General features: G+C 32.1%; 1 protein-coding gene and 1 pseudogene across 2 annotated transcripts; both read right to left on the bottom strand.

Annotated features, from left to right (window-relative positions):
- Nucleotides 1-42,711: 42,711 nt before the first annotated feature.
- LOC149549534 (uncharacterized) lies at nt 42,712-45,034 on the bottom strand. The gene has a single exon (XM_089792891.1). The coding sequence runs from the start codon at nt 45,032-45,034 to the stop codon at nt 42,857-42,859; it is 2,178 nt and encodes a 725-aa protein (XP_089649017.1). The 3' UTR covers nt 42,712-42,856.
- LOC149549533 (receptor-like protein EIX1) lies at nt 42,770-46,419 on the bottom strand (annotated as a pseudogene). Its single transcript, XR_016354111.1, has 3 exons — nt 46,050-46,419; nt 45,811-45,954; nt 42,770-45,723 (listed from the first exon to the last, which is right to left on the bottom strand). The product of XR_016354111.1 is annotated as a receptor-like protein EIX1 (transcript).
- Nucleotides 46,420-72,089: the final 25,670 nt, after the last annotated feature.

Raw genomic sequence — 72,089 nt, 5'->3', positions numbered from 1 at the left:
ACAGAAAGGTTGATTAAAATAGCACTTCTTGGCGGGTCCCTTTCTGTTATGCTTCTTGGTTGTTATGATCTGCTCTCACAATCATTCCTCATCTTTAGAGTACATACCCATAAGGTCTGTAAGTGATGTATCATCTTCTGTTACATGCAAACTCACTTTAACCTGGGGATTTTCTATGTCATCATTGATGACTACAAAAGTAACTAATACTCTTACATCTTCCTCGTCATCGTCTCCTGACATCTGTTCACTAAATTGATCTTTCCATCTGTTAAAAGTATCATCATCTGGCCAATCAAAACTTAGGGTTTCTCTTTGTATCTTTATTAAAGAATTGGCATTTTTTTCTAAATCATCGAATTCTTTTCTTATATCAGCATAATATAATTGTATTTTTACCAGCTCTTCATTTGTCTTTGCCCAAAACCAATGGCCAGTCTCACTGATGATGTTTGTTATTCTATTATCGAATAATTCATCCATTTCCTTTTTCCATTTGTCCTTTTCCTTTACTGTATCAACAGATTCTAAGGCACAAGGAAATAGGGTGAATTTTTTAGCAAGATATTTTGAAAAACAGAGTATCAATTTCCTCTGTAAAGAATCTCTTTTATTTTCAAAATTATCTAATTGATTCAATAAATCAAAAATCCTTTCAACCTGATGATAAGGCATTTGAACTGTAGATATACAAATAATTGTAACATCATTATTTCTCTGTCTCCACTTCTGTGCAAGAGAATCTAGTCCATTCTTTTCTTTATTTAACTCATCCATGAGGGTTACAATCCTTGTCAACTGATCATAAAAATTTGACCATTGTATTTTATCCCTCAAGTATGTCACACCCTGCCTCCATTTCTCTTCCTGCTGATTTCTAAATTCTATCTGCCTCTCAGGTAATTTGGTTTTTTCTGCTTCAAATTCCTCTGCAGTATAGAATTGGGGTCTTTCAGGGGTGTCAGGTATCTCAATAATAGGGGTTAATCCCACAGATGACTGTGGGGGATATGCAATTCTTAGTGTACTGGATTCTCCCACTTTTCTCTTTCCAAGTACCTTTTCTAATTGAGATACCCTATTTTCTAACTCAATTCTCCTTTTTACCTCTTGGTTATAGGCTTCCACCACTATTTCATATTTATTATGCATATCAATCATTTCCCTCTCTTCTCTTTCCGCAGTAGCTAGGGCAAATTTAGAATAATCAACATTCATGTGGGCTGCCTGTACATTTGAACTGTCAGCAACTCTTCTTACAATGATACTCCCTGTTAATCCTGAATCATCAGGCTGTGATGAAGTAATTCTGGATCCTCTTCTCAGGGACCACATAACAGGGGCAGCTTGATCATTGCTGAATGCTGTACCCAAGAATTCTTCTTTATTTGGATCCTGGAGTCCTAAATTATTTGAAACAGAATTAAAAATTAATGCGTCAGCAATGTCCCAATTGGGCAATAATAAAACATTAGCATTTTTTACCATCTGTCTTCCCTCATCAGGGGTTATATTTTGGAACTCTTGCACCATTTGTTCCTTTATCAGATTTTGAATGGAGGTCTTATCCATTTTTGGATGTTCTGCTCTCATATTATTGCACCTTTGCTCAAAAATGTGCATGTTTACTCTCCACGCAAACTGATGGAAAGCCCTAGATCTTACAAAATTGTTATCAGATAAAAAATGCTGACTGGCTTGTTCCAAAACAGGGTCCAATTCCCTTCCTCTGAAATCTACTGTAGTTAATTCAAAACTTGGTACAGGGGGTTCCTGAGGGTTCCCTTCATCAATCTCTGCTTGTGTAACAAAAATTTCTCCTTGTGACCCCATTTGTTCGAATTGCTCATTGGTGAGCTGTTCTTCCTCAATTCTTATTGGGGTTTGAGAAGGTGAGCCACTTTCATCAGGGGATTCTTCCTCCCTTATTATTCTCCTTCTTTTGGGGGAAGGTTCAGGGGGTCTTTCTTCTAGGACAGTGCTGGTGGATCCAACTATCTATTTTTCTTTATGCACAACGGGCACCTGCTGTCGGACAATAGTATATCCTGTTTTCTTCCATACCACCAATGGACCTATTCCAATGTTGGGGGTGAAACCCAATTTTCTCATAATTTCTCTGGCTTTATCTGGAAAAGAATTAATAAAATGTTGTTTCTTCTCATTCATTACTTCCATTATCTCAGAGAAAGTACTCATGAGCTTATGTATTTTATCTGCATTATTTGCAGCATTACTAAGAGGACTGAAATCTTTGTCAAAACAATTAATGAATTCCAAAACTTTTGAATAGACTCTCCATTTTTCTTTCTTTATTTCTTGCTCATGGAGAGAGTATTCATTTCTTATTATATCTTCAGGAAAATAGAATTCATGCTGAACTGGACGAAGCTTGATTCTCAATCTAAGAGCAGAGTTAAAGAAACCTTCTGTATCACAAAAACGAGAGTGAGACACTGCCATTTTATATTGATCCAAAATTTTATGGAGAAAGACCCACCCTTCTTTAGTTATCACAAACTGGTGGGCTATAGTACAAGTAGGAAAAATTGATCCTGTCCCCCTTTTGTGCAAAAAGGCCTCCTCCACTCCTCCCAACTGCCACAAAAATTCAGCTATCCCTGCCTTTAAAGGTACCTGATAGGGTAACACATGGGGTGTTCCTTTGAATCCATAGACCCTGATGACCGTTGAGACTGAATATGGGATAATATCTTCCCAATTATGTGAAACTTTTAGATTATGGGTTTTGTCCATAGGCCTGACAAGGTGCATTAATGCCTTAGGGATTCTGGGATTGTCACTCAATATGAGGCACCTTAGTTTGGAGGCAAAGTGCCTATCAAATCTAACGAAGCTAGCATTTTCTGCTTCCCAGGTCATGTCTGCACTCCATAATTGGACTGGTAGTGCCTCCCCTTCTTGTTCTCTATTTAAAACCATTTCTTTACCAAAATAAGTGGCCCCTTTAAAAAGAAACATATGCATCAGTAAGGAATACTGACCCCAAACCTTTTCCACCTTGCCCTGTGCAATCCCCACCAATCCATGATGAATCTCATTTGCCAAGTAAGATGCAAAATCAAAAATTATTTCCACACCAAAAGAAGAGATTTGGGTGATCATATACATGAAGCTCGCCGGAATAAAGTCTTCTTCGCCCTCTCCGAAGACTCTGCACAGGGTCCTATATATCTCCACTGCCCTGGCATTAAAACATGATTTCTTGAAGGGTTCTTTAGAAGATGATGTTATGGTTGGGAGGCCTCCAATCCAGCCTATGTGGGCTTTCAGTGCACCCTGTCTAACTACATCCCTCTTGGATATATATTCTTTTTCTAAATCTATCAGATTAATGGGCACATGATACATGGTGAGGGGTCCCAGACTGAAAACCTTCCTAATCTCCTCGGGACTGATGGTAACTAAAGCCTCACCATCTATTCTTCTCACTACCTTAGTGGCTTGGTCATAGTTTTTTGCTATAGCTTCAAGCAGGTCAAAATCCATAAACACGCTGGGGACAACAAGCTTCCCAAGATCAAAATTCCATATATTGGCATGAGGGGCATATAACTTCCTCTCTGCAAACCATTTTTTGAATAAACTCAAACCAGTTTGAGAAGTTTGAGCATCCTTGACCCAATTACCCTTATCATACAATCCATCAGCTACCCTAAGCCTAGGGTTGAGTGAGGTTAACCTCTTAACTTGCACCGTTTCTACAGTAGATTCAGGAAGTAACTCAAGCAAATCATCATGCACATTTCTATCCAGGTAGTTTACTGCACCTGTAAATCCCTTCTTAGGAGGCATCTTGGGCTATCCTTTTTAAAACTTAAAAGCTCACAAAGATGATGGCAGTTTTACTTACTTGAATTCTGTCTCAATTCTCCTTTGTATTCCTGCAAAATTTCCGCGAACAGATAACTTGACAATTTTTTATCAACCTTGGCACGCTTTTCTTTCAGTAATGGCTTCTGCACAAGAATGGCTTCAAATCTTTTCTTGCGTGAAATGAAACTGATGCAATCTCTCTGTATTATACTCTATTTTTCCTCACGGATGAAGCTTTCTTGTCTAATTAATACAGAGAGTGGCACTACATTTTTTATTTAAAACTGCGCCGTTGATCTTCAAAGATCCTACGATCATGTGGTACAAAGAGAACAACTAGGAGTTATATTTGCCATGTCAGTTATTTTACCCAATGAGAGCTTGCCACGTATAGAATTCTTTCTTTTTATGGCGCTTACATTTAGACCCACTGACGTCGGAGAACACGTGTCAGCATGTCGCTACTTTGTTATGCATAAAGAACAAGCACCTTGCCATGACGAGGCGGCGACAACCGTTGATCGGATCAAGAAATGATCGAAAGATACGCTACAAGACTTCTTAAGAAAGAAGGTGGTGGGCCCAACTCGCTATGTCGCTGTAATTATCTTCCTTGCAACTCTTAATAGCGAGGTAGCGAGCTCCGTTGATCCACTTCAAGCTGACGTTCCAGATTTCTTGTACATTTAGTCAGATAGGTGTTAATGAGAATCGGATCTCTGCATAGCTGGCACTTGTCAAAATTTATCACAGTCATCTATCATTACACGTCATCAAAGATCTTGCCGATCTTTTGCCATTTTACGGGGCCTCGCTAACTCGCTAACGGTGAAGCACCTCAATTTTCCGATAGCGAGGTAGCGAGCTTCGGCACTTAAAAGGATTTCGTGCCGAAAAATGCAAGGGTTACCCAGTAATTACTTTTGTTAATTAAAACTGATTCTGACAATGGTATTTATGACTGGTCATGCCACCTGGTGTAATTATGATACAAGCAAGATGCAATGTCATCATTTTTAGATTTTCACGTGGCCTCGCTACTTCGCTAACGGTGAAGTGCTTGAATTTTCCGATAGCGAGGTGGCGGAACTTCTGGAAAAATCAACATTCCGGCTCTGATGTCAAATATTCTAGTGGGTCCCTCTCCTTCCCTTTTTTATGGCAAATTGCAAAGTGTACCTGCACAATAAAACATTTAATAAGCAAATCTCCGATCGCCGCACCTTCACTTCATGGTCCCACCGCTTAAAAAACTCAACACTCGCTATCTCGCTATACTTAATGAGCATGCAACTCTCAATAGTGAGGTAACACCAGCGGTAGATCTAATCGGATCTAACGGTTGGGACAAATAGGAAGAAAGGTAACCCGGGAGAAAGGAAAAGGAATATGAAAGCATATTCGCTTCTTTTGAAATTTGAAAATTTTGCACCCGACCATTTATGAATAGGGATGAATATAGGGCTTATATGGCGATTATTTCTTATAGATGGTTTATCCAAAACCCTATGCTTCACTTAGACATAGAACATCTGACTTTTCTATGGTTTAACTGAGAAATTTTTTACTGCAGAAAAAGTCAGACCAACAAGTTCCTTGGTGCTTTGGTCAATAGAGTTTCTAAAGATATAGTAACAAAATGAAATAATATGTCAATCATTTGACATTAATGACAAATAGTATAGTTGATGAATAATAGAATACATATCTTTTCTCATCCCATCAGCAAGTTGTAAATTAATTATGCCAACAATATCCCCCTTTGGACTTGATGGAAAATCATTCAGTCTAATAGTCAATTTCTTGTGCCAGAAAATCAATCTCACCCATTCAATGTGATCTTTATAGTGTTTTGAATTCTCTTCATCTTATCATCTCTGACTCTTCATCTCTTCTCTCTTGATTACCAAACTTTTGCTCCTTTGACAACAATGTCAAAGGCATCATACCTTTTCTGAGCTTACTTTTACTATGATGTTCATGTGACTACTCCACTTCCAAGAAACCCCTATCTACATTAGTCCATATAGAAGGTATTACATTAGACTCTTTATTAATTGAACCACTTTGTGTCTTCTTAGTTATTTTTTATAGGGTTAGAACCCCTAGTTTTCTCCTCAAAAAACTCAAAGATTTCTTTTGATAATGCCTTGGTAAATATATCAGCAACTCATTCCTTAAATGAAACATATTCTAGTTTAACTTCTTTACTATGTACTTTCTCTATCATAAAATGATACTTTATTGCTATGTGTTTGGTTTCTTAGTGCATTGCAAAATTCTTGGATATGTTAATAGCACTAGTGTTGTCATAATGTATTACAAAAAGTTCTTTAATTGGTTCTTGTATTTCTTCAAATTGTTGAAAATTGATTCTAGTTGCCACATATTATACTTTTTCAATTGATTGTGATATATAATTCTACTTCTTACTAATCCATGCAACTAGTCATTCTCCCAAGAAAAATCCACCACCACTTTTTCTCTTTCTATCATCAATATGGCCTTCATAGTTTGGATCTATGTAAACTTTCAAATAAAAGTCTCTTTTCTTTTCATAGAATAAGCAAAAATCTTGAGTACCTTTGAGACATCAGAATATATATTTGATTGTTATTAAATGTGATTCCTTAGGTTGTAATGAAAATCTTGTAATAATTCCTATAGCTTGAGCTATGTCTAGTCTATTGTGAACAACATATTGTATCTTCCCTATCATAGATATGTATAATTTTCCATTCACTTCCTTTGATTCATCTTCTTTAGATAATTTATAATCGGTAACCATTAGTGTCTTGAAATGCTTAGATTCTTCCATCCCAAATGTCTTCAATATTTCTTGTATGTATTTCAACTAACTAATATAACTACCATTTTTTATCTATTGTACTTGAAGTTTGATGAATGAATTTATTTCTCCAATCATGGACATTTCAAATTTCCTACTTAATACATCATCTCCTCTAAATATTATGTCATCCACAAAGATTTCAACAGTTAGAACTCTATCTCAATTTTTAGTCTTAAGATACATACTGTAGTTGTCACTTGTTTTGAAAAATCCTATTCTAATCAAATCAATGTAACCATTCATACCAGTTCTCAGTATCTTCTTTAGTCCTATAAATCTTTGTGCAACCTACATACCAAACATATTTCTTGTTTTGTAGAAAAACCCTCAGTTTGTTCAATATAGACCTCCTCCTCTAATACTCCATTCAAACATGTTATTTTCATATTCATTTGATAAACTTTAAATCCTTTATGTGCTACATATGTCAATAATATACTTAATCCTTCAAGTCTAACAACTAGGAAAAATCTCTCCCCATAATCTAACCCTTCTTCATGTGAAAATCCTTTACAAACTAGCCTTGCTTTGTTTCTAATCACTTCTCCACTTTTATTTGACTCATTCCTAAATACCCACTTAGGTCTAGTAACATACTTGTCCTTGGGTCTAGGAACTGGTGATAAAGTTGTGTTTTTTATCAATTTGATTAAGTTCTTCCTTCATAGATTGCTTCTAATCTTCATCTTTCAAAGTGTCTTTCACCATTTTAAATTCTATCTCTGACATCAAACATTTAGAATTCATCTATCATAGCTTACTCCCAGTTACTACACCATTTATGTCTCTAATTATGTTTGATAGGCTATGATTAATCCTCATCCCCTTTGATGTAATAGGTTTTTCATTTAAATTTTTATCCTTAGTTTGATCTTTTTGAGGTATTGTTGGTAGAGTATTAAATCAGTTCCTGTAGTTGTTAATTGTGTTCTTGCTCTCTCAGGGTAAAAATATATCAACTCATCATATTCTTCTAGTTTTCTTCTACAATATTCCTCATTTTGTTTAGAGAATTAATCAATATTCACATTTTCACTTTAAATAATTTATCTTTCTTCACATTCAAACACTTTTATACTTTGTTTTTAGTAAAGTAACCCAAAAATATTCCTTCTTCACTTTGGTGTCAAACTTTACATTTTGTTCATCTTTCTTTATAAAGCATTTACTATCAAATAATTTGAAATAGCTTATATTTGGTGTTGTCCCATACCATATTTTTATATGGGGTTTTGTTTACTCCGTTTCTAAGTTGTACTCAGTTAAAAGTAATGGAATGTTGTGCTAATAGCTTCTCTCCAAAATTTGTTTGATACATTATTCTAACTTAGCAATGTTCTTGCGCATTCAACTAAGGATATGTTCCTTCTTTCTATAATACCATTTTTTTAAGTGTTCGCATTGTTGTTAGAAGTCTTTTGATTCTATTTTCTTTACAATACTAATTGAATTTATATGATGTGAACTTTCCTCCTCTATCTAATCTAAGAAACTTCAAAATTCTTCTAGTTTCTTTTTCTACTCTAGCTTTGTACTTTTTGAACATATCAAATGCTTCTTATTTATCTTTCAAAAACATGTTTGACATTATCCTCAAATAGTCATCAATAAATTGTATAAAGAATTTATCTCCATGATAGTTCTTAGAAGATCTATGTTACTAGATCTAACAAGTTTTGTATTCAATATTATTTTCTTGAAAATCTTGAACAAGTCATTTTTCCAAACTAACATTCCTTACATATAGTATTCTTTACTTTTTTTACTATTAGCATTCCTCTGATACTTTTCTTCTTGCTTACTTTTTCTACATTGTCAAAGTTTATATGACATAATCTCTTGTTCCATAGCCAACTTTCTTCAATTTTTGCAATTAGGGTATCATCTAGTAATCTATGCAACTCGGAATTATTATCTTTTGTATGTTCACCACTAGCAAGCAATTTTCCATTATTTTCAAATATTTTGCATTCCCATTTTAAAACTCAAACTTAAAGCCTTTATTTTTCAGTTGTAAAACACTCAAAAGATTGTATTGTAAACCATCAACTTGATAAACTTCATCACATACAATATCATCAATTATATTAATTTTACCTTTTCCTCTAATTGTAGATGGTGTTTTATTGCCAAATTCCACTAATCCTCAATCACATAGTTCCATGGTTGCAAATTTGTCTTTGTCTCTAATCAAGTGATGTGTGGATTAACTTTTAATCATCAATTCATTATTTTTGTCCATTCATGAGATTAATGCCTTATGTTCTCTAATTACTTCCTTGTTGGCAATTGGTTCCTCTTTTACAATGTACAAAAACTATCTCCTCACAATCTCCATCTACACCATCTTCATTATCTTAATCCTCAACTATATAACAAGGTTTCTTCCCCTTTTGTCTAAAGTGTTTATTTTTCTTTTCTTGATTCATATCTTCTTAGATTTTCTCTGTCTTTGGTTTGTTAGGACATTTCTGTGCAAAATGACCAATATGTCTACAATTCTAGCAAGTAATAGTACTATTTCCCTTGTATATACCTTTTTCTTTAGGGAATATTTTTTCAATCAAGGCTTCCAGTTCTTGTAAAAAAAATGGTTCTACTGGTAGACCTCCATATTCTCCATCATTTGTATATCTTCTTCTTTGATTTTTTTCCTCACTTGCTAAAGTTTGAAGTGTAATCTCATCAATTGGATGATTGTTGTCATAGTTTCTTAGCTAAAACATTGTTATCCTAATAATAAGTGTATCAATGGTAATCTTTCTTTTGTCTATAGTTCTCAATTCTTGTATATCCAAAACTCTAATTATATATTGGTTAGGTAAATTTCTCAACATATTACTAGAAAATTTACTTTCTTCAATAGCTGCTCCATATCCTTTCATTGAAACAATAATTTCTTTGATTTTTGTTCCAACTGTGCAATAGTCTCATTCTCATCCAATTTAATTGTGTCAAATTTTCCTTTCAATCCTTCTACTTTGGTTTCCATAACATGTGTATCTCCCTAATGTACTTGTAATAATTTATTCCATATCTATTTAAATGTTGTTAGACCCTAAATGTCAACATACTTTGGAGTTCTTTAAAGTACTAGCCGGTTCTATCATTATTATTTTGTGTAATATCTATGTCTTCTTCTACACACCATCAAGTAACTTCCTATAGGTTATGTATATTATATGGTAAGAAATTCCTTGGCATTGTCTCCAATTCCTAATAAATGTAGTTTCATCTAGCTTTTTCACACTTCAAAGTCATACTCATACTTGTTAAACTTTGGTGCTTCCTTCCTATACATCTTGAGATCTTTTCCCAAAGCAGTTAAAATTCTAGTTTAGGAACCATAGCAATGATACCAATTGTAAGTATATGATTGATTACTAAGAGAAGGGGGGATGAATCAGTAGTGATCAATTTAACAACTTATTTTATATTCCTAACTTTCAAATATTTTACCAATTAGATCCAATTATACTTATAGTGTTATTATCAATTATCTAAACATTAGACTTAAATAAATAATGACATGATCCACACAATAATAACACCATGATTTATCTCATGGAAACCTTATTAGGGTAAAGACTATAGTGTGAGAGTGGTGCTCACAAATACAATACTCTTCTATAATACACTCATTTAGGAGCTTCCCTAATTAAGGGTTACAAAACATTGTTAAGTGTACATTTTTTAAAGGATTTCATCTAGATTTGGTATGATCTTTAATCTAGTAGGACTAACCTTGTAAAATATTTTTAACACTCTAAACTAAGAATATCATATTGTTAGAGGTTTTACAACAAACCAATTAAGATCACCCTTCTAAGAGATTTTGACTACTACAATGATAAGAAAGTAATAGAAATAAAGTGATATGTGATTTGCAATGCCTTGATATATTAGATCCAGTGAAGGTCTTGAATATACAAACATACTATTCAATGTTTCTCTTATTTCCTTTCTATGCTACGATATCATTTCTTCAATTCCAATTGCTACTCTCCTCTCTCTCTCTCTCTTTTCTTCTATTTTTTCTCTCTGATGCTTCACAAACCCTAAACCTAGATCTTACGATTCAAATACATCTCTCTATTTGTGTGAAAACTTCTCAAACAATATTTCATTACTTAACCTAAAAACTTGACTTAATTTCCCTCTTCACCAATAAAGGATAACTTCACCGATAAGCCTTAATTTATGTTTTCATTTATCGTTCTAGTTGTTACTTGATAAGGTGCTTTCCTTATTTTATCCTTGGTTTCATGGTGCTCCAACCAATAGACTTCCTAAAGATATACTAACAACATGAATTAATATGTCAAGCATTTAACATCAATGACAAATAGTATGATTAATGAATAATACAATACACAACTTTTCTTATCCTATCAGCAACTTATAAATTAGTTATGCCAACATATTAATATTTTAGACTTCAAGGTTTGGATTTCAGCCCAACAATAATTAAATTTGAAGATAAGTTTGGTCAACAACATGTATGTAACTCAAAATTTAGGTTTCAATCGGTGCAACTTGGGTTTTGCACTATTATAAAATTTTCTTACAATCTATAGATCTAATTTAAATTCTTAACAATTGTTAGATAGCACATAACTCTATCCTTTTGTGTTTTTAAAAAATGGTTTAGAATAATTGCATAAGCACTCATAGTTCTATATAGACCAAGAATAAATTTCTCAAATACCTCAAAAAGTACTCAAATCCCCTTCCAAATAAAATTATTATTCTTAAGAACATTTCATATGAAAAAATTATATGGAAATAATTGAAGAAGGTAATATAACACCATAAAAAATCAAATAAATATATAAAAGGATATAAATTCCTAATATAGTATTGGGTATAAAATGGTATAAAAAATTTAGAAATATATTGTGAGAGATGGGTAGGAGTGAGAGCGGCAGTGCAGGTTTGAAGCCTAGTGTTTCTTACAACTAGAGGCATATTATACGGGTGTTCCAAAATTGTGAGGAGGAGAAAAATGAAGAAAATAAGGATTATAATGCAATAGTCTGTATGGGAGTTTTCTTTTGTGTGGGTGATCTCTCTTTCTTGTATCTAGCTTTGTTCTACTTGGACATTGATATGGTTTCTCACACTGAGGTGCTTAAGCTCTTTGTGGAGATTCTAGGGCCCTAATCCCTCTTAGATCAGGTATTCTTGGAGTCGTTTTCTCTTTGTTTTCCAATTTGAATGCATTGGTCTTATGGTTGTGTTGTCCTGTGTTGGTGAGGTATAGGTTGGTTTGCAGGATTTTCCATTTGTGTGGGTATTATTTTGGTTGTGGTCAACATAGAAGAGGAGGGATTCATAGTGGAAAAAGTAATGTCTCCTCCATTGGTGAATCAGATGATCACATTGTTAATGGTTTTCTCCCAAATGTCTGTCTATGTTAGAGGAGTTTCTCTACTATGGGTTACTGTCTAGCTTTCATGGCAACATGCTCTAGTATTGTGTGCCTATGGTAGGAGAGGTTTTCTCCTAGATCTATGGCTATTTCTTTTGGTAATATGACAATGGAGATTTTCTTTTCTTTTTCAAGTTCTTTGTCCATGGCTCTCTGTCTGCCTATCCCAAGTTGACTTTGCTTGGCATTATTTTGATTCAAGTCTGAAGGATCCTATGTTCTCCTCTTCTCTTTTTGCAAGCTTTCTTGATCATTAGATTTGTAATGGTTTTCTACAAGAAATTTATTCATTTTGGTTGTTCCTCCCCCTCTCTCTATGTTGGACATTGTATTGGGATAGTGTTCTTGGGATAACCTTTGGTTGTGGAGGCAGTTCTTGCTTGTTTATCGTATGCTCTAATAGCTTCTATTTCTAGAGTTGATTGTTTCCCTTGCACATTCGGTGGTTGATATCACTAGTTGGAGGTCTTTCTTTATGGGTATCTCATTGTATCTTTTCTCTATTTTGTGCATCCTTGATGAGAGGCTGAGTTATCTTAAGTTTCCCAAAATTTGTTGTGCTTAGGTATTTTTTTATTTCTTGGATTTTTGTGTCATTGTGCATGTTTCTCAAACTTGGTTTCCCCCTTTATTGTGTGGTTTTTTCTTTTTTGGGAGTTCTCTCCAATATCCTCTAGTTAAGATAAAAGTATTTTTATACATGTGGAAGGCTTGGGTCTATGTTGTTGCTTCTTCTTGCATGGCTTCTATGGATGTAAAGTAATCTCCTATTGAGGTGGAGATCAGGTTTGTCATTTTGAAATAAGAGGAGACTCCTATTGAAGGGGAGGTTTACTAAAATTATTATCTTTCTTCCCCCTATTTCTATTGAGGTGGGATACGAGAATGTACTAGGTTGGAAGATCTTTGAGATTATTGGTTTGAACGAGGGATCTAGATGGTTATGGATCTTTGTTTCTAAAAGAGAAGAATGGATAAGTAGTTTGTTACTTCAGTTTGTAAATACCAGGTCTTCTAGTACTAAAAGTGTCTCCTTATTTCTATTTCTTATCAATCTATGATAGGGTGTATGTTGGACTTGTTTAAAAGAGATCAACTAGGCCCTTTGATTTATTTTTTGGTTAAAGGTTACAATTTTTGGGGGCCTTATCCCAATTTAATCTCTATCAAATGTTAAAGTTATGGTTTTAGTCACTTTTGGACCTTTATTTTTTATAGATGTGGTTCCTTGATGATTTTCAATAGGTTATGTTAATATATGTTTAACTATATCTAGTGACTACCCTTTGGATTGCTTGTACCATGGGTCAACACCCTCTTTCTACTTCTTTTATCAAAAACATTGGGTTAAGTACATGGAAACATAAAATAATTAAGTGCTTGCCCTAATATTTCAAAGAAGTAAATTTGTGTAAAACATAACATATGTATTTTTGTAATGGACATATTAAATAATCTAACTTTATTTCAATGATAGCATCCCTTAAGACTTCAATTTTAGAGCAGGAGGGTTGAACACTTGTGGCTTCTTATTTCATGTTTTAAATACAAAATAACTTAAATTAACCCTTTAACTTCATTACATTTACATGTTTTGCAAGAAAAATTAAAACTAATACCTAAATGAAGATCTTTTAACCTTTCTAAGCATAAGATTCTTTATACTCCAAATAAGTTAAGATATTTGAATTTATTTCTTTGAGCATTCTCTTTATATTTTTTAAATAAATATTACATATTGGATAATTAAAAATGGTGATAAATGTGAAAGGTAATAGATCACTCACAAATTGTAGGGATTTTTTTTCTAATTATACATTGGAATACAAACCCTCCTTTAGACAAAATTTGAATAGCAAACCCAAAAAGGATGAAGGGGTGCTAATGCAAGAACTGGGAAAATTGAGATTCATAAATTTCCTATATGAATATTATGTAATTGTGATATATAACTCTATAAAAGACACTTATAGTATGATAAATTAAATGATTACTAACAATATGTGATATTAGATCTTATGTATAAAAGTAAAAGATAGAGGGAAATTGATATAAAGAACTCTCCTTGAAGCTAGAAGAGGAGGAATGAACTACATATCTAGACATGATTGTTGAAAAATAACAAAAAATATTTTTTTAAAATCTGGATTTAGAGCTCTAAGACATGTAACTCTTGGTTGTAAAAAATGTAGATTCTCAAGGAAATGTTGACCAAATTCAGCCTTGTCTAAGAAAATCAACCTTGTCCTAGAACACTAAAACTAATGAACTCTATAGAAAACCCATCATTGGCTCTAAAACTCTAATATAATTTGCACTCAAATATGTGATACATATTCCTACATAAAATAAAAATGGGAAATTATTGGTGGTAAAGGTGTTTATTTGATCAAGACCTTGATATGAATTAGACTTGAAATAAAATATATCTTTCATGTAAGCAAGATAAATTTAAGTATTCACCTTTCATGAGAAACCCTCATGGATGGATGTTAGGGTCCAAAAAACCCATTAAGATACTTGTATTCTAACTTGATATGTGTTTGAGAATAAAATAATTCCTTACAAATACATGGATCTATGCTTTCTTAATGTTCTATCTTGAATGAATATATGCTTCATCACTTCAATGGAGAAGGACAAAGAGTAATGGATTTGGCTCTTCTTTCTTTCTTGTAAACTTTAGTGTTTGGTCATCATTAGAGAGAGAATCTTTTACTCATTGAGAGAGGATTTCCTTTTCTTTAATAGATATTGAAGAATGTAAGACTTGGAGACCTTGAGATGGATTTTTTCCTTAAAATATTGAGTCCAAATCCTTAATTATTTAGATTGCACTTTCTCTTGAAAGAATCAATAATTACTTGATAAAATGTATTGCTCATGAATTTTGGATAGATTTCACAATAGATGGATATAAAAATGAAAGGATTTGATCCCCTATTATACTCATTTCATGATTCAATATTGTCAGTCAAAATACAAGTAAGACCCAAAAATGAAACACCATCACAGTGGACTTAGAGCTTGCTTAAGATTAATCCCCAAGGATAGGGCTGACCTTGACTAGCCTAGTCCACACAAGATTAATTATATAGAAAATTGGGAACTTGGAAAGTGTGAAAATGTTTAGGAGAGAAAAAAAAAAGATTTGACAAATAAAGAATAAATACACTTGGATCTTAAAATCATTAAAATTAGGTTTAATAGGTCCTACGTCCTCCAATTAAATAGGTACTAAATTTTTAGAATGCAACATTTAGCTCTCACTTTACCAAGAATATGAGACAATCTCATGCTCATGGAAAAGTAGGTCAACTACATAATATGATATCATCAGGGTCAAGGAGAAAAGGAAACATCATGTCCCTAACTTGAGTCCTCATCAAATCCAACAAAAAGATAAAAAAAGAAAGCGAGAATTTTTTTTAAATTATCTCTGTGACCATTCAAAACATATATAAGAACATTTTTGTTATTTAAAACCTTATAGGGTTTCAGAGAGCTTTCTAGTTCTTTGAAATCAATTGAGTTTTGGAGAACTTCAAAATGTAATTCAGTTTTACTTTATATTTTTTTGGTCAAGGCTTAATTATGAAACCTATACCCTTTCTAAAATATTTCATAAATCAATTAGATTATTGAAAGTTTATGATTTTTTAGGAGGTGCCCTCTTTTATATCTCCCAAATTGGTCCACACACCCCTCTTATACCATTAAGATTGTTTTTTAATGTACCCCTAATGGATGGATACAAATCTCTTATATCATGGGGATTGTTTGTATATGTGTACCCCATGGATGGATATGGATCTCTTATGAAATGGAGAATTATTATATTCCACATAAGAATGTGCAAGGCAGGCTCTATTTATGCCCCCTCCACTTAAGATGGAAAAATATGTATCATTTTGCCATCTTAAGGAAACGAAGAATAGTGATTAAGAACTATTAAATCCAAGACAATATCCACAATCAATGTCCATTCCAAAGAAAAGATATCACAACTCCCATGAGTTCATGTAAGGGATAAATTCTAATAAATAGCTTGCAAAAAATATAACATAGATATCTACATAGGATGACACATTTTTTAGTCTCCAAGGTAAGTATTTATCTTACATGTAAATGCAATAGAAAATAATGAAAAGGGTTGTGATCAATTATGCATATCCTTAATGTAAACCTAATGTAGGAGCATCCTAGGTTACACTACTATCCTACATGTTTTGAGTTTTTATCTTACTACTAAAATCGTGTTCTGCTAAAACTACACTTTCCGATTTCTGGGTGCTTGTTGTAGACCATGTAACTAGTTTTTCATAATGAATGAAGGGTTGTGCACTTCAAGGGTTCAAGAGGGCCTATATTGATATCTAATTTATAGAGATAAAGTCCTAACTCCTTATAGTTTTGGAGATATGGAAATTCTCCCAAAACATTGATTTCTAGTAGTTCTACATGGCAGTTTCTTGTGCTTGACTTTCTGAATGGATGCACACTTTTCCTTCACAAATCAGACCTTGTGCACTTAAGGTTTTTTAGAGGGCCTAGATATATATCCAAATTTTGAAGCATGAGTTCTAACTCAATTAGAGCTAGGAGATATCACAATTTTTCCCAAACATCGATTTTAGGATAGTTAATTGCTGATGCAAAATGACTTGTGTATTTAATTTTTGTTTATTTTCATTTAATATTTGTTGAGAGCTAAATTGTGGCTTCTCCATTTTTAAGAATGATATTTAATTTTTTCTAGCTAGTGTAAATAGAGTGTTTAGACTTAGATCTGAGTAATTAGGAGTTTAGGGAGTTTTGAAGAGGATAACAGAGTAGAACTGGAAAGTGCGAATTTGGTATTGGATCTTTGAATGCGAATGTATTTGGAGGTAACCAAAAAGGCCTTAAAGCTAGGAATGCATGAAGATATTTTGATGAATAAATAAAATTATTTCACTCTTTTTCCTCCTTTGGTTGTTGTTCTTTGTGTTTGCTTCCATTGTATTAACTCTTGTAGGGTATTCTGGAGAGCTAGGTGTGCCATTGGCCATAGTTTTTGCCATCCTTCCTTGTGTCAAGTGGTATCAGAGCTTGAGATTCATCCTTGTGGAGATTGGATCATGTAGAACCCTAATTTGGATATTGGTTGTAGGGTTGTAGATCTGTGGATTTGACCTATAACTTGCAAAGGGTTACAATCTTGTAGGAACTTAATTTGTAAAGATGGTTCTTGGTAGAGGAAATCTTGATAATGCTATATTGGATCAGTTGAGACAAATTGCAGCTAGATTAGATGTTGTGGAGATAGCCCAAAGGAGAGGACCACATCTTGATGATGTAAGTAATGATGAAGCAACAGTACCAAACCATAATCTAGAACTTGAGGAAGATCAAGATGAGGAAAGATTATTGCAAGTGTTGTCTAGGGAAAATTCAAAACCTATTGTAGAAGTTGTTTGTTATGATGGAAATTTGGATACCAATGTTGTGTTGGATTGGATCTTAGATATGGAGAATTTCTTTGAGTATGAAAACACTCTTGATAATATAAAGGTGAAGATTGTAGTCACTAGGCTAAAAGGTCATGCATCACTATGGTGGGAGAATTTTCAAAATGATAGAAAAAGGAGAGGAAAGGAGAAGATCAGAACTTGGCCAAAGATGGTGAACACAGTAAAGAAAAAATTCCTTCTTGCTAATTACCAAGTAAGCTTATTGAGAAAGATAAAAAATTTGAAACAAAAGGGCATGTTTTTGAAAGAGTATATCGAGGAATTCTATAGGTTGGACATCAGATCTAGACATGTGGATGATGATGTTGAGAAAATTGCAAGGTACATAAATGGATTGAGATTTGAAATTCAAGATGAAATTAATTTTGTGAAGTTGGAAAGTGTTGAAGAAGCAAACCAATCTACCTTGAAAGTTGAGGATAACTTAGCAAAGAAACATGAACAAAGAAAAGAGGTAGAGGTGGTAGATTCCAAAGAGGTAGAGGTAGATCTTATGGTGAAAGTGGCAGATTTGAAAGTTTTTTGCAAGATAAAGGAAAATCTAAATAGAAGAATGACGACAAAGAAAAGACTGAGTGGAAAGGTGGTATCTCATATCAAGGAGGTATTGGATCTTACTAAGGAAAAGGTAATTCTTATCCTAGAGGTGGTTTTCATGGCAATTGTTTTAGATGTGGAAAAGAAGGGCATAGATCCTTTGAATGTAGATCTTTTGAAAGTGGGCAGAATAATAGAAATGTTGTGATTAAAGAATACATTAAGAGTTCACTAACTAGACCTAAGGCTGGAGAAAATTTGATGGTGAGAAGAACCTTATGTAATTACAGAAGTGATGAGGAACCTATCCTTAGAAGAAGTCTTTTCAAGTCTAGATTTAAGATGAATGGAAAATACTGCAAGGTGGTCATTGATAGTGGAAGTTCTACAAATTTGGTATCAGAAGAACTTGTTACAAAGTTGTAGTTGTAGAGGCTGAAACATCCCTAACCTTATCATGTTTCATGGATCAACGATGAGCATATGATATTGGTAAGTGAACAATGCCTTGTGAAGTTCAAAATTAGACATTACTTTGATGAAGTTTTGTGTGATATTATGTCCATGGATTGTTCTCATATTTTGTTGGGTAGAAGAAATAAACATTCTTACCTTTGATTGAAAGTCCATATGAGGTCAGTTGTATGGGAATAAAATTTTGCATGGTTAATGGAAATCAATTTGAAAAGGAAATAAAGAAGAATCAAGTATGTTTTGCTATAGTTCCTAGAGGACCAAGTGTTGGTAGTAATGACCAACCATTAGAAGTTGGTATGACAGTAGAAATTGAAACATTGCTGAATTAATATAAAGATATTGGTGCTAATGATATTCCTAATGGTTTACCTCCAATAAGAAACATAAGTCATTATATGGATTTAATTCCTGGAGCTAGTTTTCTGAATAAAGTACCATATAGGTTGACACCTACAAAGAATGAAGAACTTAATAAACAAGTGTATGAGTTGTTGTAGAAGGGTTTGATCAGAGAAATTTTGAGTTCATGTGTTGTACCTACTATATTAGCACCTAAAAAGAATAGAGAATGGAGAATGTGTACTAATTCTAGAGCTATTAACAAAATCATAGTGAAATACAGGTTTCCTATGCCAAGGATGGATGACATAATGGATTGCTTGAGTTGAGCAAAGTATTTTACAAAGATTGATTTGAAGAGTGGTTATCATCAAATTAGAATCAGATAAGGTGATGAATGGAAGACTACTTTCAAGGCAAAAAATGGTTTGTATGAATGGTTGGTTATGCCTTTTGGTTTGACCAACACACTTAGTACTTTCATGAGGATGATGAATGAAGTTCTAAAAAGATTTTTGGATAAGTTTTTGATTATTTATTTGGATGATATTCTAATATTTAGCAAGACTAAGGAAGAACATCTTGAGCATATTAGACAAGTATTGCAGAGGTTGAAAGAGGAAAAGTTGTTGATTAATTTGAAAAAGTGTTCTTTCATGCAAGAGGAGATTGTGTATTGGGGATTTTTTATTTCAGCAGATGGATTAAAGATGGATCCTGAAAAGGTTAAAATTTTTTTGGAATGGCCTACACATAAGAATGCGGGTGAGGTAAGATCATTTCATGGTCTGGTTAGTTTTTATAGAAAGTTTATAAATAATTTTAGTTTTGTTTGTAATGCTATGACTGAGACAATGAAGGGAGATAAAAAGGAATTCAAGTGGACACATGGATTTGATAAGAGTTTTGAGACTTTGAAACAAAAGGTTGTTGAATTATCTATATTGTCTTTGCTTGATTTCAACAAAGCATTTCAAGTTGAATGTGATGCAAGTGATAATGCAATAGGAGCTATATTAAGTCAAGAAGGTAAGCCTATTGCTTTCTCTAGTGAGAAGTTAAATGATGCTAAAAGGAAGTATTCTGTGTATGATCAAGATTTTTATGCTATCATTCAAGCATTGATGAAGTGGAGACATTATTTGATTCCTAAGGAGCTTGTGTTGTATAGTGATCATAAAGCTTTATAATACTTGGGAAGTTAACATAAATTGAATTAGAGACATATGAAGTGGGTTGAGTATTTATAGAATTTTACATTTGTGATTAGGCATAAAACTAGAGTCACTAATAGAGTGTTAGAAATTCTTTCGAATAACTAAGAAGGGGGTGAATCAGTTATTCAAGGTTCAAATGTCTTAATAAATTTTTTTACTTAAATATAGTGAGCCCATTTAATTAATCATCCATCCAAGCTAAACATTTATCTTTTAAGCAAGTTACTAATAAATCAACATGCAAGAATAACACATGAAAGATCAACACATAACAAAGTGATTTACATGGAAACCCAATTTGGGAAAACCCACCAATAACATGCAACTCAATTCTCACTCTTATAAAGTGATGCCCTGTGAAAGGCTTACACTGTTAAAGGCTACAACACACTGTTAAATGTGACATGGTTAAATAATTTCAACCACTCTGTTAGAAGTGGGCCTAGTTAAAGGACTTTAGAACATTCACTTGGAATGCCACCCTATTAAAGGATTTTGAAATGGTTGTTAAACCAACCTAAGTCCATAGGATTTTACCCTAACTAATACAATTTCTAGAGAGTAACAATAAGGGATTTTGACCTAATAAAATTCAAAACTTAACTTGTAGATTTTAGATCTCAATTCAGCTCACAAAATTACTTGGCTTTTAGTCTCTACAACTCTAATAGCTTATCCTCATTTCAAGCTTTGTCTCCCTAAGTCTCCATGTTCATTGTGCCAATGCAATCACCTCTGTGGTCACTTATCAAAGCAGTCTCTATACTCTATTACTCCCTCTCAATGCCTTCTTCTTGACACCCTCCAAAAACTTCAACCACTCTTGCTTCTTGACCTATAACTCCTTAATAGAAGTCTGGAATACTTTTTCCACTTGAATCTTCTCACTCTTAATTTCAATTGGAATGGATTAGGTAAGATTCAATGAATCTATGGACCTTATCTTATTTCTTCTAGAAACATCATGTAGAATCCTCCTAAATTCGCCCAAAAATGGTTTAGCTAAAATTCTATGCCACCATCTCATCATCCTTATCTTCCATCTGGTTCATAAAATTCAAGGTAACAAACTTTGTCAGCTTAGATCTGGTGAATCTTTAATTTTTCAAATAATGCAGGAGCTCAAAGCTATTGAATTTTTGATGCACAACACATATTGTTTTACTCAACATCAACTAAGTTTTTCTAATCCTCAGCAGCTATTGTGGATTCACTCGACATCAACTACGTTTTACTAATGCTCGACACCTATTACTTTTCTTAGCACCTAAACTTTCTTGGCTCCTTCTATATCACTCAGCACACACTAGATTTTTTATTTACTCGACACTTACAAAAAATTTGCTCAGCATGAACTAGCTTGCTCTATATTTTCAAGTTTATTGCCAATACATCATTTTTCCATTGTCTTAATTGATCCTTGTACTTCATTACAAAACCATAACTCAACCTTTCCCTTAGGTGCTTTTGTTACATCTTATGGATTAAATCCTCTTCATCAATCAACTAACTAATAGTACTTGGATCTTATAAGAAGTTGTCATTCTAGCAAATAGCAGGTTTGACATCAGTGACAAAACAATGATTGAAAACATTCTTTAACATCAATCTTAGTTATTTACAACAATCTACCTCTTTGATAATGATCCTTTTCAATCAAATTTCAATAATCTCCCTTTTTAGCATTGATGGCAAACCAAACTGATCAACCAAGTTATCAAAATGCTAACTAGGTTAAAATAGTAAGTCAAATACCAAAAAGAAATTTTTTGCCATTACTATTTTCATCAACTTTCATATCTCCCTCTTTGCTGATACATTGTCTTCTCTTTTTGTTCTACTCCCTCTCTGATCTGCTATCCTGATTTATTTGCTTCTCCTTCTCCCTCTTAGCTATTGTTTCCTTCCCCCTTTCTTTGACTGTTTCATTTTTGATTCTCCCTATACATGTCTAATCAATTTTTTTCTATTTCTCCCTCTTTTTTGTAGCTTACTACTTTGATTAGTTTTGTTATTTCTTTCTTTTCACATTTGATTTTGTAGATTTTATTAGTTTCTATTATTTCTCCCACTTTGACAACAATGCAAAAGACATACTATTTTAGCATCTTGTCATGCAAGTGTAGCATTTGCAGGAACTCCAATTTCTCCCTCTGTCACCTTTCTTGTGACTTGTTTGAAATGTTAGCACATTAGTTACTTCAGGCATAGACCTAAAATAAGTATCCTCTACATCAATTTTATAACATTTCAGCAATCAACTTATTTAATGCAGGACATTCTTATTGTTGCTTAAATAGCCTTGGATAGGGGTATTACCCCTCTAAGATATTCAAATGCATCTTTAGGTAATGGTTTTGTGAAGATGTTAGCAATTTTTTCCTTTGAGTTGACATATTCCATCTTCACTTGCTTGTCTTCCACCAATTCTGTTACATAGTGATACTTAATTGCAATTTGCTTTGTTTTAGCATGCACCACATAATTCTTAGATATGTTGATGGAATTTGTATTACCACAATAAAGTATCATAGGTTCAATCATCTCTTCCTTCATACCTTGCAACCGATGTTTGATCCATACAATATTGGTGCAATTGATAGTGGCAACAACATACTCAACTTAGGCTATGGACTGTGAGGTACAACTTTACTTTTTTCTAGTCCAAGTGATTAACCTTTTACCTAAGAAAAATGCCCCTCTACTGGTTCTTTTTCTGTCATCTATATTGGCTCCCTAGTCTGAATTAGTGTAGGCTTTCAACTCAAACTTTTCACTCCTCTTGTAGTATAAGCCAAAGTCATCTGTTCCTTTTAGGTACCTCATCATTCTTTTTACTGCCATAAGATGATTTTCTCTTAGGTTTGCAAAAAATCTTGCCACTATTTCAACTGATAATGCAATGTCTAGTCTATTATGCACAACATCCTACAACTTTCCAATCATTGATCTGTACGTTGTCTGATTTACTTCAGCTAACTCATCATTTTTGAATAACTTGTGTCCTATTACCATTAGTGTACTAATCAGTTTTGAATCTTCTAAGCCATATATTTTGAGTATCTCCTTGATGTATTTTGATTGAGTCACAAATATGCCATGTTTCAATTGATGTACTTGCAATCCAACAAAGAATTTGATTTCTCCAAGCATTGAAATCTCAAACTCATGTTTCATCTAATCAACAAAATATTTGCATAGTGCATCTTTTCCTCCAAATATTATATCATCAATAAAGATTTTAGATATCAAAATATCTTTGTCTTTTTCTACCTTGATATACAGGTTGATGTTGTCATCTGTTCTCTCAAATCCTATCTTCACTAGATATTTGTAAAGTCTCTCATACCATGCGTTAGGTTCTTGCTTCAAATCATAGAGTGTTTTATGTAGTTTGCAAACCATATTCTTGTTGTTGTCATCAACAAATCCCTCTAGTTGTTCTATGTAGACTTCCTCTTCTAGTATACCATTCAGAACAGAAAACTTTACATCCATTTGATAGACCTTGAAACCTTTGTAGAAAATATATGCAATTAGTGTTCTTACTTCTTCCATCCTTGCAACAACAGAAAATGTTTCCCCATAGTCCAATCCTTCTTCTCGTGCATAACCTTTACAGACTAGTCTAGCCTTATTTCTTGTGATCTCACCATTCTCATCAAGCTTGTTCCTAAACACCCAATTGGTAGCAATCACATTCTTATTAGTTGGTCTTGGAACTAAATTCTAGGTTTTTTTCTTCTCAATCTACTCAATTTCTTCTTCCATAGCTTTCAACCAACTATCATCTTGCAGTGCATCTTTCACTATTTTGGGTTCATTTTTTTCTCGGCAAACATGATTCATTCCTTAGTCTATTTCTTGTCATTGGTCTAGCTTCCTTGTCACCAATGATTTGTCTTGTAGGGTGATTTCTTCTCACATACTTGGATTGTCTTAGTTCTATCTTTGTTTCCATGTTTGGTCTTTCAGCTTTAGAGTCACTGTGCACATCTCTTTCTGGTAATTCAACATCTCTTTCATGTGTACTGATTTCAAAATCAAAATGTGCATTTTCTTCATTCTACAACTTGGATTCTAAATGCAACTTACCATTCATTGGTTGTGACTCAATTGATACTAAATTTTTTTTCTGATTCCCAACTTGATTCACAACTTCTTCTTTAGTAGGCATTCCTTCATAGAAGTACACAAAGGATTTGTATTCTTCTAGTTTCTTAGATTTATCAACTTGGACTTCTGCATGCTCATCAAAATTTACATTTGCACTCTTCACAATTTTGTTAGTGTTAGTATTCAAACACTTATATGCTTTGCTTCTATTAGAGTATCCAAGGAATATGCCTTCATCACTCTTTGCATTAAACTTTCCATTTCTATAATCTTTAAGAATATATCACTTACAACCAAACACTTTGAAATATTTTACATTGGGTGAGTGACCATACCATAATTCAAAAGGTGTGGAATTTGTACCTTTCTTGACTTGTATTGGATTCGAGGTGTAGATAGCAGTACTAACAGGTTCTCTAGTACTTTAAAGCAACATTCTTATCCATCATTAATGTTCTTGAATAGTCTATCACTGATCTATTCCTCCTCTCTACAATGACATTATGTGGTGGAGTTCTAAGTGCTGATGTTTGTCTCTTGATTCCTTTATCATTGCAAAATGTCTCAAATTCTTTTGATGTGAACTCTCCTCCTCTGTCTGATCTTAGGAACTTTAGACTCCTTCTAATTTCTTTCTCAACCTTGGCCAAATACCACTTAAATATTTGAAATGCATCAAATTTTTTCTTTAAGTACATGATAGTCATCATCCCAGAGTAGTAATCCAAAAACAACATTATATATCTATTTCCTTTGTAGTTTTTCACTTCTATTGGGCCACATAAATATGTATGGACTAACTCTAATACTTCTTTGGAAGTGTAGGTTTTTCTTTTGAAACTTGACCTAGTCATCTTTCGTAGCTAACACTATTTGCACATTGTATTGTCAACTTTTTCAGTTTAGGCAAGCCTTTGACTTTCTTCATTTTGCTGATGCTAGTCAAATTATCATAGTTGAGATGACATAGCATTTTATGCCAGAGCTAGGCATCCTCAAATCTTATAGCAAGACAAGTTGCATCCTCCATATCTAGGTAAAATAGATTACTCCTAGTTTGGTCTCCTTTTCCTATCATATTTCCATCAGTGTCATAGATTTTGGTAGCTTTGTTTTCAAACTCTACTTTGTAACCTATATTTCTTAATTGTGACACACTCAGTAGATTGTAGTTCAATCCTTCAACATAATATGCATTATAACATGAAATTTTCTCTATAAGTTTAATGGAAACTTTTCCTTTGATTAGACATGGATCAACATTTCCAAATCTAACACTATTTCCATCATACTAAGTTAAGGTACCGAACTTACTTTTTTCTCTTATCATGTGATGTGAGAATCCACTATCTATGATCCACTTGTTATTTTTGTCCACATAGGTTACTAGTTCTTTTGCCTCATCTTCATCTTACTCATCCTTCATGGCTATACAGACCACCTCATCATCATTTTAATCAGAATCCTCTTCTTCAACAATGTAGCACATTTTACCTTTGTCTCTGTAATCTTTGCTATCATCTTCTATTTTGTTCTTATTCTTGTTTCATTTTTTGTAATTATTTTTCTATGTGCATCTTGTAGCAATATGTTCTACTTCATTGCAATTAAAACAAATGATAGCCAACTTACCTTTGAATTTTCCTTTGCCTCTATGAAATCTTTTTGCCAACAATGCTTCCAATTGTTCTACATCTTCTTCATCTGTGTTGCTATCATTGGATACATATTTTTTCTTTCTTTTCTTCTTCTTTGGTTTCACCTCCTCAGTTTCTTTAAATGTCAGCTTGCCCTTGAAAGTAGATTGAAGATTCTCAAGTTTATAGTTATCAAATATGGACAACTCAAATGTAGTCAGTCTTCCCACTATAACTTCAGGAGTTAGCTTGTTTCCTAGTACACATCTTAACTCTTGGATAGCTAAAAATATAATAGCATAGATGGGGAGCAAGGTTCTTAAGAATTTTCTATTAACGATTTCATCATCTCTAGATGACCATACAAACTTCTTATTGCACTTACTACTTCCTTTATTCTAGAGGCATATTGAGCAATGTTCTCACCTTCCTACATTATCATGTCATCAAACTTTCCTTCGAGGCTTTCTATTTTTTCACTTTGGAAATTTTGATCTCCTCCATAGACATATGTTAGGGATTTCCACATTTTGAATGCAGAGTCACATCCTTTGATGTCATCAAATTCAGCATAGTTGAGGGTAGAGGCAATTTCTAGCATTGCCTGATTGTTCTCCTTCTTTTTATTTAAATGTTTTGTAGCTTAAATCTTTTGTAGTAGGGGCTCCAGCTGGATCAATATGTTCCACTTTGATTGAGGTTTTTGCATGATCACCTATTGATCCAAGGTCCAACTTCATTAAATTTTTTCATCCCGCAAAGTTTTCACTGTTGATATTGGGAACTTCTTTCTTGGAGATCTTGATCTTCCTACTTCTAGTACCTTTAAACTAAATCAGCAGATGGCTCTGATACCAATTGTTAGAAATGCTTTAGAATAATTGAGAAGGGGGCTGAATCAATTATTCAAGGTCCAAATGTCTTAATAAAAATTTTCATTTAAATATAGTGAGCCCATTTAACTAATATTGGGAAATGTTCTCACCTTCCTCCATTATCATGTCATTGAACTTTCCTCCAAGGCTTTCTCCTTTTTCTCTTTGGACATTCTGATCTCCTCCATAGATATATGTTAGGGCTTTCCACATTTTGAATGCAGAGTCACATCCTTTGATGTCATCAAATTCAACATAGGTAAGGGTAGAGGCAATTTCCAGCATTGCCTAATTCTTCTCCTTCTTTTTATTTAAATCTTTTTTAGTAGGGGCTCCAACTGGATCAATATGTTCCACTTTGATTGAGGTTTTTGCTTGATCGCCTATTGATCCAAGATCCAATTTCATTAAATTTTGTCATCCCAAAAAGTTATCACTGTTGATATTGGGAACTTCTCTCTTGGACATCTTGATCTTGCTGCTTCTAGTACCTTTAAACTAAATTAGTAGATGGCTCTAATACCAATGGTTAGAAATACTTTAGAATCACCGAGAAGGGGGCTGAATCAGTTATTCAAGGTCCAAATCTCTTAATAAAACTTTTCACTTAAATATAGTGAGCCCATTTAACTAATCATCCATCCAAGATAAACATTTATTTTCTAAGCAAGTTACTGATAAATCAACATGCAAGAATAACACATGAAAGATCAACACATAACACAGTGATTTACTTGGAAACCCAATTTGGGAAAAACCAACAGTAACATGGTCCTCAATTTTTACTCTTTTGAAGTGATGCCTTGTGAAAGGTCTACCTTGTTAAAAGCTACAACACACTATTGAATGTGACCTGGTTAAAGGATTTCAACCACCCTGTTAGAAGTGGGCTTGTTTAAAGAACTTTAGAACATTCACTTGGAATGCCACCTTGTTAAAGGATTTGCAAATAGTTGTTAAATCAACATAAGTCCATAATATTTTACCCTAATTGATACAATTTCTAAAGAGTAACAATAAGGGCTTTTGACTTGATAAAATTCACAACTTAACTTGTACATTTCATATCTCAATTTAGCTCCCAAAATTGCCTGGCTTTCAATCTCTGCAACTCTAATAGCTTGTCCTCCTTTCAAGCTTTGTCTCCCTGAGTCTCCATGCTTTTTGTGCCAATGCAATCACGTCTATGGTCACTTATTGAAGTAGAGTCTATGTAGTCTATTCATCCCTCTTGATGCCTTCTTCTTGACACTGTTCAACCACTCTTGCTTCTTGACCTATAACTCCTTAAATAGAAGTCTGGAATACTTTTCCTACTCAAATCTTCCTGCTTTTAATTTTAGTTTGAATGGGTTAGGTAAGATTCAATGAATCTACCCCTTATCTTTTTTCTTCTAGAAACATCATGTAGAATCCTCCTAAATTTTCCAAAAAATGGTTTACCTAATATTCTATGCCACCAGCTCATCATCCTTATCTTCCACCTACTTCAGAAAATTCAAGGTAACAAACTTTGTCAACTCAGATCTAGTGAATCTTTGACTTTTCAAATAATGTAGTAGCTCCGCACTATTGAATTTCTAATGCTTGGCACATACTATGTTACTCAACATCAAGTAATTTTTTCTAATGCTTGGCACCTACTATAGATTCACTTAGCATCAACTATGTTTTACTAATGCGCAACACCTATTACTTTGCTTAGTACTTGAAATTGCTTGGCTCCTTCTATATCACTTGGCACACACTAGATTTTTCATTTGCTGGACACTTATTGAAAATCTTCTTGGCATGAACTAGCTTGCTCGACACCCACTAATGAATTTAGTCAAGCTTTGTAGACAACGTTGTTACAACTTATCCTTCTAGAGTTTCTAAGTGTGGCCAACCTCTGTATCTTCAAGTGTATTTTCAATACATCATTTTACCATTTTCTTAACTAATCCTTGTACTTCATTACAAAACCATAACTCAACCTTTCCGTTACATGCTTTTATTACATCTTATTGATTAAATCCTCTTCATCAATCAACTAAGTGATAGTACTTGGATCTTATAAGCAATTGTCATTCTAGCAAATAGCAAGTTTGATATCAATGAAAAAACAATGATTAAAAAAATTCTTTTACATCAATCTTCCTTCTTTGCAACAATCTCCCTCTTTTATAATGATCTTTTTAATCAGATTTCAATATAGAGTTGCTAATGCATTGAGTAGAAGACATTCTTTGTTGACTAAAATGAATGTTGAAGTTCCTGGTTTTGATGAAATGAAAGAGTTGTATGATGTTGATCCTAATTTTTCTAAGGCATGGAGAGAGTGCAGAGCACCAAATTTGATAAATCATGTAAGTAAGTATGATGATTATTTCATTCAAGAAGGTATGTTCTTCAAAGGTATTTAGTTCTGTATTCCTAGAGGTTCTACAAGGTTGAATCTGATTAAGGAAAAGCATAGTGGTGGATTGGCTAGACAATTTGGAATTGATAAGACATTAAGTTTTCTTAAAGAGAAGTATTATTGGCTGCAAATGTATAATGATATTCAAAAATTTATAAAGAGTTGTGGAGTATGTCAAGTTGCAAAAGGAGTGAGTCAAAATATTGGTTTGTATATACCTATTACTATTCCTAAGAAACCTTGTAGTGATATTACTATGGATTTTGTTCTTGGACTGCCTTAGACAGTGAAGGAGTATGATTCCATATTTGTTGTAATGGAAAATTTTTCTAAAATGGCTCATTTCATACCATGTAAGAAGACATCATATGCTGAGCATGTTGCTAAAATTTTCTTCAAAGAGATCGTGAGATTGCATGGATTACCAAGAAGCATTATTTCTGATAGAGATAGTAAGTTTGTTGGTTATTTTTGGAAGACTTTATGGAAGAAGATGGGTGCTGAATTTAAGTTTAGTTCTAAATTCTACCCACAAATAGATGGAAAAATAGAGGTTCTGAATAGAAGCTTGGGTAATTTGCTGAGATGTTTAGTTGGAAATAAGCCAAGTAATTGGAAGATGGTATTGGCACAAGTTGAATTTGCATATAATAATTATGTGAATAGGAGTACAGGAAAGACACCTTTTGAGATTGTTACTAGATTAAATCCTAGAGGAGTATTAGATTTGAGAGATATTGTTGGTGAAGAAAAGAGAAGTGTTGTAGGAGAATAATTTTTTGATTATATGGAGTCTTTGCATAAGGAAGTGAAGTTGAGGATAGAACAAAGTAATCAGAAGTATAGGGAGAATGCTAGTCAGTCTAGGAGACATCATGATTTTCAAGTTGGTGATGAGGTAATGGTTAATCTAAAGAAAGGAAGATTTTCTATTGGAACATACAATAAGCTAGAGATCAAGAAGTTTGGACCATGTAAGATCTTGAAATTTTTTTATAGTGGAGATACTTATGAAGTAGAGTTACCTGATGACTATATCTCCTATATTCAATGTTGCTAATTTATACAAGTGTCATGACTTAGATGATGAAGTTTTTGTATTAGAAGACTATCCAGAGAATAAAATTGAAGAAGTTGAATAGGTATTGGATCAGAGAATTGGTAAGAGCACAAGAGGAAAAGATTATTATGAATATCTAGTGAAGTGGAAGAATAGACCCATGGAAGATGCTTCATGGATTTCTCAATCTAAGTTTGATTCAGCTCAAGTTGTGACATCTTAATGATTTAGGAGAATAATTTTGTCCAACCCTAGTTTTCTAATGTAGGAGCATGCTAGGTTATATTGCTATCCTAAATGTTTTGAGTTTTTATCTTGCTCTTGAAACTAGGTTCTGTTGAAACTATGTTTTCTGGTTTCTAGGTGCCTGTTGTAGACCATGTAACTAATTTTCCATTATGAATGTGATGGAGCTCAAATTTTCTTGCAAAATTTTGACCTCCATTTAAGTAATAATACCAAATTTTCAAGGGGATAAAGTATTGTCATATAAAGACTATGAAGTTATACATTTTCTTGTACTTGAATGGTGTGCATTTAATGAGAGGTCAATGAAAGTTAGAAAAAGAACATAAGTGATAACTATGCCTTCTAGCATGTTTGAATCTAATTACTAACTATAGAATACATTATGGGTATTTCATTTCCCACATTAGAACATGAGATACATAGATCAAAGTATGATACAATTAAAGAACAATGCCACACTGATATGCATGTGTATGGTTTAGAGAATTTATACTTCCAATGCATACTTCAAAAGGCAGATTCTTCAAATGCCAATGCACAGATCTCCATTCAAGAACTCTTCCAGTGTTATCTATCAAAATATATCTTAGGCCTGCACTATTCACTCTAGATAATGCCTAGCCTCAGTAATCTTGTCGCCACTTCCTAATGACTGAACTTCATTGAGTTTCAGGGTGGATAATCATGATGATACACTACATGTGATCATATAAAGAGATTGTGAACTTGTCCCACTTATCATTTTTTAATGTAACATGAAGAAAAAGAAAGTAGGAGACCATACCAAAGGATACCAAGTGCAAGTACTTTCAAATGTGTAAAACACCACAAGGACAAACTACATAGATGGGGACAGAATCTTGGTTTCTACCTAATGGTGGCAAAGATTATTAATACCAAAAGTCAAACTCAGAAGCTATCTAATATGCTAATTTAATGGTGAGATTATGAAATACAATGGAGAGATTATTTCTAGTGAATTGGTAGGCATGTTATTCGAAAGTCTAAAGATTAAAAGATGGCAGACACAAAGGCACTAGTTATTTCTTTACCCAAGACCATGCTAAGACTTGCTAAGCATAACACTGAAAATCAAATTTCCAAGTTGCTTGCATTTGAATACCACAAAGGAAGTGATTTTGGCTATAGAATAATCGCCAGCAAAAGTAAGCATGTTGGAATACTCTAAGGAATCTACATCAATGATAAAAAATAAATTATGTGTGTGTAAGTCTGATAACTCTAGCAGTTGCATCGAGTGTTCAAGATGACTAGTGAAAGTATCACGACTTCCAAAAGATCACCATAATATTCAAACATGGGCATCCTGTGCAATCGCAGTGCTAATTAGTTTACATGTTGGTTTAGAGTCATACACAAATATGGAGATTTGTATTCAATGCCTAAGAGGAAAGTAATAGACAAACAGAAAAAGCTTTTTTAAAAGATTAAATTAAAATTAGTAAAAGTCCTAGTTATGACTATGTTAGGGAAGGATTATTTAAATAAAGAGGTGCAATTAGGCAAGATAAAAGTCACGACTTTAGAGCAATATAGGATATAAATATGAGTTTATTATTTTAGATAAGACATGGTAATATTCACATTCAAACATTCGCATCTACTTTAAAAGGAGCATTTTTATATTTATACTTTTGTAAGGAGGAATAAGGGCTAATTATGATTTTGTAATATAAAGTCCATTATTTTACTTTTAATAAAATAAAATGTCTTGTGTTTATCTTTAATGACATGGAGATTTAAACTGCAGGAGAATCATCCTTAATAATTATATTTTAGAACTCTATATATGATTTTGATATCGGATAAGTGGACATGATCAATTAGCATTTTAGATTTGATCATCATTGGTGTTGTGAAATATTGAATTGTTTTCATACCTCTATCCAGTTTGTCTCCCTGCAGAGTTAAAATTCAATCTAGACTAATTTAAGATTGCATTATAATTGGTCTATCATATCTGGATTATTAAAATTGTTGGTAGTATAAGTGCATTGAACATTATGAAGTTGTATGTGAAAGTTCGTCAAAGATGACTCTATCGCTCAGATTAACAAAGCACTGGTCTTTTGTTATTAAAGTCAAAAAATCTATATATATTCTTTTTGCAAGCATTAAATTCATTATTAACAAAATTTATACAAAATATTCAATTATCAAATATTCAGCATCTAGTTTTAGTTTTGTCAAGTTTGAGGACCTTGCCAATCGAAGAACTCCAAGTTTAATTTCACTATAGAAAAACCTTGAACCAAATAGTCAGCATTTTGAGGTAAAGGTTAACCCACCTGAGTATAGCAGAGCCTAAAGTGTAGGAGAATCAAGAAGTATTCTTGTTTGTTGGCCAGAACTGATTGAGAAGTCCTATCAGAGAAGTGGCAGGCTCTTGGATTTCCAATTTATGATTTTGGGAACCAATAGAATATAGGTCTACACACATTAGGGATTCAAGGGGTCCTAGAGTACTATCTATTTTCCAAAATGCAAGCCCTAACTCCTTATAGTTTTGGAGATATGGAAATTCTCCTAGAACGTCGCTTGCTAGCAGTTCTAAATGATAGTTTCATGTGCCTGACTTTCAAAATAGATATGCACTTTTCCTTAAAGAATCAGACCTTGTACACTTAAGGGGTTGTAGAGGACTAGATATCTATCCATGGTTTGAAGTGTGATTTATAAGTCAATCGGAGCTAGGAGATATCACAGTTTTTCCCAAACACCAATTTCAGGATAGTTAATTGCTGATGTAGGTTGACTTGTGTATTTAATTTTGGTTTATTTTAATTTAATATTTATTGAGAGATGACTTGTAGCTTCTCCATGTTCTAGAATGATATATAAGCCATTTTTGCTAGTATAAATAGAGTGTTTAGGCTTAGAGCTAAGCAATTAGGAGTTTAGGCAGTTCTGAAGAGGATTGCAAAGCAGAACTGGAAAGTGTGAATTTTCTATTAGATCTTTGAATGTGAATGTATTTGGCCCTAATGTAGAAGGCCTTATAGCTAGGCATGTATGAATATATTTTGATGAATCAATAAAATTATTTCACTCTTCTGAGTCCTCCTTTGGTTGTTGTGTTTTGTGTTTGCTTCCATTGTGTTAACTCTTGTAGGGTAGTTCAGAGAGTTGGATGTGCCATTGGCCCTAGTTTTTCCCATCCTTCCTTTCATCAAAACTAACATTTTTATGTATGATTATGTAATGCTCTACCCAGAGATACTTGGAACAAGGATTCAATACAAGCCAAGATAAAAAAATAAAATTAAAACAAGTATGGATGTACATGACACTCAACATATGAGGATCACAAAGATCACAATGGAAGACTTAACCACAATACCAACTACCAACAAATATCCAAATGTCACTATGAAACTTACACACACAAGTAGAGAAATGAAGACCAAAGACAAAAATAGAACAAAAATCTTTGATCTTTTAAAGCATGGTAAATTAAACAAACCCAAAGGGTCTTTAAAACACAAAATTGTGTTCCCCAAAAACCAATTGAGATGTCCCCTATTTTTTGTGTGAGGACAATAAATGACAAAATTTTGCATGAGGAAGTGTAGCATGCCACATGAGAAACTACCTTTCACATGAGGAAATGGACTAAATGACATGAGGAAGTACTTGGCCCAATAGCCAAAACACCCATAACTGGTGTGCAATTTTGCATAAGAAAGTACTAAGAATTGCATGAGAAAACTTAGCAGACCATGTGAACTTTTGCACTCTCACATGAGAATGTGCAATTTCGTGCAAGGATCCAAAGCACCAAGCCAAAAAAAATTAAGTTAAAAAGATAAGAAATGAATTTCCTCCACATCGAGGAGAATTAGATCCACAAATTGAGGCATAGACACTCAAACACTAAAGTGCAAAATGGAAACTACAATAACCATCTAAAATATAGTAGTAAAATATCATACTGAAAGTAATATCACAATGTACAAGAATAACCAAACTCATGTGCAATTCCTCCTAACCATAATAGCATCATGAGATCTTGAAGGTCCTAGCCATCCCTTGTGCATAACATCCCAAACTACCAACTATATAATCGGAGCTATCTTATAAGGACATCACTACTAAAGCATAATAATATCATAAGAATAGGAAATCTAATGTGCTAAACCAATAAGCAATAGAACCTCCAACTAAGTAGATAACATCATCTAATCATATGCTAAACATAAAAATAAGGGAACGTGTCAAATAAACTAACATCATCTAAACATGATATCCAAGCATTCCAATGAAAGAATAAATCACAAGAAAGCATACTCCATAACCTAAAGTACCAAGTAAAAACATCTAGCAATAGTTGCACTAGGACAATAGACTATCTTTATACACTAGCCCCCAGTAATTGTATCGGTAGCTATGCCTCCCAACTACATGAAACCTGTAGGTCCACTCTCACCATACTGATGGAGATAATGATCCAATCACAAATACACATAAAGCACAATGTATGTGGCTAACACTCACACCACATAGTAATGATGATTGAAACCAAGATTATGAGATAATGCAAGAACTACAGGTCCTGGTTAGACACTCAATGGGTTACTATATAGGAGCTAACATCATGGAGAGTCACTTGGTATCGAAAAGCCCAAGCTCAGATCATGTAGCTCAACTCCCCAATAGAAGGCTCTCATACTAAGTATTTTATTATCTTAAGTTTTATTACCACCCGGTGTTTTATTTAGTTATCACTTACTTAAAGCTTATGCATGCCAACCCTCAATAAATATTCACCAAGCTATGTAAGTAGAAGCTCCCCCCATATGCTACCCTACCCTACCCATGCTCATCTAATGATGAGTTCCTATAGGCATGCATATTCCCAACCCAACCCCAAATGATCATACTTCTATATAACCATGGAATATTGGGTGTCTCAAGTCACCTGACAAATGTATGTGCACATACTTGTGTGTGGCACACCACCATCACAAAGATCAAAACATAAGGACTCGAAGGGAACACAAGAAAAATATCACTCAACCAAAAATACACTCAGGAGGACGGATGTGGCATGCATTCCAATGCAACATAAAAGTTAAACAATGGTCCAACTGACATCCAAATGGATGATCCAGGTCCACGACCAACATCATGCCAAGAAAACCTGAGAAAATAGAGTGGCACACAAAATGAGGTAAAAACCCCTAAACTAGAAAACTTTGAAATAAAAACCCATTTGATCTTAATGCACAAAAGCCTCAAAAATCTAATAAAATTTGGATTTAGATACTGTATGCAAAAATGGCCAGCATAATGGTGCAAACCCCAAACCCTCATCCCAAAAACTAGGAAAACATTCATGCCTAACCAACTGGGCAGAACCAACAAAAAAAAATAGAGAGGAACAGTAATTCTCAGCCTCCAAACAAATAGCTACTAGAAACAAAACTAGAAATGGAGTTGAAACATGAAAACAAAAGATCCCTAACTTGATAACCAAAAGAGCGAAAATAAAAAATAGCCAGGTAAAGTAAATAATATGCAGATATAGTTGAAAATGATAGAAAACCAAGGTCTCCCCAAGATAGATCCAACGAGTTCATCCTCACGAAGATCCCATGCCTGTAGCTCTCACAAAAAACAAAAAACCAATTCTTTAGAAAAAGATTTCAAAAAAAGCTCCCAATTTTCCAAATTGCAAAAGTGAGAAGCGAGGATTTAAATTCCTCTTTCAATACTTATTCACTTTTTGAGTGAATAATCAATTAGGGTAAATAGCCATTTAGACTAGCTAGACTCCAAATTGACCCAAACAAAAATAGGCTATTCTAAGTACCTAGAATTCGTCTAGAGAAAGCTGCCAGAAATTAAAAATCAAATAAATAAAGGTCGAAAACCCAAAATCATAGAAATTTCCTTAACAACTTTCGCAACAATGTGAACCTTTAAATGCACAGACACTTTTGTAGGTCTAGTCATATAATCCAAATGAGTCTTAATTTAACAAATAACGAGAGGGTTTAATTTAAACATTTTAAAAGATACGTCAACCATACAGGGATGACATTGGTTAAATGAATAGTTGAGTCACTAATTTTGTGTGCCATTTCTAGGGATATAAATCTTGCACACTAAAACACATGATCAAGTGCAATTGCATAGAATATTATAGCCAAATCAATAAATGCATTAAATGCCTAATTTTACTTCTCAATTATACTAAAATAATCCATTTACATTACTCACTTTGACATAAAACATAACATAAAGAAAGAATGAAGTAAATATTCATAACATAAAATCCATCACATAATAGAATCAGAGATATGTCCAAATACCAAATAACTAGATATCATCATAGAGCTATTGTCATCTCAAAATGGCATCAATATGCAAATATGATAAACTAAAAAATATAGCAATATAGCATCTATTATACTGAAATCAAAGTATAGCATCCGACCCTTAGGTCATCTCAAATGAAACATAACAAGAGTATTAAGTATCTCTTGAATCATAATATTACAAGGTTCAGACTACAAACATGAGGAGCACTACAAATTGGATCTCACCTAAGAAAAAAATACCACTTAACAAATGAAAAAGTGGAGGCTTGAAGAGAATGAGAGAGATTAAAATAATAATATTTCCCACAAGTGTAGAAACAAGGATAAAGGGGACCTGTTATACTACTCACAAAGTGTACTACACTATGCATAACAAAGATCCCCCAAGGAGTAGGAAAACAATGTTGCATAGTTTGGACCAACATAATAAAGGCTTATATATTAATTCAAAAATTTACTATTGACATTAAGCTCATTAGAAGATGATATACAAAAAATATCATTATCAATGAGTTGTTTGATTGTGTAATATAAACTTTTATAGTTATCCTTAGAGTGGTCATGATATCTATGATACATGAAAAGAGGACGAGTCATAAAATGTTGAATGCATTTAATTTAGTGTTGATGTCTAGTAATAACCTTAGCACAAAGAAGTTTAGGAAAATTATCTCTTCATTAAATATGAATGCAAGAGAAATTTTAGAATATGAGGGAGAGGGTGTGGATAAAGATGTCTAGGAAGAATGAAATGTTCATTGTGTAAATTTTTTCTTAGTATATGAAAATAAATAAATATCTAGGTACATGTGCATATTTTTTTTTTTTGAGGTTGTGTTTTCTTCATATAAATCTTTTTGTAATTCCTTTTTTACCAATAATAAGATATATTGACAAAGCATTGTTTGATAAATAAAGAAAAAGTATTTATTCCTATTTTATTTGTTGTTGCTATTTCTTTTCTTTATGATTGATTGTATCATCTGGCTAATAGATATGGGGTTCAATTTTTTAATCCACATTTGGATAGAAAAACACTCAAATAATTGAAGCTTAAATATAGATGCTCCAACTACTTTAATTGAAACAAGTCTCTAGAAAATATACCATTAAATATTCTACCCCAATAGTCTTTTTTATTCTCCACATGATTGACGAGATGAAGATTGACAACATTTTGAGTTGATAGATTTGCATTCCTCTCACATATCCCCCCCCCTCCCCCCCCATGCATAACACTTAAAGCCTTGACATGAACACAATAGAGGTGCATAAGATATTGTTGTTGGAAATATAGGAGTAACTGAGAGTGGGGGTGAATTAGTTACCACTAAAATAAATCTGAAATCCCTTAGATGTCAACAATAAACGTTAGATTGAGAAAATTGATTACTATTGATGCTTGGTAAACAAACAGAAAAATGTTGTAACTCGATAAATGTAGAGTGTGAATTACTTTTAGCAAATCTTAAAACATTAAAGTAATTAACTTGCGAGCATAGGAGAAATAACATGAACACATGAGACACTGGGATTTAACATGAAAACCCAATTTGGGAAAAACCACCAATGTAACTAGTTACTATTTTTTATTCTTCTGAAGTGAGCCCTATTAGGACCCAACCCTATTAAAGGTTAAAAAACACATTGATATGTGTGACATTGTTAAAGGATTTAATCACCTTGTTAGGAGTGACCTTGCAAAAGGTCTTAAAACAATTCAATGGAATTGCCACCATGTTAGAGGATTTACAACTGCCTATTAAATGAACTCTATTAAGATATTTTAGATCACTGCTACAATGGTTAGAGAGTAACAATGAAATGACCTGATTGTGATTCAACTAAATTACTAAATCTAGATCTCTTTTTTGCTTAAACTTGATCCTTCTTGATCGAATATTACTTTTCTACTCCACAAGGATACCTACTTATCCTTCAAGTTTGCTCCCTCTCTTTTCTTTTCAATTCAAATCAACACACTTGCACACACTAGAAATCTCAACTTGACCTTTTATTTATACCTTCCAGATTGTCAATTCAGACCAAATTCAAATTACAATAATCAATATTCATCACCATAGTTAGCTAGAATCAATACATAAAGTAATTAAGCTTCATATGCCAAAACAAAAAAAATCCTTTCAAAGTCGACCCTGCTTGGTAGAAACTAACTTTGGAATGATTCTCTATGTTAACCAATAGAAGCTCGATTAACACTATGAACTTGCAAAAATGCTTTGGCAACCGAGTGAACCTAGTGAATACTAACTCTGTCCAACTTTCCCTTTTTTAATCAAGTGAGATCGGCTAACACTCTTTTCTGCCTTAATTCCTTCATTGCCCAAGTGAGCTCGATAGGCACTATCATCTATTCAAAGTAAACTTGTGAACAATTAGTAGACAAGGAAAACTATTTTCACTGACTAAGTGAACTCAGTAAGCATTGTCTATCAATCTATATGACATTTGTGTAACATCAAGGAAAAAACACAATTAATCAATTGTATCCAACAATCTCCCTCTTTGGCATTGATGGCAACACAACATGTCATAGCATATTGAAATTTTGAAAACAAAACTCCCTTTGACAAAAAATTTCTCCCTCTTTGATTTTACACAAGAACTTCTGCTTTATGTTGTATTCTCCTTTGCATACCTTATTTGCAAACTTCTCCCTCTATAAAATCTTAGAAAGATAAAGATATGACAATAAAATTCTCCCTCTTTGACAACATATTCCAAAGACAACACATGCCAAATTTGTATTATCGTACCTTGAGTATTAATTCATATTCAATATTTTCTTGATTATGCTACATCAATTGATTGATCTTTAACTTGGTTCTAGTTGATGCATTAGTAAAATTTAGTTAGTGAGCTTTGGATAGGTGAATGATGCCTAGCTTACCTCTTAGATACAAGAATGCATCCTTAGGTAATGGCTTGGTGAATATGTCTGAATTTGTTCTTTTGCATGGACACATTCCAATTTGATTTCATTTCCTTGCACCAGTTCTCTTACAAACTAATATTTTATAGCAAAGTGCTTTGTTTTGGATTACATCACTAGGTTCTTTGATATGTTAATTGCACTGGTGTTCTCAAAATTTCATTGTGATATAACATGTTGTGTTTCCATCAATGCCAAAGAGGGAGATTGTTGGATACAATTGATTAATTGTGTGTTGTCTTTGATGTTACACAAATGTTATATCAATTGATAGATATTGCTTACTGGGCTCACTTGGTCAGTGAAGATAGTTTTCCTTATCTACCAAGCATTCAAAAGTTCACTCTAAATAGATGATAGTGTCTACCGAGCTCACTTGGGCATCGAAGGAATTTAGGCAAAAAATAGTGTTAACTAAGCTCACTCAGTTAACAAAGGAAAAGTTGGATAGAGTTAGTATTCATCGAGTTCACTCGATTGACAAAGGATTTTTGCAAGTTCGTAGTGTTAACCAAGCTTTTGTTGGTTAACATAGAGAATCATTCCAAAGTTAGTTTCTACCGAGTAGGGTCAGCTAGTTTCTACCGAGTAGGCTCAGCTTTCAAAGGATTCTTCTTATTTTGGCATATGAAGCTTAATTACTTTATGTATTGATTCTGGCCAACTATGATGATGAATATTGGCTATTGTAATTTGGATTTGACCTAACTTGACAATCTGAAAGGTATAAATAAAAGGTCAAGTTGAGATTTCTAGTGTGTGTGCTAATGTGTTGATTGGATTAAAAGGAAAAGAGAGGGAGTGAACTTGAAGGATAAGCAAGTATCCTTATAGAGTAGAAAATTAATATTCAATCAAAAAGGATCAAGTATAAGCAAAAAAGAGATATGGATTTAGCAATTTAGTTGCATCAGAATCAGGTCATTTCATTGTTACTCTCTAACCATTGTAGCAATGATCTAAAATCTCTTAACATAGTTGGTTTAATAGCCAGTTGTAAATCCTCTAACAAGGTGGCAATTCCATTGAATTGTTTTAAGACCTCTAGAAAGGCCACTCCTAGCAGGGTGATTAAATCCCCTAATAGGGTCACACCTAATAGTGTGTAATGTAACCTTTAACAAGGTTGGCTCTTAACATGACTCACTTCAGAAGAGTGAAAAACAATAACTAGTTGCATTGGTGGTTTTTCCCAAATTGAGTTTCCACATTAAATAATGGTGTCTCGTGTGTTCATGTTAATTCTCTTATGCTTGCAAGTTAATTATTGTTAATGTTTTAAGATCTACTAAAAGTAATTCACACTCTACATTTACTGAGTTACAGCATTTTCTATTTGTTTACCAAGCATTAGCAATAATCAGTTTTCTCAATCTAATGTTTATTGTTGACATCTAAGTGATCTGGGATTTATTTTAGTGGTAACTAATCCACACCACCCCTACCCTCTTAGTTACTCATTCTATATTTCCAACAATTGTAAGTAATTCTTGAAAGAAACAAGAGCATCTCTTTCAGGTAGCATAGTATTACCATTTATCATTTTAGGACCTCATATGACCTCCTTCTCCTAAAAATGAGAAGTTCAAGACCCCATAGGAATCCATCTATAGAAACTTTAGTATGTAGCAAATTTTGAGATTATGATGAGCCAAATAATTATTCAAACTGACAATGAAAATTATAACCTTTGAGTTTTAAGTAATGTCAAGTAGATATTGAATGAATTGTTTACATAATTTGAGAAAAGGTAATAGTAAATTTCTTAGAAAATTTAATATAATTATAAGATATTTCAATAAAATGCTATTAACTTTTTAAAAAAAATGAAAGCATGCATTATTATTTTTAGTATCTTGAGTCTAGGTTATCTTTAAAATCTTGATATATATTAAGGAAATATGAGAAAAGTGGAAAAATGTTTTTAAGAAAATAATTATTTATGATCTTTTCTTACAATTGAACATTATATTTAAAATGTGAGTAATGATGAGTGATTTCATAATTGAATATATGCTTTTATTAATAAAATTGTATGCATATAGAAAAAGCTATACTAACCCAATAAAATTATAACACATAATATATTATATTGTGAAAGTCTTAAGAGTGACCTAAACAAACTATTTTCAAAAAAGTCATCATAAAAAAATTGAGGTAACAAAAATATACAAAGACTTGTTTTAATGATTAAATTAGAAAGAGTTGGATTGACACTCTCAAATTAAATTTTAGTGTAATTTAAACATAAAACTTAGTAATATTTAGAAGATAGAAATAAATATCTATTACTTAAATTGACTTATTTTTTATTTGAAGAAAGTATATATATTTAACTTTTTTATCAAATATTTACATATATCAAAAAAAATATTAGTACTAGGATTTTAATATTAATATTTCTTAAATATACGATATGTCATTTTGGTAATAATGTTTGATAAAATAACTTTAGAGATACTCCCATATTCTTTTAGTATTAATATTTGCAAACATAATTAAAACAAATAACTTCTACTAATTTTATTTTATGAGCATAATGCCAATATTATTTTATCTTGTCTTCAAGGTATGTGCAACATATGGTTTTGTTCTCTTGGGATATCTTTAATCCTCATTAACACACATATTCTTGAATAATTCAAAAAATTGAATTGAAATATTTAAACAATTCACTTATTGAATGCATGTTCTAAGAATAGGTGGACAATTTTATTTTACTTAAATGAAATAAATCACTATAAAAACATATTCATGAAAATACTAAATTGAATATTTGTACTTCTATAATGAATACAAATACCTAATATTTTAATTTAAAATTTCAAACCATAAAAATTGTCCTTGTATTTTATTGATGACCTACTCATAAAATTATAATAAAAGTAACGAATTAACTTAGAATTTAGTTAATGTTCTATAAGACATCAAATTTGTCTACTTATAATAAAATTACAAGGTAAACTCATTACAATGAGAATATTTCAGGATAATGATTTTACAATTTTTTACTATATCATTACCTATTGATCAATCCACTCAATAAACTGATTGCAATCTCATCTAACGCATGAATGAATCTTCTCCTCCAATGCCTTTTTGTAGCCAAGATTCCAAAAAATCCCCAAAATCCAATGGAAACACTTGTCATCCACTCCATATACCAATGCCATGGAATGTCTCCTCCCTCATTATTGTCATTCTCAAGAAGAGGGGTTTGTATACTATAATTTGGCATCCCTCCACATCTCCATGATTTGTTGTTAATTGGGAATCCACAAAGATCATGTTTCCCAATGAAAAATGTGGAATTGAATGTATTGAATTGTCTTCCTTCTGGTATTCTTCCACAAAGACTATTGTTGGCTACAATGAAAAAACTTAAATAGGAAACTTGTAACATTTCATTTGGAATCCTTCCTTTTAGTTTATTATTTGAAAGATCAAGTGACTCTAATTCTGCAAGTAATCCAAAACTACTTGGAATCTCTCCTGTAAGTCTATTATTTGATAAGTTCAATGTGTGGAGACTTTTAAGATTCCCCATTATTGAAGGAATGTTGCATGATAGATTATTTATAGATAGATCAATGCAAGTTATAAGTAACATCACTAAACTAACATACACCATTTCTAATCCTTTGTTGAACACTTGGATCTCTTCTTTGTAATAGTAGGAGCCACCATCATTGTCATGTGAGTTTCCCATTGTAGAATTCCTCATACTTTTCAATGCTACCAATTGTTGTGGGATAGAACCTATCAAATAATTTTGTGAAATATCAAAAACATGGAGACTTGATAGATTGCTTAATTGTTGTGGAATATTTCCTTCAAACTTGTTAGACCTCAAAACAAGTATCATCAATTCAAAGAATTGACCCAACCAAGATGGTATATTCCCAGAAAAATGATTATTAGCCAAATCTAAAATTTGTACGCTAGAATAGTTCTTAAGGCTTGATGGCAAGTTTACCTTTAACATATTGTCCTTGAGGTGAACTGAACTGATTTCACTTAGCATTCCCATATGATATGGTATATGTCCCATTAATCTTGTATTTGCTAGGTTTAATCTTGTTAAACTAGAACAATTAATTATGCTTGATGGTATTTTACCAAATAATTTATTGTTCGAGAGGCCTAAAACCTCCACATATTGTAGAAGGCCAATTGAAGAAGGTATATCACCACTTAGATCATTAGGTGAAAGTGACAAAAACTGAATGGATGGTAGAAGATTGCCAATATCCATTAGAATAACTCCTATGAATCTATTCTGAGACAAGTCTAATAAATCCATGTTTAATGTTGGCATTGGAGAAAAAGGGAGAGGACCTTGGAGCATATTACTTCGCAAATCAACACTATGAAAGCCTTTTACAGTCAAGCTTGAGGGAACTTGTCCTTGAAAGTTATTGTATGACAAGTTAAGATATTCCAATGCAGGAAGCACCCCTAACCAATCTAGAATATTTCCATATAGACTATTATTGGAGAGATCCAATCTAGACAATCTATATTGTGTGGAAATGAATGGTGGAATTATGCCCCCAATACTACATGAGGCTAAGCGTAAGGAATCAAGGTAAATTGTGGGTATCCAATTTGGTTCAATCTTGATAGCCAATCCATTGTAGGATATATCAAGTTCGAAAAGATTTGTCATTTTGTTAAAAGAACTAAGAGAAATGATTCCTTGAAGATTGTTTGAAGATAGGGCAATGGACGTGAGACTATGAAGACTTGCAATTGAAATGGGAATGCTCCCATTTAGTTGATTAGAGGAAAGATCTAGATACACCAAGGAGGAAAGACTATCCAACTTATAAGGTATATTTCCACTTAGAACATTGGAGGATAGGTCTAATCCTACCAAAGAGGAAAGATTACCTAACTTAGAAGGTATATTTCCACTCAAAGAATTCCAAGAAAGATCTAAGTTCACCAAAGAGGGAAGGCTACCCAACATAGAAGGTATATTTCCACCCAATATATTTCTATCAAGGTCTAAAGTAGACAAAGATGGAATTTGACCAAGTGATGGTGGAATCTCTCCATTCAATGAGCTATCATATAAAACCAAATTTTGCAGGGTGGAGAGATTTTCAATGGGAGGAATAGGACCTTCCATATTTTCCATATTTGTCAATCTAAGATAGATGAGAGAGGTGATATTTCCAATACAAGGTGTCATACTTCCTTTTATATTAGACCCTAAAAGAAAAAGGACATTGAGTTGAGACCATTCCCCAGATATATAATATTTGACTTAGATTTCCACTGATTAAGTTTTCTCCCCCTAATACAAGCTCTTTGAGAGAAGGTAGGTGAGAGAGACTCAAGGGAAATGAACCGCTTAATAGTGGACTTTCGGACAACCAAAGTGAAACCAAAGTAGTCATATTTCCTAACCACAATGGTACTAGTCCTTCAAAGTTTTTGAAACCCAAGTGGAGGTCGGTAAGGAATGATAGGTTTTGGATAGCATTGGGAATGTGCCCTGAAAGCATGCATTCTAAAAGGTGGAGTTGCTAGAGATTATGTAGATGAGAAAGGGGTGCTTCCAATTGCTTTCCTGCAATATTCAACACTACTCCACTAAGGGACAAATATTTCAATTTCTGCAACTTTTTCGTCCACACTAAACCGGCACTCCATACTTCCCCACCACTAACATATACATCTGTTCCAAAATCATACACGTCTGCAACAGATAGGTCCAAAATTTCCAACTGAGAGAGATTTCCCAATTGGTAGGGAATTGTACCATTTAACCCAGCCCTGGACAAGTTGAGATACTCTAAACTCTGCAAGGAAGCAAAACCCTCTGATATTTCACCTTCAAAATCATTCAAGCTCAAATCTAGATGTCTCAAAATAAACCTACACATGTAAACAACAATGATAACCACTCAAATTTCTATAAGAGGAAGCTTAAATGGTGATGACAGGCTGCTTCGTAAAAAATACCTTTTGGAATTGTACCATTGAACTCGTTGTCGCACATGTCAAGATAAGCTAAGTTGTGCAAGGAAGCAAACTGATTTGGTATTTCACCTTCAAACCAATTGAAGCTCAAATCCAGATGTCTCAATTCTTTCAGGACAAATAGACCTACATGTTAAACAACAACAAAAAATCTACTCAAATTAAAGTAAGGGAAAGCAGTTTAAAACAGCAAATATGAAAGATTGTTTCGTTAAACATACCTTTAGGTAGAACACCCCCAAAATAATTGAAGCTTAGATCTAGATGCTCCAACTATTCTAAATGGAACAAATCTCTAGCAATTCTGCTACTAAATTGGCTAACCCAATAATCTTCCAAATTCTCCACATGATTGGCAAGACGGAGTTTGACAACATATGATGTGTTGGAGCTGCATTCCACTCCCCGCCATTCACAGCAATTAAAGCCTTGCCATGAATGCAATAAAGGTGAAGGATGTAACTGGCTTTTGAAATCAAGAAGAGCATCTCTTTCGTGTGGCAGGCACAGTATTGTATTGCCATTTATCATCTGTGAATAGCATGAGAATGCGATTAAACATTAGCATATTGCAACGGAGGAACGATCCATGGCAAGAATGCAGATAGCTATCTACCAAAGGTTTAATGCATACAGCTTGAACAATGGTAAGAAGAGTGAGTAATGAGGAAGGGAGAATGGGGTTAAATAAGGGAGACGGGATGAAGTTAGTGAAGGAGAACAAGTCAACATGACGGTGGACACGGGAAAGTGAATTTAACACGGCAATCGTGATATGGATACGAAAATGAATGCAGCAATCAAATCAAAGGTTGTTGAAGACGGGAAAAAAATCCCACGTTTCCTTTTAACTTAGCTCGGGAAAATAATCAGAAGCAAGTTTTATCTTGATGTACAAATCGTAGTTTATAGGGCATCTTATATATGATAAAATGTACATATTTATGTCTCTTAATTTATTTATTTTTTATGAAATATGTTTAATTATTAATTTAAAAAAGTTTAATACATAATCAAAACTAAAATGTTTGGAAGATTATCATCAATATTCTAGTTATATCTTTTTGTTTAATTCTAGTGTTATTATTGTGGTTTTTCTCATTTGTTGTTATTAGTATTCTTTAAGTTTTATGTTTTGTTCTTGTCATATGAAGTCTAATTTACTTGCTAGCTAGTGCCATACATTATTCAATGCACTTTTTTCCTTCTAATATTTAGTCATACAACATCTAGCTTGTATCTATTTGTGTTCTTTTAACCTTCAAAATTCCTTATATAACTACCATTTCCCAAAAAAATTATAGTCTTATCATCACCTTTGCAATTTGAATGTAGGCTTCCATCTTATTCTTCAAATATTTAGGATCCTCGCTTACTCATGTGTAACGCCTCGCTCAGGAACCCAAGAGAAATAAACCTAACATGTTACAATGTTTACTGAACTATTTTTTTTTTTTAAAGTTTAAACAACATCAAGATAACATTAATGCGGAAGCAATATGAACATACACATCAAATACACATATGCAAATATAGATACACTTTCAATTCCTCAAGGATTCCTTTATGTTGAGTCACATTTAGTAATTTTAAATTAATTAGTTTAAGTTCCAAGTACAATGTCTCAAGATCATAAAGAAATAACAGATACATAATCACATAAGCAAATGCATAAGTATAAACAATATAATGAGAGTACATCCAATCAATAACATCCACTGCACATGTCGCAAGGTATGTGAAAATAGATACAATACACCAAGATATATGATAACATAGACACATCATCTGAAAAGAAGTCTCTGAGATAAGAAATAAGAATGATAAAGGTACATCTTCTGCAACAAACATCCAACAGCTAGCAATGTAAAGGGGAACCCAAATGCTAAGAAGGCACTACCTCCCGACCGCGTGGTTACCTAGTCAGGCTTCCACTCCCACCGTGTAGGGAAGATAATGAATGATCCACATACGGCTAATCAAACATAAAACATTCCTAGGCAAAGTACCCCTAATAGCCAAAACTACCTCAAAGGTAACACATGCTATGCAAGAAGATAAAATAATTCAAAGAAAGAACACTCAATCAAATACCGACACCACATAACCAAACATCATACACAAACCGAGTATAAACCAAATACCAAGATCACAAGATAAAGTCAACAAAAGACAATTACCCCAAGTCAAAAACCACAAAAGTACAACATTCATGAATCACCAATCATCATCAATGAAAGTAAATAACCATAATAAACACATCCAACAGTAAGTACACCACATCCAATAGTAAGTACACCACTAGAGATACACAAAATCTACAAAGGAGACTCAGGCTACATACTAGGGAGTGTCATCGCATGGCTGCTTGAGTTACCCTGGACTGATCTCTTAATAGACTCCGGACCCTCAAGCGTTGAGTTACCCTAGACTGGTTACTCTGAACCCCAGACCCTCAATATCACACATATGGAAACTAGAGAGCCCTCTCAAGAAGACGAGGCACTCATCTCAATTCCATCCTTAGTCTATACAAGCACTCAAGGCATGGGTAGATCAAAAATCTCTAACTTATCTTTTTAGTGTGTTTCCCCCCATAAATTTTAATTACTAGATTATCACTTATTACATAACTTGTATTAGGTTACCCTGGTACTGACCACTTTGGGTCCCGGACCCCTATGCAAGCCACTCCCAAGTCACATACCTAGACAACCTCTCCTAAGCACATAAATCCACAGTTGTGTCCCATACCACAACACCCATAAAGATCAAACTCGGTTCCTTAATAGGCAACTTGATAACAAGATGGTTCTCCCACCCAAGTAGACATAATTGTACCACCAAGAAAATCTCATAAACATAATTTCAATTTAAATCACAAGATATATCATGACATCCAGTCACATAAATGGTATAACATAAATCTCACAACCCCTGGTGTACTCCCTAGACTGGTCGACAACTAATCAACACCAACATCTCAAAGCATAGGAAGTACAAGTAAAACAGTCCAACTCATAGTTTAGTTTGATTTGAAAATACACAACTAGGTTAAAGGTAAAGTTTTAGTTTACGTTTCAATATACATTTCCAAGTGATAAGTTTTTGCAATTAATCCTTACCATTAACCAATTGCTATATTTAAATAATTACACAAGGAGTAATCATTTATTTAAATTATTAAAATAATAATCATTGATATAATACTACGTTATCAACTTCATTGATAATAATAATGAAGTAACTCTATATTTCTTAAACAACATTAATCATTAATTAAATTCAATTTAAACCAATTTTAATTAAATTAATTAATAATCATACGAGAAATAACTATATTACCAAAACACTAATAATCTCAACAATAACATTAATTTCGAATCAACTCCATTAATAATCTGAATTCTATATGTAATTATAATTCTTAATAATCATTTAATAATTAATATTCATTAATTATAATTAAAACATCATAACAACATTATCTAACAATTAACACTAATTAATAATCTATTAAATATATTATTAAAATTAATAATATATAATATAATAAAAAAATAAAAAAATAGATTTATTAAATACTAATTAAAATTTAATATTAAACATTATATATTAATAAAGAAAACTTTATTAAAAACTTTAATAATATGAAACCTATAACATTCTTAATCGGTTATAAGAAACTCTTATAAAAAAAAGAACTTCATACTTTATAAAAAAAAGAGACCTTATGATTTTTTTTTTAACTTTATAACGTGTCATAATACTGAGCGATTTCAAATCGCTGACTTCTTTTAAAATTTCTTGCAGGTTGGTACCTGCGTACCGCAGGTACGTCCTCATAGTTTTTAAAATTTTTAAATTTTTTTTTTTAATTATAATACAAAACACATAAACGTGTTTTTCCAAAATAAATAAAAAGGTTTAAAACCATTTTAATTTATGTATATAAAAAAGTTCATAACAATTTATAACAATTAAAATAAAAAGGTTTTAAAGATTCATAACAATTTATGTATATAAAATAAAACCTCTCTTACTTCTCATAATTTATTTTTTATTTTTAAATATCATCAGCAAATATAGTCTGGTAGAGAAGACACAACAAATCATTCGAATTTTTAATTTTAAATATTCTTTTCCTTCAAACCCTACATGATTTAATTAATTTCCTCAATGATTCTTCTGTATAAACAATGAGAAACTAATTTAAACCAATTAGATCTTGAAAATAATCGAAATGATAAACAAAATTTCAGGAGACTAATTATCAATCAGTTAGATCGGGAAAACAATCAAGATGACAAACGTAATTTCAATCACCAAACAATCACGAAGCAGACAGATATTTCCAATTAAAATTGAATTCACAGGATTTCAAAACCCTACCTCGTACTGATGCTAAAACTCTAACAGCTGGACAAAGATTTCTACTGCAACAATATCCTTCAAGCTATGAACAATTCCTGGATCTGATGCTAACCTCTGACAGCGAGATGAGAATTCTTGCTACCAGCGAAATCCTTCAAGCTACCAAAATTTCTCTTCTTTCTCAAGCCCTCCAAGTTGCTCTCCAAAACCTATATTCCTTGAAACTTGTGTCTGAAAAACTTGTGTGTGCAATAATGACCCGAAAACCCCTAATATAGAATCTAATTACCTTTTAGGATTTCTGTCACCACCACTTCTAAATTAGAATAATTTTATTTAATTAATTCATTCATGCACAATTAATTTTCTTTTTAATTAAGATATTCTTTTATTATTCCTTTCATGCACGTTAAGTGAATTATTAAATTACTTTATTTAATCTTTCCACTTTACTTTACTTTAAATTAATTTATTAACTTTAATCTCATGTGCACTATAATAAAATATCTTAATCAAGTTCACATATTTTATCTTTTAAATTAATCTCTTATATTTAAAACTCATTCATGCGAACTTAAATCTTTTTCATAAATTAATATCTTTTTCCTTTTTAATATATTTTTTAACTTTTAATTTGATAAATATTTATTAACTTAAATAACAATAATATTTAGCATTTATTTAAAAATGAACTCTAAATATATTATTATTAAATTAAATAAATATTATCACGTTCTAAATTTAATCTTATAGCTTTTATCTTCGAATCCAATTCTTTATATTTAATTAATTTCTCAATTAATTAAATATAATTAAATATTCATAATATCATAATAATTTTTCATTAAATTAAATTATTAATTTAATCTATTAATTAGACTTAATAAATAGAAATTCATCAAAGGCTCACAAAACAACATACGCACAAAATACTCACAGGTTTAAAAAGGGTAGATAGTCTGTTACAAGTCCTCCTTGCAGGACAAGTATTATAGGCTTATGGCTAGGATTGGACCTGATCGTTATCTTCCCATTCTCACCATTTGAGTATTTGTAATAGGGCACGCTCATCCTGGCAATTCAGGGAAGTCGATGCTCGGTACCTGCATCCTGCATAAAAGACGAGCATGTACATGTATATAGTTATATCTAAACTAAACAGGCAATGGCAAGGAGTGGTGCATTGTGTAGATCCCGACTAGCAGGTGACTACGACTCCCTCCCTTAACCACATCAAACACTTCAAACAGGCGCACCATACACATGCAAGTATGGGGTAAGTATCGTAAAAATCACAAGTCTAATATCAAATGCGTACATATAATAATGTATCTCTATCAATACAACATTATCATCATTAAAGACATCATGTTAACATTTTTATCAAAGAAACCACATTTACTAACTAGGATCATCAAAATATCATTAACAACACATGAATAAAATCAACTAAGCAATAATAATTGATACATTTGTAATCAAAATCATGAAATAATATCATAATATTATGAATCTACTATCTCTAAAACTAATCAAAGCATAAAATCAGCCTAAAAAAATTTGACAATGATAAAAAAAATGTGAACTAGGGGCAAACACTACATCAAACATTATTTAGCTCTCTAGGGGAGCGGGATGGGGGAATTTGTATATTATGGTGTCCTAATATTCTTCTACACCTTAGCCTAAGGATCATTCTTATTTCTCATATTAAAGATCCATTTATGTGTTTTGTCATCTTTTTCTTTCCAATTTTGTATTCTTATCATCTTTAGTATGCTTTGGAATTCTGGACCTAAACACCTCTCTTTCCATGGACACTAGGTTACTTCTCTTTTGCACTAGGGATTAATTCCTTACAAAATTATTTATTCTCTTTTTATTATTTTTGTTCTAGAAAAGTGAAGATTAAGTACACACACTCTTTTTTTCCTCATTTTGAAATGACTACTAATGGACATCAAAAGAGCCTTTGTGTAATGTTATGTTCATATGGATAGATGTTCTTGGTATAGAATTTTGAAACATATCAATCCATTGACAAGACAATAGAATATTGTGATAGATTCTTAACTAATTATCTTTCCACATTATTTTTTCAACACATAATTAATTGCTTCATGCCATTAGTTCGTACCAAAATGATAAATCTACATATAAATTAATGCATTTCCATTATTAACTCATTTCTGTATTTGAAACTCCATTTATGATTATAAAAGGGTTTTCCTTACCTAAATCCCACTATACATCAAAAGAATACAAAGTTGGATGTAAATTATATTGATTAAAAGATAAAAATGACTTATAATGATATCTATAATTTTAAAGAGTTGTAAATTATATTAATAAAAAAAAATTTCACTTGTAATAAATTGTATGATGTTATAAATATTTTTAACTAAAAGATCAAATTGGATTATCCTTCAAATAAATATTGTTTAATTAGAAAGGAGCAGATCTAAAACGAATAAATAACAAGCTGGTTGATCTGTTTTATATGAAAAATATGTATATGATAGTTTTTTTTCCTCCCATTTAATTAATTTAAGTGGTTTTCGATTAACACGGATATAGTGAGAGATAATAAGAAAATGAATGAAGCAGAGAAAATCAAATGAACTATTAGAAATGTCAATTTGTATTATCTTTCCAATACGCAAAGGAAGTCATGCATTTCCTTTAAATAGACAGTGTTGGGTGATGCGACGCACTCCCCTGCCCATAGGTGGTTAATTATGTGGTGTTCCATGTTCACTAACAGTCATGGCTTTTGGTGCAATGGCAAATGGGTCCTACAATTGGTATCAGAGCCTAGGTTTGGCCTGGTCATGGGTTCAAATCTCCTCGGTGCCTTCCCGACCCACGTAAGAACCTGGTATGCACGTCAAGGGGGAGATTGTTGGGTGTTGCGATGCGCTCCCCTTCCCACAGGTGGTTAATTATGTGGTGTTCCATGTTCACTAACAGTCATGGCTTTTGGTGCAACAACAAATGAGTCCTACAGATAGAGATGATAATGTCAAATTTTCGTGCTAAGGGAGGTGGAAATATATGAATCTATCGTTTCCAACATGAAAATATTGATTGATATTTGAGAAGGGTGAGAGGGACTTGCGTATGAGTTGATTAGGAGTCAGTGAAACAGAGCACATCAAACTGCATGGGGAAGTTTAGAATTAGAAATAATTGTGACCGCACAACTCCAAAATCTTTGCTCATGAGAAGTCTTCCATATAATATTCATTGCAACTACACCTTGCGAAGTCTTTGATGGAAAATAACATGCAGTTTAAATGACCTATTTTAATCATGATGGTAAGAGTTTAAATTATATTTAAGAAAATTAACTTGCAATAATTAGATTTTAGTGTGCAATGGGTATCTTAAATTTGTGTTGATGGTCAATTTAATAAGAGTAAATTATTGGTCAATTCAATAGATGTCAATTATTTGATAGTGAAGATGTGTTGAGTTATTTTTCATCCCTTCCTTTATGGGATTTCAATGTACTAAGAAATACAAAAAAATGTATTGTAAAGGAAAAATCATCATAAGTGTTGCGGAAAATGTAAATATTGTATCAATTTATTGAATATTGAAGAATAGATGTTCACATAAATTTTGAATATGTAAATGCAGGATCATACAATTAAGAACCTAGAAAATAATCACTTTGAATTCTTTCAAACTTGAATAAGTTAAACTAGAATTGTAAATGTAATATTAGTTCTCTATTTTCTTTTGAACCCTACATGTGAAATAATATTTGATATAAAATGAGAAAAATTCTTTAAATAAAAATAAAATTACAAGTACGACATAACAAGAGGTGGTTTGGTGGGCTTCAAGCACCTGGAAATTTAAGAATAAACTTGTCTTAAGACACATTCAAATGTGCATTGCATGTTAATGAACAAGACATAAGTAAGGATGTGGATCCTTAAAGTAAAAATAGGAAAAGCAAAAACTAATCTTTGTCAAGGTTACAAACCCTTCTAGCAATAATCTTATTGTACAATCATTAAGAAGTGGATGAACAATACCCTTTTTTATTAAAATAATCTCACACATCATATCGGTGTCCTACTTGGTGGTCTCCTAATAAGATAGCCTCATCTTTACCAAATTACTTTCGAGTATCAATCAAGATAGCATGTTTTAACATGCATTCCTAGGAACTTTGGCAAGCTTAAAACATAGAATTCTTAAGCTATTATCTTTCTAATTTTTCTATTAGATATAACTTTGAAGATAACTTTGCATTCAATTTAATAGCATATGAATTTCAATTAACCAATTCACATTTTCTTGCAGAGTGTCCTTGCTAAGTCTAATATTGTCTCAAAGTACCTAGAAGAATATTGTTCCCCTAAAACCACTCAATATTAATAAAAATTAAGAGTATATAAATTAATAGTTTTGATGTATTAGTAATGATGGTAAGAATTTCCTTACACTTATAATCCAAAGCATAAGTCTGCAATGTCAAGAAAACTCCATCAAAATGCCATTATTTTTACATGTAATCTTGCATACATCATTGTGCCTTTCTACAATATATAACTCAACTCCCTTTTCTCCAATGCCATTCTTACAAAAGCATTCGTAGAAGTACTAAATCCCCTAAATCTTATCATAAATCTAATAAACTATCAACATGTCTTCTGAAATATAGCAAAAATGGTGAACAATATTGGTGAGTAAGGAGCCATTGTAGTTCAATCCTTTATGGTAGGTGTGGTATCACCCTTTTAGGAAGCTTGTTAACCAAGAAAAGAGGTTTGGTTAACCAATATATTAATTTTAGTGAGAACAACATTCCAAAGCTTAGTGGTCAATCCATGAAAAGAAAAAAGAAAGTCCAAAAAGTAGAAAACCTAACTGTGGTGAATCTATTATTAGTTATACTAGAGAATCTATTATTGTGGTGAGAGGAATGATTCATGTTAGTAGGGGATTTTATGTCATTTAATAGAAGAACTAGAGGCCAAAAAAAAAGTCTCAAGAAAATAGAGGACATTTTTGATATTTAATTTATCGTCTAATAGGGTAAGGAAAGAATCATTGACAAAATAGCCATTAACCAATTGAGAATTTGTGTTAGGAAGTGAAATGCCCGAAACCCAACTAGAAAAAATTGCAAAGGCCAACAAATAACCAATTTTTTTTTATAATAAGAACATATACTAAAAGTGCTAGAGGGAAGCCTTGACCAATTGACCAATGAATACCAAAACTAGTGGACTAGCGACCATTAATGGTGATACAAACATTGACATTTATAAAGAAAAGAATTAAATTCAAAGAGCAAAATGGGGGCCAAATTCAAAAAAATAGCATAGCTAAAATAAAAAAGGCATTCAATGGGATCATAGTTATTATATTCAATCAATAACTATTTTGAAGATTTGCAATAGAAAATCTACATCAAAATTGACAAATTTGGTCACTAACAAATTAGCGTGCAACATTTTTCATCAAATCGTCACCCTAGACAATGAATTGTAAGTAAAAGACAAGCTCTCAGCGAAGAATATTTGTAACTCATTCATAAAATTCACTTCTTATGAAAGGAACTTCATACCAGATACATCAAACATAGGTGAGCATTCAAACATAGACAAAAGATTGCCATTAAAAGTTCTCGAGGAAAGATATTGGCACATATAAAGTTGAGAAAACCCCTACCATTTTTAGCTTGCAAAATGATTTACCCTTGACTCTCTACCTCAAATCCCTAAGAAATATTCTCGTATTAAAGATCAATATATGTATTTTTTCATTGTTTCCTTTGCTATTTTATACTCTTGTCAAGTTGCTATCCTTTGGAATTCTAGAGCTAAACACCTTTCTCTTACCATGTGCACACTAGGAAATTTCTATTTTGGATTGGGAATTAATAACTGACAAATTTATTTTCTTATTATTTTTTGTAGTCCTAAAAAATGAAGGCTAACTACACACTCTCTTTTTTCCTCATTTTGAATTGATTATTAATGGAGATCAAAAGAGCAAAAAATGGTTTCAATTGACTTGTCATCAAAAAGGCTCACTCCATTTTTCCTCTACTCAAATTGTAGGTTTTTTTTCTCCTAATTACATGAAAGATTGATTTTCTTCTCTTCTCACTATTTTTTGAAGTATTTATTTTAAAAGTAAATAAATTTATTTTATTTATATTTTTTTGCATAATTTTGGTATATCTATTATGTTGCCTTGTGTGTTGTTCTATTCCTATGGATAGATGTTCTTGACATACAATTTTGAAATGTGCCAACACATTGACTTAGCATATTGTACTAGATTCTTAACCAAAGATCTTTTTACATCATTTTTCAATGTATAACCTAATGCTTTCATGCCATTAGTATGGTATCAAAATGATAGATCTACATATATAAATTCATTTCTAATATTAACTCAAAACTCCATTTATGACCAAGTTTTATTTTGATACAATTATAAAAGGCTTTCTCTTATATAGAAATTATTATTCATCAAAAAGATACAAAGTTAGATGTAAATTACACCAACTTAAAGATAAAAATAATTCATAATGATATTTATAATTTTATTGAAATCAAAAGCACGCAAATTTAGATGTAAATTATATTAATAATGAGAAAATTCACTCATAATAGTATTTATGATTTTATACAGATTTAACTAATAGCTCAAACTGAATTGCAGAGATTTAGATTTAAAGAAAATTAAAAATAATGCTGATCTATATTATATTTAATATCATGGCTACATATTGCATTGCCTGATATCTTCACACCATCTCTTGATAGTATTTGCAACTAATTTCATGTCCTATATAGGCCTTAACACATTATACGTAGCAGTACAATCAATGAAGATACGATTATATGTAGTTCTTCCTTCCTCTCATTTTATTATTTTAGGTGGTCCTGAAACAGTACAGCAATAATGAGAGATTATAAGAAAATGAATGGGGCGGGACAAATCAAATGAAAGATTAGAAACGACAATTTGTATTATCTTTCCTTTGAATAGACAGAGATGATAATTGTCAGACTGTCGTGTAGAGGAAGGTGGAAACTATCGTGATACAATCGTTTCCAACACGCAAAGATTAGAAAGATATTTGAGAAGATGAGAGAGACTTGAGGTTGAGAAGATGTGAGTGAAACACGGCACGTCAAACAGCATGTGGAAATTCAGAATTAAAAATAATTGTGACCACACAACTCCAAAATCTTTGCTCGTGAAAAGTCTTCTATATTATATTCATTGCAACTACACCTTTCAAGAACAAAGAGAAGTCTTTCATGGACAATAACATGCAGTTTAAATGACTTAATTTAATCACGGCATTATAAAAAAAATTAATTATTCATACTTCTAAATCATATTTATCTAATGCATATTCAAGGTAGAAAACATTGTCATTTTAGGAAGCACCTTTTGAATCCATTCTAAAGTTTTAGATTCATTAAAAGTTTTAGATTTGATTAAGCTTAAATTAAGTTGCAATGTCTTAAGTTTTCATTTGACACATCAAGGATAAAATTAGATAAACTTTTTTTCTAATACAAATGCGATAAAGTTTGTCTTGTTGTATCATGTATCTATAAGATGAGATGGTATAATATAATGATCTGTTTAATACGTTTATCAATACCCTAAGCATATTGATACAACTTGAAGACTAATTGTGTTGTAGCCTTAACAATGCAACCAAAACAAGCAATGAGTCACTCCTCAAGTATCCCAAAAGGAAGAAAACAAATAGAACAATCCCTGTCAATTTAGACTTGTGATGAAAGTACACAAAACTCATATTACTAAAAATAAGGTGCATAGCTTAAAAAATGGAGTATGTTCTCATGTTTGCATAAGATTTGGGTTAAAAGTAAATTGACCCGCCCCTAGGAGTTTAGCATCCAAGTCACATTGTCTCAAACATTAGAATTTGGGCTACAAGATGCAATCTACAAATCAAGGATGAAATTCTAATCCTTTCTTAACAACACTTCTTATGGTTCAAATTTTATTTCTAACTTGGAAATTAAGCAAAATAGGGAAGAGAAATAATCTAAGACTATAATTTCTCAACATTTAGATTTTATTTAACCTCTTGCCACATTAAAAATGAACTACATCAAATGTAGGATTTGAACTTTGTGATTAATATTGTAGACTTCAAGGTTTGGATTTCATCTCTACGACCACATAATTTGAAGATAAGTTTGGTCAACATGCACATAACTCAAAATTTACATTTTAATATGTAAAACTTGCTTTTTAGACTATGATAGATTTTTTCTTACAAGCTATGGATCTAGTAAATTCTTAACTCTATCATTTTGAGTGTTGTTATAAAATGGTTTAGAATAAGGGCATAAGCAGTAAAAGCTCTATATAGACCGAGAGTAAATCTCTCAAATGCCTCAAAAAGTAGTCAAATCCCCTTCCAAATAGAATTCTTTTTCTTAAGAATATTTCATAGAGAAAAATTTAAAACTATCATAAGGGAATAATTGAAGAAGGTAATAGAACACTACCAAACACCAAATCAATATATAAAAGGGTTATAAATCCCTAATGTAACATTGGGTTAATGCATGGAAATGGAAAAGAATTAGTTACTAGCCCTAAGATTTTAAAGAAGTATGTTTGCAGTATGTAAAACATTAAATATGTATTTTTTGTGTGTGTGCATATTAAATAATTGAACTTTCTTTTAATGATAACATCTCCAAGACTCGGATTTTAGAGGTTGAAGGTTGAACATCTCTTGTGGCTCCTTAATTCATGTTGTTAATGGAAAACAACTTAAATTTATTCTTCAACCTCATTAAATTTACATGTTTTGCAATATTTTTTACAAAACCAATACCTAAATACTAAATGAAGATCTACTAATCTTTCTAGCCATGAAATTATTTATAGTCCAACTAAGTTAAGATATTTTATTTTATTTCTTTGAAATTTCTATTTATATTCCTTAAATACATATTGCATATTGTATAACAAGAAATGGTGAGAAATGCTAAAAGGGGTAGTGTTGGAAAGTAAAGTCCACCAAGATAACTGAGGGGGGGAAGGGGCGAATCACTTGTGCTCTTAAAATAATTGTGAATAGATTTATTAATTGTAAAACATGTAAATGAGAGATGCAACAAGCATAGAAAGATAACCATGCACAATAACACCATATATGTCAACTAGTGATTTACCCTTGATCAAAGGGAAAACCATGGTGGGGATGATACCCACAAAATGATGTAGTTATATGAAATTTCCTTGTTAGAGGATATAACCAATTAGGAGTTGATTAAATGAAATAAGTACATATCAATCCCTGTTAGGAGACTTTGAATCATTGTTAGGAGATTTCAACCTTGTTAGGAGTTGTGCCAACCCTATAAGGAGCTGAAAGGAAGACAAATGAACTCAATTTCCAAATAGCCTCATCATTATTCCTTCTAAATAATGCAATGTAAAATAACAACTATCCAACCGGCAACTTGTCTTGCCAAATATAGATCCTTGTAAGCTCATTGTGCCTCAATCACGCCAAACTATTCTCTGATCTTCATAAATTCACATATCAAGCTCACGTAATCCATAAATTACAAAGATATGACTACATATCATACATTACATATAATGATACCATATTTCATGTATGCCAAGTCCTAAACAAGTTATTGAGTCAACCTTGAGACTTTCCCAAATTATAATAATAATATACGACAATCTTAAGATATTACAATACATGTTACGTTAAAATATTACACTTTATCCAAGATTACAAACAAATTGTTGTCTCACAATCTTCATAACTTTTTACTCGATGATCTCTAGATCATGCCCTTTGAACCAAGGCATATCTAACATGCTTTCAACCTCTATCTCAATCATCTTAAGCTAGCTCCATCTCTATAAGGAGATGGAATCAAAACAACAATACCCATTTTTAGAAATAGTGTCTAAAACATGCCTTTACTCAAATCTTCATAACTCTATCCATTCTTCATATTTTTGTACACAGTCTTCATATTTCTATATGCACTCTTATTTGTGAGCAATGAGGAAGGGAAACTAAGATTAATTAAGTAGGAGATGACATGAAATGAATGAAGGAGAACAAGTCAACATGATGGTGGACATGGGAAAGTGAATTTAACATGGCAATCATGAGATGGATACAAAAATGAATGGTGCAATCAAATTAGACGACTTTGAAGAGTGGAAGAAGTACCCCTTTATTTTTTTCCTTTATTTTATTTATTTTCAAAGAAATATGCTTTTAAATATTAATTAAAACAGATCAATACATAATTTAAATGTTAAAATGTTTGGAAGATTGGCATCATTTTAATCCAACTTTGTTTTGTTGTTCTTAGAGTTATTGTTGTATTGTTTTGCATTTGTTATCATTAATTTCATTTAAGTTTTATTTTTGTTCCCATTGTATGAATCTCTAATTATTTTGCTTGCTAGCTAGTGTTGCATGTACACATCATTCAACACACTTCTATCCTCCAAATTTTTAATCATACAATATTTAGTTTATATACATATGTGTTTTTTAACCTTCTATGGTATATTATGGCATCCTAGTATTGTTTTACACCTTAACTTAGGGATCATACTTGTTTCTAGTACTAAGCATTCATTTATGTGTTTCATCATCTTTTCCTTTTCTCTTTTGTATTCTTGACATATTATTATTCTTTGGAATTGTGGAGCTAAACACCTTTATCTTACCATGCACACCAGAGTATCTCTCTTTTGCACTTTGAATTAATTCCTTACAAAATTATTTGCTCTCTCCTTTTTTTTGGTAGCCCTAGAAAAATGAATGCTATACACATGCCTTTTTATGCCTCATTTTGAATTTACTACTAATGGAGATTAAAAGAGAATAATAAAAAAGAATGAAGGAATGATTTTCTTGTCATTTCATTATATTTTAAAGTATTTATTTGAAAACTATATTAATTCATTTTTATTTAGTATGTTGCCTTGTGTGATGTTTTATTCTTAGGTACTTGATCAAAGCCTAGATTATTTATTACTCATTTTATTATTTATGTTAGACTAATTATTATTATGTGTTAATCTTTAGTAGATTCGAATGCAAGACCTCCCCAATGAGAGGCTTACAGTTTACTAACGCATTGTAGGCTTTTGTCTATATTGTGCTAGATTATTAACTAATTGATCTTTTCACATTATTTTTCCAATGTATAACCTAATGCTATCATGCCATTAGTTTGGTACCAAAATGATAGATCTTCATATAAATTAATCAATTTCTACTATTAAATCATCTATCTACTTAAAACTCTATATATGACTATAAATAGTTTTTCGTACCTGAAAACCACTATTTATCAAAAAGAAGAAGAAGAAGTAAACTATATCGATTTAAAGATAAACATGGCTCATAATCAGACTTATAATTTTATAGAGTTTTAAAAATATATATATTATTAATAAAGACAAAATTGATTTATAATAATTTTATGATTTTACAGAGATTTCTAGCTAATAAATCAAATTGAATATCGTTCAAATAAATATTAATTAATTACAAAATGTGCATATATAAAGATAATAAATAGCAAGGTTGATATATATTACATTTAATATCACGGTTACATATTTCATTGCCTGGTGTCTTCCCACCATCTCTTGATAGTATTTGCAACTAATTTCATGTCTTATAAAGTCCTTCACACATTATTCGTAGGAGTACAATCAATGGAGATAGGATTAATTCGTTTATTGCAGTTTTCAAACACGGCAATATTGAGAGACGATAAGAAAAAATGAATGAAGCAGAACAAATGAAATGAATAATTAGAAACGACAATGTGTACTATCTTTTCAATACGGAAAGGAAGTCATGTTTTTCCGTCGAATAGACAGAGATGATAATTGTCAAACTGTCGTGCGGAGGAAGGTGGAAACATGTGATACTATCGTTTCCAACACGCAAAGATATTTGAGAAATATATGAATCGGCCAGTCTTAAACATTACACATTGAGGAAGAAATTAAGCCTGGTAAAATAAGTCAAACTTTGACTATTTAACACTTTTGCACTAGGAATCAAGCCTTAGTGTGTGATGTTTAAGCCGTTCGATATGGATCTATCATTTGCAACATGCAAATATTGATAAATATTTGAGAAGGGTGAGAGAGACTTGAGGTTGAGCTGACTAGACGTGAGTGAAACACACGACATGATCAAACTGCATGTGGAAATTTAGAAATAATAGTGACCAAAATCTTTGGGCGTGGAAATTCTTCCATATAATATTCATTGCAACTATACCTTTCAAAAACGAAGAGAAGTCTTTGATGAACAATAGCATCTAGTTTAAATGACTTAATTTAATCACGACAGTAAGAGTTTGTCTTATACAAAAATTACTTAAAACCACATTTCAGTGTGCAATGGCTTGGATGGTCAATTCAATAGGAGTAAATTATTTAGTGGTTGTAGATGGTCAATTTAATAGAAATAAATTGTTTGGTAGTCTAATTTTGTGAAGATGTGTTCAAGAGTTATTTTTCATCTTTATCTTTATGAGGTTTTAACGTACTAAGAACCACAACAAAATGTATTGTAAAGGAAAAATTACCATAGGTGTTGCAGCAACACCTAATGTAAATATAGTATCAATTTATTAAACATTGAAGAATAGATGTGCACATAAATTTTGAATATGTAAATCAGGGACCATACAATTAAGAACCTAGAGAATAATCACTCCGAATTCTTTCAAACTTGAGCAAGATAAGCTAGATTTGTAAATGAAATATTAGTTCTCTTTTTTCTTTTAAACAATGCATGTGAAATAGCATTTGATGTAAAATGAGAAAAATGCATTCAATAAAAACAAAATTACAAGTGGGGCATAGCCTAACAAGATGTGGTTTTGTGGGCTTCAAGCATTTGGAATTTAAGAATAAATATGGATTAAAACACATCCAAATGTGTATTGTGTGTTAATGAAAAAAACATAAGTAAGGATGTGGATCTTTAAACTAAAAATACAAAAAGAATAAAAATAATTTCCATCAAGGTTACAAACCCTTCTAGTAACAATCTTATTGTACAATCATCAAGAAGTAGATGACCAATACCCTTGTCATAATAATCTCACACATTGTATTGGTGTCCTACATGGTGGTCACCTAATAAGATAGCCTCATCTTTACCAAATTAATTTCAAGTATCAATCAAGATATCTTGTTTTAACATGCATTCCCAAAAAATTTGGCAACACTAAAACATAAAAGTCTTAAACTATTATATTTCTAATTTTTTTATTTGATACAACTATGATGATAACTTTTCATTCAATTTAATAGCGTAAAACTTTCAATTAACTAGTTAACAATTCCTTGCATAGTGTCTTTGTTAAGTCTAATATTGGCTCATCTTACTTATAAGAAGATGCTTCCCCTAAAACCACTCAAGATTAACAAAAGCTAAGAATATAGTAATTAATCTCCTTAGACTTATAATCCTAAGCATAACTCTGCAATGTCAAGCAAACTCCATCAAAATGCCAAGTTTTAACATATAATTTTGCATACATCATAGTGCCTTTATACAATATATAACTCAATTCCATTTTCTCCAGTGTCATTCTTACAAAAGAATTCATTAAAACACTAACTCTCCTGAATCTTCTCACAAATATGATAAACTAACAACATGCCTCATGAAATGTCACAAACTAGTGAACAATATTGATGAGTAAGGATCCACTATAGCTTAATTCCCTTTATCTAAGTCCTTCATGTGAAAAGTGAAGTATCACCCTTTCAAGAAGCTTGTTAGCCAAGGAAAGAGGCTTGGTTAACCAAAATGCCAATTTTGGTGAGAACAATATTCTAAATCTTAGTGTTCGACCCATGAAAAGAAAAAAGAATGCCCAAAAAGTAGAAAACTTGGCCATGGTGAATCTATTTCTAGGTATATTGGAGAATCTATTGTTGGGTGGGCAACAATGATTAGTTGTAGAAGGGACTTTTATGACATTTGATAGAATAACTAGAGGCTAAAAAAGTTTGAAGAAATTGGATGACACTTTGAATTTTTTTTTATCCTCTAATAGGGCAAGGAAAGAATCATTGACAAAATGGTCATTGACTAGTTGAGCATATGTGTTAGGAAATCAAGTGTCTTGAACCCAACTTGCAAAAATTGTATGAGCCAACAAATATCCAAAGTGAACTCTGCAATATGCACATATAATAAAGGTATAAGGAAGCCTTGGAAAATTGACCTATGGAAACCAAAAGTAGTGGAGTGGCAATTATTAATGGTGATACAAGCATTGGCATTTACAAAAATATTTAAATTTTGAGAATAAAATGAGGGCCAAATTCATGATCTTTTAACATAGATAAAATAGAAGGACATTCAACATTATCATAGTTATTATATTCAATTGATAAATGTATTGAATATTTTCATTATAAAATTGACAGAAACCTACATCAAAATTGATAGAATTCAATCACTAACAAACTAGTGTACACCATTTTTCATCAAATCACCACCCTAGAAAATGGGTTGCAAATGAAAGATAGGCTCTTGGACAAGAATTGTAACTCATCGATAAAATTCACTTCTTCTGAAAGAAACTTTGTACTAGATACTTCAAACATAGGTGAGAGTTCAAACATAGAAGACATATTGCCATTAAAACTTCTTGAAGAAAGAAACTAGCACGTACATAACTTTGAGAAAAGCCCTAACATTTTTAGCTTCCAAAATAAAAAAATGGCATGAATTCCTTAGGAAAATTGTAAGGAATTATTTGGAGATGATTTATTGCTTATGTGTTGCATTCATGACATGGTTTTTCATTGATGTCAACATGTCATCTTTCTAAATAGTTCTCCTAAAGTAGCAAAAATAGTTTTTTTAGCATGGTTCAAGGTTACTAAGTTTATTTCAAAGGGGTTAGCATTATGTTATTTGATATTTATGGATTCTATGTCTATGTTCAAGGAAATATAAATATGACTTTTTTAGTGAGTTACAGAAGATTTGCAGAGGACTGGTTGTAGGATAATTTACAAGAAAATGTATGGTGGTGTTCATGTTGTATCTTTTTGTCAAAGTTGAAGCTTGTTTAGCAAGTTTGGATTTTGGTCAGAGACATGTTTGTGATGGTATGTTCAAGTTAGAAGAATTAAAGGGTCATTCTATGGAGGTCAGTGAAGTGAAACATGTTATTTGTTCATTGTCAAGATAACTGTGTTATGTAATTGATGTAATTTGTAATATAACATGTGGAGCCTAATTGTAATATCTTATGATGGTCCTATATTATTCATTGTACATTGTGAAATATTCAAGGATGACTCAATTAGTTATTAGGATTTTGTGTAAAGGAAAGAGGTTTCCTTAGTTGTAAAGTGTGTGTGATTTGTAAGATCATATGCAGTCATATGTTATGTAATTTCATGCATGTTTTGGATGCAAATTGGTGAAGATCACAACAGTGAGTAATGTTGAGGATAAGTTGTGGACTTTAGAGGAATTCTATTGGCAAGATTATTTTTTATTTTAGTTAGATCAATTTTCTTGGATACGTTAAGCTGAATCATTTAGTTATAACAGTTTTGAAGTAATTTAGACATTGGGTCCAATTGTCTTCCTATTAACTCCTAATAGGCTTTGAATGGATCCTAGGGTGTGTGCACCAAGTTTGTGTAAAAATTAGTGGACACCAATCAAAAAGATAAATAAAATCTTTAATAATCTAATTAGGTTATGAATAACTCAATCTGGTTATTTTAAATTCAAAATAGTGGCTAGGCTTGGTATCCTAGACATATGGCCTTTTATATTTTAATAATAACCTGATCAGGTTATGTAACACAATCGAGTTATTAAAAGGCATATTTTTTTATGAAACTTGATCCATTTTTATAAAACTATGTGTTTTTGTTCAAACTTGTTGCCAAGGGCATTTTTACAACAATAAAAATGTTAATAACAACAATTGGAAAATGAGAAAACACTAACCTGATTAGGCTTTGACATTTTTAGTGAGATTTTTGTCATTTTCAAGCATGGCCCCCATGAACAAGGTACATTTTCAAGTTTTTTTTACATTTATGTTTCTATTTGTTATAAAATTAATGTTTATAATGTGTGTAATTTTTAAATATTAGATGCATCCAAGAGTCCAAGAAAATGAGTTGGAGTTGAAAGACCACATCCTACATAAACAACACAATTATCCCCTGAAGCACAAAACCCTCCATTGACTACAGGACAACCATAGAACCCTCCACTCATTGCAACACAATCAGAAATCCCTCCACCCACTATAAAAGGACTACGAAAACCTCCACTCAATATTTCCACTCAAAAACCATGACCACCTATAAACCCTCCATGCATCTCATTAGATCATGTAGATACTACCTAAGAGGACCTCATCAACCTCCTTAAAAAAAATACTTCTTACTTTTCCCAAATGCTCAAAGGTTGAGGTCATCTAGTCTTGATCACCACTCAACCCTGGTGGATACACTAGAAAGAATGACCAAAAGTGGAAATGAGCTATCTAGGGCAGTTGCGAAATGGAGTTCATTGAGGGATAGGTGTCATGCATTTTATGTTGATGGGTTATCATATCAACAAGTGAAAGATGATGTCATAAAGAAAGGTGATAGATGCACTCTTTTTACTGATCCTATTAGTAGAAACTCCCTAGAAGAAACTACTAAAATATTTCCTATTCATTGGTGCATTTACACTAGGATGAGATTAGTTTTTTGGGATAGGTGGTATATGGTATTTGAACTACCACTATGTAATAATTATGAGATGCTTTTATAGTTTTTGAGAAAGCGATATTGTGAATTCATCCTTAGCAAGATGACAAATTACTTTGACATTTGTTAGTTCTAGGGTAGAGGGAAAGGCTTTGCATTGGATAGACCAGGGGCCCATAGGGTAGTACCCACACTTGAGAGGAGGTGTACAACATGAAAAATCATGTCTCATGTCATGGTCCTAGCAGTCATAAAGGAGTCTATTGATTTATAGACCCTTCATGTAGTTGTATCATTGACCAATGTCATCATTCAGCATAACACACAATTAGTTGGGACAGTGGATGGATCATCACCTATGATACCTCCACCATCATCAAATGTGTCATTAGGGTCATCCCAAGCTATGCTACCTCCATCATCATCACTTGCACCACCAATGTCATCCCCACTTGTATCATCATCATGTGCATCATTAGAGTTATTGGACACCATTAACATATGTATTTTAGTTGTTAGCATATATGTGATGGGGCATATACTAAGGTTACCGAGTATTAATCGGCATCCCATCCATGTATACAAGTTAGCGAGAGAGAGGTTAGGGGTTTCAGAGGGGGCAGAGAGAGTGGGGGGGGGAAGAGGTAGGTTAGGAGTTTGCGTGCGAGAGAGGGGGGGGGGGGGGTGTTAAGGGTCAATAAGAGAGAGGGAGATTAGTAAATTTCATAAAAGGTAATACTAAATTTCTTTGAAAAGTTAATACAATTATAAGATATTTCAATAAAAACCTTTTAACTTTAAAAATATTAAAGAGCATACTTTATTATTTTTAGCAGCTTGAGCCTAGGCTATCTTTAAAATCTTGATATACATAAAGGAAATATAAAAATATATGAAAAATAATTTTTAATGATCATTTATTACATTTCAGATTTGATGAATGGTGAGTGATTTCATAATTCAATATGCTTTTATTTATAATTTAAATTTTATGCATATTAAAAATAATAATACTAACCCAAAAAAATTATAACAAATAATACATTATACTATGAAAGTCTTAAGAGTGTCCTTAATAAACCATTTTCATTAGTCAATTTCATCCCGAAACAAATTGTCATAGGTAACAATAATATACAAAGTCTCATATTAATGATTTAATGTCCCCTATTAATGTTTGAATTAGAAAATGTTGGTTTGACACCCTCAAATTAAATTTTAGTGTGATCTAAACATAAATTTTAGAAATATTTAGAAAATAGAAATAAATATCTTTTACTTAAATCGACTTATTTTTTATTTGAAGAAAGTATATATACTTGACATTTTTATCACATATATAAAAAATATATTAGTGATAGGGGTATAATATTAATTAATATTCCTTAAATATATGATATGCTATTTTGATAAAAATATTTGACTAAAAAACTTTGGAGATACCTAGATATTCTTTTATTATTAATATTTACAAACATAATTACAACAAATAACTTTTACTAATTTTATTTTTAAAGAATAATGTCAATATTATTGTATCTTGGCTTCAAGGCATGTACAACATATGGTTTTTTCTATAAGGATATATTTGATCCTCAACAACACACATACTCTTGAATAAAATGAAAAATAGAATTGAATTATTTAAACAATGCATATTCTAAGTATCAGTCAGTAGTTTTATTTTAGTTAAATGCAAAAAATTACTGCCAAAACATATCCATGAAAATAATAAATTGAATGTTTATACTGCTATGTTGAATACAAATACCCATTTAAAATTTCAAACCATAAAAATTGTACTTGTATTTTATTGATGACTTGCTGAAAATTAATGAATTAACTTGGCATTTAATTATTGTTGTATAAGACATCAAATACTTTTAGTATTTTCCTTCCTAAATTAAAAAAGTAAGACACCAAATTTGTCTAATTACAATAAAATTATAAAGCAATTGTTCATGCATATTTTATGACTCACCAAACAATAGAACAAAATTTGGAAATATCTAATCCTCTCTTGAATAAAGTCTCATATATGCTAAGATTGCAAGAAGATCATATGATGACCAAGGTTCTTTCAATGTCAAGTCTTGACTATGGATAAGCTCAATGGTTGATGTGATTTGTTGATAATCACAAGGGGCCTTATGTGTGTTTACTTAGATTCATTTCAAACCATACCGGATGTGGGCACTATCTTAATTTTTTGCAATGAAGTACTTTTTTGGGGTTTTCACAAAATATGCCAAAATAAATGGGATAGGGTTTAGAGATCCCAATCTATTCCTAAGGAAAATGATTATAGTAGATGGTATTTTGGTGGAAAATTCCTCAATTTACTGACCTCCACTTCGCCAAGTTACACTACAACTATGCATGAATTGGTGCAGTCTTCTTCTTCTTTTTTATCAATAAATAATCAAAACCTTATGAATTATATTAATAAAATAATTAAGGTTATAGGTATCTTTGTTCAAATGGGCACTGATAGGAAAGAATGAAGAAGAAAACCTCCATTCTTGCCCATAACTTTCATCTGATACACTTTTACATCTTAAAAGGGGCATAGCCCAGTTTACATATATGTTATGTTCATCCTCATTCTAAATTGAAATATCAAAAAATTTCTCTTTAATAGATAGCTACAAGAATCTAAATGTGTCTCTTGATAAGATTAATGATAGATTGGAGTGATGGACTTGAAACTCTTGTACTTGAAAAAGATGTTGTGATCCCTCCCTCCCTTCTTACTGACATGGGCATGAAACTTTTTCAAAACATTAGTAATGTAAGAAATTCAAAATATATAATCTTCTTTAGCAACCATTTTATAATTATTTAATGTGTGTCCTTTTTCTTAGGTAGTTGTTTCTAAGATTAGAATTTTTCAGAATCTGTGCTAGAGGTTTCTTAGAACATCTAGTTTCTTGATACCTTAATGAACTTCAATTGTTATTTGGATTATTTCTATGCCTCTATTTCTAATTTTTGGTTGTTTGTCCTGATTAGGGATGAAAAGTTATCAAATTTATATTTCTTCTTGACATGATGTTAAATTGATAAAAGGATACCACTTTCTTCTAATTAAATATTTATGATTGTATTGCTGAAATTGAGAGTGTCAAAAGAGTCAAGTCAAGAAGTTTCAAAAATGTTCCATGCTTGTGATAATTAAAATATTGAGAGGAAAAAAGTAAATAGTGCCAACAAGAAAAGGTTTTCTACTTATTCTATAGTGGCAAGATTAATAGAAGATCCTAAATCATCAAAAACCTTGTTTATGTGAATGATATCAAAAATCCATCGATGCAAAGAATCCATATTAGTAAAGAAAAACAAGACACTAGTCTAAACCTTGTCTAAGATAAATTTTGTATAAATATTAGATTCAAACATACATATAGGTAGATATCTATAGAATCTTTACACCTAGGGAGCTAAAATTGGATAAATATATCGAATCACATTCTAAACTACTAAGAGAACTAAAAGCATTAAAACAACTCAAGCTAGACCCAGATTTAACATCCATAGGAAGAGAGAGGGCCCTACTGAAACTAGAGAACAAGCTACCCAAATAGAAACCTAACATATATAAAATATAACCAAGATACTTATATCCCTCCTGGTTATAGAGATAAGCATAGACTACAAATGAACCACGCCAAGAAGCTCTAAACAAAAAATGGAAGCAAGCACTACAAACAACGAGACAAATGGCAACCAAAGGAGGGAGGGAAAAACAAGAAAAAGAACACAATAAAAATGGAGCTAAACCTCTAAGATGTCTTCCACCTGGAAGTACCACTCCATGCCCCTCCATTCAACACAACTGCATGTGTTGGTGGCAGCCATAAGATACATCTAGTTGTGGGTGATTTTCTCTAGGTGATGCATAAAAGCATTCTTGTCTTTCATAATCAAGATTAGAAAGACTTCAACTGACATGTCCAATACATTATACTTTGTCCTTTTGGGGATGTAGATGCCATCATCAATGTTCCCTAAAACTACATCTAGCGCATTGAGAAAGGGTTCCTTAAAAAAAACCTTGCAGAAATCCATAAGTGCAATTTTATATCTATCCAAATGCAAGATAGTTGCAATGAACATGACCACAATGTTGTTGTTATTCTTGGGCCTGTCAGCCAAAGTGAAAACTTCTCACCTAGGTAATCCTTGGATTTGAGCATATTACTAATCCTAAGGATGGATATTCCCCCCTAGAATTCCATCTTTCTATGACTACGCTTCATCCTAATTGACATATCCATCCCACAGACCATAATGTTGAATAACTCAAATTAGACAGAAACCTAACCCCTACAGCTCATGACAACCTTAGCTAAAAAAATTTAATGTTTACCTTAAAGGGTCTTAAAAGTTGGAGCAACATCATTAGAAGATGCCCTCTCTTTTGGTGCTCATGCCAAAAATTTGGGAAATCTTAAAACAAGATATCTATAATTTTGCAATACCTCGATCTTGTCCTTCACCAAATGCATTGTCTGTTACTCAGTGATTTGTAGAGAATAGGATACAATTTACTAAATTGAATGTTATCAGTGGTAAATGTGAAATAGATATTCAAGTAGGTAGATTAAAATATTCTTAAGTTTTAATGTTTATAGAATGTGTAGAAAGTTTTAATTTCACCCCTAGCTCGCTTAACAATTGGGTTTAAGTTAGATCGTTACTTAGTTAAATTAATAAATGAGCTTACTAGAAAGTTGACCCAAAGATTAGACAATTTGAATAGTAATAAACTGGGTGATTATGATATAAAACTCCATAAGGATTGAAGAATTGACCAGTTAGTGCGTAGATGAAGTTTTGTTAGTATTATAAATAGTGAAATTTTTTCCATCAGCTCTAGAGTTTGCTAAAGCATCTACTATTTTATCACCTTCCCTATATATGTTGAAACCCAATCTCTCCAAATTTGTCCACAATGCTTAGTGTTGTTTCGAGGTTTGAGTTTAATGTCTAATTTGGTGTACTTGTTTTTTTAAGTGCATTAAGAATGATTTGTGAGTCTCCTTCTACTATTAGTTTCTTAATTCCACATCCAAGCTTAGTTGAAG

Source organism: Cupressus sempervirens, chromosome 7, assembly GCF_028749045.1.
Source record: "Cupressus sempervirens isolate cs-2001-9-10 chromosome 7, ASM2874904v1, whole genome shotgun sequence".
NCBI classification, from domain to species: Eukaryota; Viridiplantae; Streptophyta; class Pinopsida; order Cupressales; family Cupressaceae; genus Cupressus; species Cupressus sempervirens.
The sequence above is the reverse complement of the archived record's forward strand: the minus strand, read 5'-3'. Positions and strand labels throughout refer to the sequence as shown.

Bases quoted from the DNA above. Each gene is read 5' to 3' on its own strand.
- LOC149549534 (XM_089792891.1), bottom strand. From the start codon at position 45,034: ATGACACCTTGTATTGGAAATATCACCTCTCTCATCTATCTTAGATTG.